Source organism: Bombina bombina, chromosome 8 (assembly GCF_027579735.1).
Source record: "Bombina bombina isolate aBomBom1 chromosome 8, aBomBom1.pri, whole genome shotgun sequence".
Classification (NCBI taxonomy): Eukaryota; Metazoa; Chordata; class Amphibia; order Anura; family Bombinatoridae; genus Bombina; species Bombina bombina.
In genome coordinates, this window is record NC_069506.1 from 164,371,625 (window position 1) to 164,443,713 (window position 72,089).

A 72,089-nucleotide genomic window follows, 5' to 3' on the forward strand; every position below is an offset into this window, starting at 1 on the left:
ACCTTGCGTCCCCTCCCTCATCCATAAAGTATCAATTTACTCATTTAGATCACCCTAGGTGTTCGTCCCACTAGTTTTAAATGCTCAAGTCCTTTCAGTTTTTATCCTGAGGAAAGGATTCGGCATAAAATTTAGCTGCATCTCGAGCTTTTTCAAAAAAATGTACGTGTCCATCAATAGAAAGTTTCAACCTAGCTGGGTACAACAGGGTTGCTTGGACACCTTTCTTTATAAAATTTGTGCAAAGTGGAGCTTACTCTCTCCTTTTAGTGGCTGTGCCTATGGAATAGTCTTGAAACAAAAAGATTTTTGCCTCGTTTATAAAGATGGGCTGCTGTTTACGAAAGGCCTGAAGTAGCATGGCGTTATGTTGAAAATTTAAAAATTTTACAATAATAGGTCTTGGCCGGGTGCTATTTCTATGTCTATCAGCTTGGCCTACTCTATGAGCTCTTTCTATGATGATAGGTGGGTGGGGTTCTGAAATCTGCAATATGTTAAGCAATGTAACAGTAATCAATTTATCTAAATCCTCAAATTGCCTTTCCTCAGGGACCCCTATGATCCTGAGGTTATTCCTTATTGTTCTGTCCTCTAAGTCATCAATTTTACTTTGCATTCTTAAGAGAGTAGTATTTGTAGATTCAAAGTTAATTTTATAATTAACAGTCAGATCCTCCAGATCTGAGATTCTTTGTTCAGCCTCAGAAATTCTGCTGGCGAACTGTTTCACCTCGTTAGATAAGGAGGCAATGTCTTGTCTGATTTGCTTTTGCAGTAAGTCAAATTTTGGAGATAATGCTTCTGAGATTTTAAATACTAGTGAATGGATATCTAACTGCTCTGAGGTGGCTAGAGGGAGCAAGGTAGATGGATGTGTATCGGATGAGGTTTCAAGAACAGCTTTGTTCCTTTTTTCTTTTTGTCTCCCCGTCATGGCTAAAGGAGAAGTTTTAGGGTGCCCGTGTAAATATTTGTCCATATATAGTAACGTGCGTTAAGAGGTCCTGTGAAAAATTATCCAGATCGTGAGGTGGGATGTGATAAAGAGGCGACCGTAAGAGTGGATTATTAAGGTGTGTGATGGGTACGTTGTATAAAGTGATTATATCTAAGGAAAAGAAAGGGTGCGTTAGTGAAGACAATTAAGAGAGTGAGAGATATCACCCTTTATAACGTGAGGAAGTGAATGTGAAAGGACGTGCAAGAACGTGCAAAGAAGAGTAATAATTGACAAAGCAAAAATGATAGAAATTCTCCTTTAGACCTTGACAGGAGAGTAAAATTAATTTCAAAGAACCCTAATGCCTGTGAAAAAAGGCACTAGGATGAATTGGTCTGACCGGGGGCTAAGAGCATCTGTGTTCTATAGAGAATAAAGTTCCTCAATACCGAGATATAAACTCTCAAGCCCTATTATTTACTGACAAAGAAATACAAAGTTCAAATAGGTGAATGAACTAAGAGACAAAATTAAGAATAATTATATTCCGTTACATTAACTTACGGGGGTGACCAATAACATATACCAAGGCAGGAAAGCCCAAATTAGTTCAATTGACACTTCCACACCAAATTATGTTCCCTGCTCCCCCTGCTGCTACCCAGGGGAAGAAGGACCAAATAATTAACCCTAAGGGAAAAAAAACAATAATAGATAGAAAATATCTAGAAGATAAGAGAAGTTTGTGATATTTAACAATACAGTAATATAATATTACTAAAAAGGTTACAACAAGTTCTAAAAATGTCCTTGAGAATTTAGGGCCTTAACAGCAAGAGACCGTTAATTTTCAGAAAATCTTAATGCCTGCATGGACACCGGGGAGATTTATTTAGAACAGAGGTGTCTGTTCTATAGATAGATAAATTCCTCAGTACAGAGGTAAATGCTCTTAAAGCCTTTTATATAACAATGAGAGGGCCCTAGGTTCAAAAGATAGAATTAAAGAGCCCATTGGGAGTTAGTTTTGCATTGTTGCAATCAATTCTGGATGTATTTAGAACCATAAATCAAGAGGGGAAACTCAAGTTATTTAACAATACCGCACCAAATCTCTTTAACGCCCTCCCCTACTATCTAGGGAGCGAGAGACAAATTAATTAACCCTACCTAAGGTGAGAGGCACAATGTCAGATATAATTATCTAGGAGAAAAAGAGGGGTTGTGCTCTTTAACAATACAATAATTTTGCACTACCAGAAAATTGCAACAGTTAGCCTCCTACAGTGTTTTCCTTCTCTTTTCTTTTTTTAAAGAACTTAACAATTTAACCTCCTGGAAGGGATAAAACTTGGCAAGAACTGCTAAAGATGCAAAGTATTTAGTTCAATTAAATCCAAGCAAAAAAAAAAAAAAAAACTTTTTCTCCAGGAGATATGGTTTTCAGAGCTGTAACCATTGAAGACCTTCAGCCAAGCTGTAGAAGATTTAAGCTTTAGTAAACAAAATTAAGTTAACAATGTAACACTTTCGCCTCCTGATGTTTTATTGCTGTTTTATTATTTTTAGTTCTGTGTTCTTCTCTTCTCTCTTCCCATTGCTTTCTCCCTCCTCGCACTTATTCCCCTTTTTCTCCCTTGTATGGCCAATTGGTGTCTTCTTAATTGTTCCCCCTTCTCCTCCTATACCTCTCTATCTTTGTATCAAAGTTGCAAGCACCAGATAGCTCAGGGTGCAGCTCACCACTCGCAGCCCCTCCTCCTCTCTTGCAGCACCGGTGGGAGAGGAGTGGGAGATACCGGCTACAGGAATCGGGGAAGGACAACAGACCAGGCTGTGAGGGATCCCTCGATGAAGCACCAGTTCAGCGCTCACCCCCTCTCTCGCAGCACCGGTGGGAGAGGGGGGAGCCTGTAGCAGAAGGATGAATCCGGCTCGTTGGCAACAGTAGGGTGAGACGCCGGGAAGTCAGCAGGCGTTAAATCACTGCTACACAGCACAATCCTTGACAGAGAAAAATTGACAGGTATAGGTGCAGCAAAGCGGAGATGAGCCTTGAGGCCGGGAGGGTGAGCCCTAGAGGGGGGAGGGAGGCTTGAGCAGGAGCAAAAAATCTTTAGCTGAGTAATGACTGTTGTAAAGTTTTTGTGTCTTGTGGCTCAAGTTTGTAGGGGGGAATGAGAGAGTCCATGAGAGGGTATAAAGGGAGACAGCCCGGGGAGGTTATTAAAGTAATATTCAGTACAACTTCTCTATGAGTAGCAAGCGGGCTGATTCAGGTGGCGGTGCCAGATCCAATAAGGTTTGTGAGAAGAACAGTGCGATGGAGAGGCACTGTTAGGTTCCCAGAACGATATGTCTGTCTATCCCTGTAGCAACCCCTATTCTTGGGGTAAGGCGCGAAAGGATTACCGCCAGCAGCTGTTGGGACTGGAGCAGGGAGCACAGCATCAATTACATGCTCCTCCTCTACCGGAAACCAGAACATCGACACATGTAAATTTTAAACAACTTCCCAATTTATTTTTATCACCAATTTTGCTTTGTTCTCTTGGTATTCTTAGTTGAAAGCTAAATCTAGGAGGTTCATATGCTAATTTCTTAGACCTTGAAGACTGCCTCTAATCTGAATGCATTTTGACCACTAGAGGACATTAGTTCATGTGTTTCATATAGATAACATTGAGCTCATGCACGTGAAGTGACTAGGAGTAAGCACTGATTGGCTAAAATGCAAGTCTGTCAAAATAACTGAAATAAGAGGGCAGACTGCAGAGGCTTAGATACAAGGTAATCACAGAGGTAAAACTTGTATTATTATAACTGTGTTGGTTATGCAAACCTGGGGAATGGGTAATAAAGGGATTATCTTTCTTTTTAAACAACAAAAATTCTGGTATTGACTGTCCCTTTAAATAAATATTTCAGCCCTTTATAACATTTCACAGCCAATCTCTACCTCAGGACAGATGCCGTTTTAAAATATTGTCATATTCAAAATGCTTTTAACATTGGGCCCTTTGTGTAACTTAGACATTCTATAGTTGTTGCTCAGAAAATGACAGGATTTCAACAGATGGTCATAAGGTCCTACTTTGAAGTAATGGTCAACATTAGTAGTGTTGTTTATTTTACATTCAATTTTTAATACCTTGATAAAGAAAATATTTGTCATCTTTGAGTTTTGTAATATACTGTACACATATGCAAAAATTACTTTGTCTATTCTTTTTTTTTTCTCCTTTCTCCCATTTCTAGTGATTTGTAGGAATATTTTCTTCATGTTTTGTTTTCAAAGAGGGAAAACATTAATATATAATTTATAAAAATTAAGATAAACACTATAAACTGGGTACTGGCAGACAGCTGCCAGTAAGATGGTGGCTTTTAGTTTAAGGGGCTAGGATTAGAGAGCTGTTTGGGAGGAATCAGGAATGTGGAAGAGTTGAGGAGGGATCCATACAAAAAAAAACTATTTATTAAAAAATGCCCTAAAACTAGATACTGGCAGACTGTCTGCCAGTGCCTAAGATGGTGGTGACCAATGGGGGTTGAGGGAGGGAAGAAAGCTGTTTGGGAGGGGTTAGGTAGGTATAAGGGGTGTGAAGTGTCAGGTGGGAATGTAATCTCTACACTACAGCTAAAATTAACCTTACAAGCTACCTGATTAACACCTTCACTGCTGGGAATATTTGAAGTGTGATGTGCAGCTGCAGTTAGCGGCCTTCCAGTTACCAAAATGCAATGACAAAGCCATGTATGTCTGCTATATCTGAACAAAGGGGATTCCAGAGAAGCTTATAAACCATCCTGTGACTGCACAAGTTGTGTGTAAATAATTTCAGTGAGAAACCCAAAGTTTGTGAAAAAGTTACCAATTTTTTTTAATATGACATACAATTACGCATGTAAGAAAGAATAGTCTTTAAGTAGATAATTGATTTATAGGGGATTGTATCCCTGATTGATTCCACTAACTAGAACTTGCCTCAATCGATATGAGGTAAGTAGCCATTGTGAGGGAGAGACCTTCATTGTAGCTCGTATAGATGTTCCTATGGTATGGCTGGAGTGTCCTTCCTGACCTCTTGGGGTGTGGTAGAGATGATATCAAGATATATCTCACTCCGTTTAATTATGTCAGCAAAAAAAGAGGAGGGAGAACAGAGATAGCGCAATATTGTTTTATTCAACAAAACACATAGTCCCTGTTAACAATATCAAACTTATTTATAGTGCCCTTAAACAAATATGAGGTATGCAACATATGTTAGAGTTAATGTCACTCTTAGGTGGGGGCGTTTCACTTTTGGTAGACTTTATAGCAAACCAACAAGTGTCAATCTGTAATTTAGATTGATGACTTCCAGCTGCACAATACCTAAAAAAATAAAAAAATAGTTTCACTGTGGAAGAAAGATGTTACGCTCAGCATACTACTACCATATATATAATACAGTGCTATTCATTTACTTTTTAAATGGATCTGAAGTTTAAAAACTCTCTATCTCTTGTCTGTTCGAAGTAGAACCATTTGGACTGTACCTCTGAAGAACAACACACAAAGAAACTTCTAATAATCCTCCCCTAAAAATATCACATACTTATTCAGTACAAAATGTCAGTGCTTCTAGTAATATGCAGTCTAGAAACAACTTCCAAAATTGTATTGAAAATTGCGATTAGTTAAGTCAAGCACATATGGTAGATTTATTTATCTGTAATCAATTCACAAGTAATATGCTATTCTTTTGTACTGACTCTATTTGGCCTTTAGATTTCATATGAAGGATTAGTTAAATAATGTACTGGGTCACTTTTTAATAGCAGGGAAGCAATCACAGATTGCACTGGGTGCATATTCACTTTCAGAAGTAGATAACCCAATTTTGTATGTGAGTGAATCCCAGCTAGTTTATTCATATTTTTGTGCATATTTGTAGTAATTTTCTAGTGGTTTTTGCACCTAATCTGCTCTGAAGATAGCTGCTTTTCTTAGTGGATATATGCCATTGTATTCTGAGAGCTCTTTCTACTCCAACCATTTCCACTGTCTTGCGTATACAGCAGGGATTGAAACAATCTGGCTCCTGCTTTGATATTTATCCATCAAGCTCCCTCTTGGTTTCATCTGAACAGCCATCTGAATTCATTCATAGTTATATTTTTTTTCTTTATGTATGGCAATAAAAACAAGATTTTTCGCACAGTGTGTGTCCTGCCATTTAGATGATATGTTTGTTCAATATCTTTTGACTTTAGCTCTGGATGGGTTTAAATTTTTCTATGTTTGATGTCTTTTCCAATTGTCTGCTGTATGTAACCTTGTTTCCATTTTTTATTAATGCCTTAGTTTTCAGCTAATGCAAGTCTTTGTAAGTCTGCTGTTGACTCTTCTGTATGAAGTAAATTTGTTCTTCTGAACCCATATCTTACTTGCTAGCAACTTGTAGTCAGACCCCATTAAATAATTAATTCTCTTAACACATATATATACTGTATATATAATAGCTTAACACTTTATTTGCTGAGCCATTTCCATCCATGTGATTAGCTGTTCTTCAGTGTTTATATGCTGCTAACATTTAGGGGCCTTTTTATCAAGCTCCGTATGGAGCTTGATGCCCCGTGTTTCAGGCTAGCCAGAAATACAAGTTATGAAGCAGCGGTCTAAAGAACACTGCTCCATAACCTGTCCACCTGCTCTGAGGTGGCAGACAGACAACGCCGGAAATCAACCCGATCGAATACAATCAGGTTGATTGACACCCCCTGCTAGCGGACAATTGTCCATGAATCTGCAGGGGGCGTTATTGCACCAGCAGTTGACAAGAACTGCTGGTACAATGATAAATGCCGACAGCTATCGATGTGCAGCGGACATGATCCATAATATCGGATCATGTCCGCTCACATCATGATAAATAGGCCCCTTAGACCCTACTGAAGACCATTTTTCAGTGAGAAACCTACACATAATATATAAAAAGGAAAACAATATACAGAGGTGCAAGATGGAAAAAAACACACAATATTCTGTACAAATGAACTAAGAACTGATACTCTTCTTTAGGTCAGACCGCAGCCTTCTTGCAGTCTCTCCCATGTGACTGTGTATAGATAGATAGTAGTAGTAGATGGCGCTGGTCTATTGAGTGATTTTCTCTAGTAAGTGAAGAGAAAAAAGGCTTGATGCATATATTGAAGCCAATTAATATGGGTGCAGTATACTCACTCCATAAGATGAATCTTTACAGCTGAAAGGGAACGTAGCATCAGATGGCAAGAGTCCACAGGTCAAATACTGAATTTTCAGGTTTATCCAAAAGTGGACTATAAATGAATAGAGACCCAAATGACAAAAGTATCCAGTGTATAATTGAAAAAAATGTAGTAACTTACTCCATAAATAAGGAGATTCCAGCTCAGCACAGCAAAACAAGATCTTGACAATCTTTCAACAAAGGATAAAAGGTTTTATTTGCTCAACGCGTTTCAACGTATTACACGTCTTTATCAAGAGCATACATTAAAACAAGTAAAACAGGTAAGTAAAACCAAGTATTGAGTGTGTTTGCTGTGGCTACAGGGCTGGTTTATATACAGGTGAACAATTAGTTCCAATTTCCTGTTGAGCACAGGAAATTGGACTCACAAAATCTTCAAAAAATGTTTAATACTATATATATGCATCAATAGTAAACTATTCTTGAGAATAAAAATTAAGAAAAATATATTTTAAAGAAAATCATTAAAAAACCATCAAAGTTTAAAAATAGAGGCTTAGTTATGAGGAACAGTCCATCATGCTAAAAAAAAGATTTTTACAAAAAGGATACAAGTCAGAGACATTAGAACTAGATAGACAGTATGCCAAAAATCTAGATTGAAGGGAGATACTTAAAGGACATAAACGTATACAATCACAAGAAAGCTCCTTCCCTAGGTTTATAACAACATTTAATTCAGGACATAATCAAATTAAAAACATCATAAACAAACACTGGCACGTGTTAAAGAGTGATGAAGTATTAGATAAAATTATTCCCTCCAAACCACAAATTACATTCCGAAAAGGCCACAATTTCAAACATAAATTAGCACCTTCATTAATTAAAGGGATGACCCCAAAAATTCCTTTGTCCATCGCGAACCTACAAGGCTTCTATACCTGTGGTCGGTGTAAGAGTTGTAACTACACAAAAAGGGTACACAAGTCATTCACTTCATCCACTACAGGACAGACATTCATTATAAAACATTTCATAACATGCAAAACCACTAACATCATTTACCTTCTACAGTGCAATTGTAAGATCCAATACTTAGGCCAAACAACCAGGTTTTTAAAAACACGTATACTAGAACATCTCAATAAAATAGAGAAAAAGCACGAAGATCACGGTGTACCCCTACATTGTAATTCCTGTCAAGATTTCAACAAAAATCATTTCCTCTGGTTGGGTATAGAAAGAGTGTCTACCCACTGGAGGGGGGGGGGAGCTGGAAAAAGAACTAGACAGAAGGGAACTTTGGTGGATTCACACTATGAGAACCTACAACCAATGGGGTCTAAACAAGGACATTAGGATAGCAACCTTTATCTAACATATCAAATATATTACTATTAATTTAATACACTATTCTTGACACATTATTAAATTAATGCCACACTTATAAACTATTAGGTACATTTAGGTATCTCATCAACACTTCACACATACCATTCACACTTATGTTATACTTTAGGATTAAATTAATATTTAAGACATCACATTCACTTTCATGATATCACATTTTTATTTCTTTTTATTCATTCATTTTTATTTATTCATTTCATTATTAATAATAATGTATTAGTATAAGGACTTTCTATAGTAAATAAGCACAATTAAATTTTCACTATTCAAATGTTGCACATATCTATTTATTTTTATTATTTCTTATGTTAGAGACAATATTTAAAATTTCCTTAAACAAAATATTTATTTATAATCATGTTACTAGATCTGTGGGCTCTCATCATGAAATTTCCTTAAACAAAATATTTATTCACAACCATGTTACTAGATTTGTGGGCTCTCACCATGAAATTTCCTTAAACAAAATATTTATTTATAATCATGTTACTAAATCTGTGGGCTCTCACCATGAAATTTCCTTAAACAAAATATTTATTTATAATCATGTTACTAGATTTGTGGGCTCTTACCATGAAATTTCCTTAAACAAAATATGTATTTATAATCATGTTACTAGATCTGTGGGCTCTCACCATGAAATTTCCTTAAACAAAATATTTGCAGTAAGGATTCCCTTTTTGAAATATGAATGTAGTGTGTCAGTTTTAGAAAATGTGTCTGGAGAATTGATAACACCCTCTTCTCACATCAATCTATTGATGCCAAGGGGACAATTTTTTAAGGGACGAATGGCCCCGAATGGCCCTGTTTCCGAACAAGCCTTCAGGCTCACTGGAAAAAGGAGTTAAGATGCAGCGGTCTTAAGACTGTTGCTCCTTAACTCGTCTGCTGCCTTTAAGGCTGCGGACATCAATATCATTACGATCATGTTGATTGACACCCCCTGCTATCGGCCAATTGGCCGTGAATCTGCAGGGGGTGGCATTGCACAAGCAGTTCACCAGAACTGCTTGTGCAATGTTAAATGCAGATAGCTTATGCTGTCGGCATTCAGCAATGTCCGTCCTTAGAGGTGGTTGATGGTGAAATCATCAGTGTGGTCATTCTCTTCTCTTATTATTAAGGTTTAAAAGTAGGGCTAGGGCTCAAATTCAACTTAAGTAGCTTACAAGATTTAGTGGTCTAAGCACACCAGCAGTACCCTGGGTCGATGGAGAAATCTCTTGGTGGGATGCCGCTTGAGAATCCAGTGGTCCAGGAATGATTAATACAGCAAACCAGTCATTAAATAATAAGGCAACCATATAATATCTGTATAGCTTTGGTTGCTGCCTTAGACCAAATATAATTGGAGGATTAGCTGGTCTTCACCAAGAACCTCTGAAAATGCTGACATACAGCCACTGCCTGGACACGCCCCTGATACATTGAGTTTTAATGGTTATGTGGCACCCTCTATTTTTTTCTTATGTTACAACTAGCACAAGGTTGTCCAGCATAGAATTTGATTCATAATTTCAGATACATTGTTATTATTATTATTATTATTATTATTATTGTTCTTATTTTTATTATCATTATTATTATTATTACTATTTCAAATTAAAAGTGCATGGGGACATGCAAGTCAAAATTAAACTTTAATGATTCAAGTAGAGCATAGGATAAATTAAGAATTCACAGTATATACATAAATGCAGTTTGTAATTGGCTGATGGCTGTCCCATGATGCAAGGGGAAAGAAAATTAAACTAACTTTGAAATTTGTCAGAAAAAAATCTACTACTCATTTAAAATTCAGAATAATGTGTAATAATGCAATTCTACTGTAACCCCTTGACCCAATTGGAGGTATATATACACCATGCAGTACGTTGCCCATCATACTGCATAACATATATATATATATATATATATATATATATACACGTCCTTGCTTCAGGAAATTATAGCAGCCTCAGCTGTAAAGTTACAGATGAGAGCTGCTGTCCCTGATCTGCAGGCATCTGTCTGCATATGGAACCGGAGCACGATCGGTGCTCCAGTTACATATGAAGGCAGATTCCAAGATTATTACAGACAGTGACATGATCTGTGTAACTGTCTGAATTGAACTTCCGTTTGTGCCGGTGGGAGGTTCAGTAGGGATGGAGGGAGGTGGGTGGGTAGCACAGCGGTAGAAGGGGGGAGTGAGTGCAGAAACATTATTGTGGATGGGTGAGGGAGGTAAGGGATGCTATACTACAGAAAAAAATATGAATGCGGATTGGGGGACACTACGTTAGTGATCAGAGGGGGGGGGGGTTGGATTACTACACTACAGAAAAATACTTAAAATAATGAATTAATAAATAAATAAAAAAAATCTAAATAAATCTATAAACTGGGCACTAGCAGATTGCTGCAAGTACCTAAGATAGCGGACACCATTAGGAGGAAGAGGGTTAAAGAGCTATTTGGGGGGATCAGGGGGGTGGGAAGGTAGGGAGATCCTACACTGCAGAAAAACAAATAAATAAATTAAAAAATTAAAAAACTTTATACTGGCAGACTGTCTGCCAGTACATAAGATGGTGATAAGGAGTGTGCTGTGGGAGGGGAGAGAGCTGTTTGAGAGGGATCACAGAGGTGAAAGTGTCAGTTGAGAGGGTAATCTGTGTATTTAAATACTATTTACCTTACCACCTCACTAATTAACCCCTTCACTAACTGCAATTTCATATGTGTGGTGCACAGCTGCAATTAGCAGACTTCTAATTGCTAAAAACGAATTGCAAAGCCATGCATGTCTGCTATTTCTGAACAAAGAGAACACTAGAGAACCTTTTACAACCATTTGTCTTATGACTGCAGTAGTTGTGTGTAAATAATTTCAGTGAGAAACTCAAAGTTTGTGGAAAAAAATGTATTATAATTACATTTGGTGGTGAAACAGTGGTATGAAATATACCAGAATGGGCCTAGATCAATAACTCGGGTTGTCTAGTAAAAACAAGGCTCTATTTCTGTTTGAATAGAGTGATAGCAAAAATGCTAAAAATTCCTGTCTATTTTGGAATAGTTTTTCTCTGAAATTCCTGGTTGAGAAGGGTTTAAAGGGATAGGAAAGTCAGAATTAAAATTGCATGATTCAGATAGAGCATGTCATTTTAAGACTTTTAACTTCACTTCTATTTTCAAATGTGCTTTGTTCTGCTGATATCCCTTGAAGAAAACGAATAACCATATATCCTATACTAGTGGGAGCTAGCTTCTGGTTGTTACCTGCACACATTTGTCTCTTGTGATTGCCTAACTAGATGTATTCATCTAGCTGCCAGTAGTGCAATGCTGTTTCTTCAGCAAATAATAACAAGAGAATGAAGCAAATTTGACAATAGAAGTATATTGGAAAGTTGTTTAAAATTGTATGTACTATCAAAATCATGAAAGAAAAAATTCCTGTCTCTTTAATAGTCCTTTAAGTGTTTAAACTTTTTCATTTAATATAATCAGTGGGAATTTGTAAATAAAACTTGGGATAGGTTTTTCAACTAGGAGAAAATCTGGCTGTAATAATTTCTTGATGTCGTCTTCTGAGCTAAACTTCTCACAGTTATACTCTGCTGATAAAGTGTCCCTTGCATTAGTTATGTAATTCTCTTCATAATAGTCCATTCCCATCAATAATATTATTTACGGTTAATTTAAAAGTCCCAGACTTTCATTATTAGTCTCATTGCTCACTTCTCCTATTTATCGAAGCCAAACTGCACATATTGTACTCTCTGCTCGACTGTAATTTTAAATTCCTGCATGCTATATTAATATACTTTACCTTTTCTCCTTATTGAGTTTTTATATTAAATCTTCTGAAAATATCCATTTGCATTCATGGCAATATTATTATGATGGCTAGCTCGGATACATATTTTCAATCTGCAGTTGAAGTTTGAATCATAAAACACACTACTATTAGTCAGTTTTATCAGATGTTAGAGTAGGTTTCAGGATATTATACAAATATCTAATTTTATTTACAATTACAATTATTTGCTAATGTTATTTTATTGTAAATTAAACTCCAAAGAGACATATAATACATTAAGATATCAACCAAGTGTAAATGTTTTAACAGCAGATTAATACTTTGTTTTTTGTGATTACTTTTTTCAAACCCCCCCCACCAACCACCACCACTCATTTGGAGGAGGCAATTCAGAAATGTTAATGGAGCGTACATTTGTTGTTAACGGTGTAAACAAGGCTGAACACTGTCATCTTGTTGTATTCATTTTCAGTGTCTTATCTCATCTTCTATGTTGAGGTAGGGTTGCCACCTCAGCCATATTTTTCTGGACAGTTATGATTTATACATGATGCAGGGTGTGCAGGAAGAAAAAGGTATTGTGCTGTCATGTGATGTTTAGAGACACTATACATGTTCCCCACTGACCACCCTGCAGCATGTGTAAATCATACCTGTCCAGGAAAATATGGCTAAGGTGGCAACCCAATGTTGAAGCCAATTAGGGACAAATATGTTGAAGGGTTAGCCTTGAAGAGACAGCAGCGTGTATTTGCAATTCTCAGTATTGGAATATCCACAATTGTCATAGTTAACTGAAAAGTGGTAACAATTATTATTAAAAGTATGCTGCAGGGGGGGCGGAGCCGGCAGCCGATCAACATGGCCGCTGAAACTCAGTGCTCCGTGGTTGCAATGCTTAATAATTACCACCTTGAGAGATCCTAGCATGATTCTAGCCCTTAGATAATACTAACGGACAGTAGAAAGCCTGATCTTCACACTGATAGGCGTAAGTCCTAAGAAACCAATTCTTTGCCCAAGATATGTGCATCGCAGATGCTAGAATGCAACAAACCCACATGGCCGCAACTCTCCTACTTAGCCAGATCAACAACATCTACATTAGGTTGCACATGTGGTGAAGTGCGGCACTTAGCTCTCACAAGAGATAACAATTATTTGAGACATTAACGGTGAGACCTTACATATAGTAGCTGTGACCTTGGGCCCTATAGAAGTAAGCTGCTATATACGGAGCCTTTTGCCACACGAATAAAATATGGAGGACTTCTACCATCAACTACAAGTGTCATTGGATCGATTGGGAAAATCGATGCAAAGTAACTTTGAGGATCTAATACTGGCCTGCAGAACTGAAGTTACAGGGGAAGCAACTTTGATTGGGATAGAGGCTGCTGACACAGAATCCACAGCAGCTACAGACACAGCCACTTATGTGGATACCACACTGGAGTTTATTGAAGAGCCCCTATACCTCGAGGATGGTATATCTCTAATAGTATGTAGTACTGGAGTCCAATTCTACAGACACTAGTGCAGCATCGTTCTACCCTAGACTGAGTGGACACAAGATACTACAGAGAGCTGCGGACCAATCCTACAATCTAGTTGCGACTCCTACTTCTAATACCTCTGCAGTGAATCCTAGGCTAAGCGTCTTCTTCAAAACCCAGGCTCATCTCTCCTCTGGTGCTGCGGTAATACCGATCCGAGTGCAGCCGCGCTGTCAGTGCCATTATCCTTTCAGTTAGTCTTGTTTTGCTGGCTGGGTGTTTATTGCCATCCGATCTGGGGTGCTTATGAGCCCCGCTCCGCTTCCCCCAGCACTCACTCTGGACAAGAGCCATCTTGAATTGCAGCATGATCTACAGGTCCCTCTATGCCGGTCATCAGATTTCAAGACCGGATTGGGGTAAATTCTCTCCAGCTGTTATGATGTGCTGGAGTATAATCACCATCTAACTGTACCTAGCCATAATACTATTAACCTACAGCAGACTGCAGACGTTTGTACCAGTAATGGACTAAATGATGGTCCTTCAGGGGACTTAAGAACATGGCCTGCAAACTATGGCCTAGATTTAGAGTTCGGCGTTATCCGTAAAAACCAGCGTTAGAGGCTCCTAACGCGGGTTTCTTACGCACTCCGGTATTTAGAGTTTATTTACCGCCACTCAAAATACACCTAACGCTCACCTTTCTACCGCCACCTCAGACCCAGTAGTAAACATATACCGCAAAAAAAAAACATCCACGAATCACAAAACAAATATTACACAAAGTACACTTACACTCATACAAACACAACACTATCTTTATTTTTCTTTTTTTTTTTTTTTTCCTTAAAATACAAAGGATTAAAGTTGCGAGATCTCGGGTGTTTGAAAAAAATCCACACAAATCCATTTTCCCATTGACTTACATAGACACACGGGAAAAGACCCTCATATACCTACATCTAACTAATAACATTATCACAAACATACACTCATCGATGCATACAAACAATATACACCACATGACATACACAAAATATTTATTTATTACAAAAAGAACACGATTTAGCGACTTTTTCACACAAGATCATGACGTCACTCACTTTACGAGGAAAACCAGTCTTAGAAAAAAAAAATAGAAATCTTTGGAGCCTCCATTGACTTCTATTGGGAAGACGTGCTCGTGCACGCGAAACCCTCATTTCCCTAACGCACGCAAATAGCGTAGACTGAAAAACTCCAAATACCAGCGCTAGAAAATACATGATTTCATGCGTTAGACCTAGCGATGATAAATAGATCAAGAAATGACTATTTCCCTATGGTGGACTTATGGTTTTTAATATTAAATATTCACCACACCATAAATATTTTTAACACTTTTAGATTACATCAACTACAAATCCCCATCACTAGTAACACATTATTATTTCAATAAAATTACATTTACAATTAAAATAAAATTCAATACACATTTCTGGATTCACAAACACTACACAATGGGAAACATCTCTCATTTACCTTTATTATTGCATTTCAGTTATTCAACTCATATGCTTGCAGCAACTGCATATTTACATAGGCTTAACACATAATCACTCATGGATGCACATATATTACTTTTAACATTCACTCATACATGTGCATTCAAATGATGGGGGACAAACACATTACATTCTCTACAGGAATCACAAAACACAACATATGGATTTGACTGTACTTGTAACATCATGATTCCATCACCAGAAACCATTAGGAATTACGTACAAGAAGAACATCATTACACCAGATTACAGATGTCACTTTATGGGAAGGAACAACAATGCCAGACCGCTATATACAAGTCAGCATATGTGGGACACAATCACAATATATACGTACTACATGTACATAACACGTATCCCCCATCACGCAACCACAAAGCACACATTTATATTTTATTCAGCACACAATAACAATGTAGCACAATACAACAACACAATGAGGATTTCACAACTACATAGGCAGGTTAATAATATCATGACGTCATTACAAGATTCAACCATACACATCACAGATTCACCACTGTACCGCCCCTTTAGGAACTTTAACACTCAATACTACAATACAACATATACGTAAACCACACTTTTGAACAGCATTATTATGGAGATTTCAATGGGACAATTAAGAAATATTGTCAGATCGCAAATCAATTATATATACAATACTACAGATGACAGCCGGAAGTTATTCAGTATTAGTGCCATTTGAAAGGGACGCATACAATATTGACAGCTCAGCAATCACTTATATATACAATACTACAAATGGCAGACGGGAAGTTCGGAATTATTATTGCGATTTAAAAGGGACGCATACAATATTGACAGCTCAGCAATCACTTATATATACAATACTACAGATGGCAGACGGGAAGTTCGGAATTATTATTGCGATTTAAAAGGGACGCATACAATATTGACAGCTCAGCAATCACTTATATATACAATACTACAGATGACAGCCGGAAGTTCTTCAGTATTAGTGCGATTTGAATTGGACGCATACAATATTGACATCTCGGCAATCACTTATATATTCAATACTACAGATGGCAGACGGGAAGTTCGGAATTATTATTGCGATTTAAAAGGGACGCATACAATATTGACAGCTCAGCAATCACTTATATATACAATACTACAGATGACAGCCGGAAGTTATTCAGTATTAGTGCGATTTGAAAGGGACGCATACAATATTGACATCTCGGCAATCACTTATATATACAATACTACAGATGGCAGACGGGAAGTTCGGAATTATTATTGCGATTTAAAAGGGACGCATACAATATTGACAGCTCGGAAATCACTTATATATACAATACTACAGATGGCAGCCGGAAGTTATTCAGTATTAGTGCAATTTTAAAGGGACGCATACAATATTGACAGATCGACAATCACTTATATATTCAATACTACAGATGGCAGATGTTACTTTATCGTTTACAAACAATATTGCATCAACATTGATCGATCACATTCGATGCACATTATACACAACTATGCACTTTCATTCATGTTAGCCTGGACGTGTGCTTGTTACTATAAGATCGCGTTTAAGAAATATTGATTACGCATATGATCAAACATTACAAACATGCACTGTATGTGTGATATTGGACACTTTCACATTGAGAATCATTGTTTGAAACTAACATTTCAGAAAACAACAAATAAACGCCCACTGTGAAAGCATTCGCGCCGCTCACATACAAACAAGTGAATACAATCAGCAATCATTACAAACTCACTACCATTGCACTAATTGTACTATAAATCCCCCAAACAACATGGCCAATGCATCACTTGTGATCCACATCAGATCAAGTGCTTACCTTGTTACGCTGTTCTGAAAGATGGATGACGATGACATGGTAGACGCTGCTGGTGGTGCTATTGGCGAACTAGCTGTTGGTCGAATCAGGCAGCCTCGGCGGCTCAGACCGAGACGAAGGGGTCGTCTGGTTCGAGGTCCTCGTGTCTACAGGGTGAGACCCACCTTGGAAAACATGAGTGACTTTGAGGTTTTTGATAAGTATCGGCTCGATCGCGAACAGCTCATTGGCCTTTACGAGCTTCTTAAACCTCATTTGGAGCCACGTATACAAATAAGGACTGCTGTTCCCCCCATGAGTAAGATGCTAAGCTGTCTATACGTCCTGGCCTCAGGGAGTTTTCAATCCGGAGAACTGTACATGCATGGCCTGGCTCAAGGTACATTCTCTGGGGTGTTTGATAACTTTCTGAACGCCATGGTACGTATCAGTAAGCAATACATAGGATTCCCACAGAATGATGGTGATTGGAGGCGCCTGAAGCGGGAATTCTTTGATATTGCTCAATTGCCCAATGTCTTGGGAGCCATTGATTGTACCCACATTGCGCTGCGTGCTCCAATTGATGACTTGCCCTTCAGAAATCGCAAACATTTTCATAGCCTCAACGTGCAGTATGTTTGTGACGCACGGATGAGGATTATGCATGTGTATGCGAATTTTGGAGGGGCTTGTCATGATGCCCGCATCCTCTCTCTGTCGTCCCTGTGGAGACAGTTTGAGGAAAGACAAATGCCCCCTGGTTATCTCGTTGGTGAGTATTTGTGCTCAACATGGTTAATTATTTTGACAATTGCCCCTGTATTTTTTAACTGTTAGCGTCATGTTCAGCTATAGGATTAAATTTAACCATTTGTTATTTACCGACGCTAATGTCTAGTTTTATTGAAAAGCAGATATGTAGCATGTCTTACCTTAAGTGTTCAGATAGAGAATGCAATGTAACCATGTAGTTAGCATTTTACACAAGGTTTGGTTTAGTCAAAATACGCATATGTAGCATGTCTTAGATGAAATGGCAAGATATTAGCTCATGCAATTTAACCCTGTCATTGTCTTTTTCCGCTAATGTCTAGTTTTATTGAAATTCAGATATGTAGCATGTCTTACCTTAAGTGTTCAGATAGAGAATGCAATGTAACCATGTAGTTAGCATTTTACACAAGGTTTGGTTTAGGAGAAATACGCATATGTAGCATGTCTTAGATGAAATGGCAAGATATTATCTCATGCAATTTAACCCTGTCATTGTCTTTTTCCGCTAATGTCTAGTTTTATTGAAATGCAGATATGTAGCATGTCTTACCTTAAGTGTTCAGATAGAGAATGCAATGTAACCATGTAGTTAGCATTTTACACAAGGTTTGGTTTAGGAGAAATACGCATATGTAGCATGTCTTAGATGAAATGGCAAGATATTATCTCATGCAATTTAACCCTGTCATTGTCTTTTTCCGCTAATGTCTAGTTTTATTGAAATGCAGATATGTAGCATGTCTTACCTTAAGTGTTCAGATAGAGAATGCAATGTAACCATGTAGTTAGCATTTTACACAAGGTTTGGTTTAGGAGAAATACGCATATGTAGCATGTCTTAGATGAAATGCCAAGATACAGATTTATATATAAAAATTTTTTTTTTATTTTATCTTTCTGACAACTTTTAATATGGATTATGGTTTTTAACAAATATATTTATACAACAATATACTAGTTTAAGTATTCTGTTTGAATTATGTTCTGTTCTAAATTTATAGGTGATTCTGGGTACATGAGCCGGCCTTGGCTCATTACCCCCTTGCGTAGCCCAACTGATGTGTCTGAGGAGCGCTACAATAGGGCTCATAAGAGAACCAGGGCGGTGGTTGAAAGGATGTTCGGGCTCCTGAAGATGAGATTCAGGTGCCTGGACCGTTCTGGAGGAGCACTCCAGTACAACCCAAAGAAGGTGGCTAAGATCGTTGTAGCCTGTAGCGTCCTGCATAATATTGCACAGCGGGCTGGGATGCTGCAGGCCGTCCCGGTGGACAGAGACCTCCTCAGAGATGAGGAGGATGATCCTGTTCTAGAGGGGGAATTCCAGGACGAGGGACTTGATGTCAGAGCAGACGTCATCAACCGCCACTTTAGACGGTAAATAATAGAAGTTACACTGGAGTATTTTCAATAGATGTGAACTCTAGGGAAATGACAAGTAGAGAATTGTGCAAACATGTTAGTATTGATCAAATGTTAGAATAATCTTTATTTCTCATAATATAGGTGATGCTCTGGGCATTGGGTCCTATAGCGAGTCTTTGCCACCTGGTTTTTAAAGAGGACATCAGATGGTAAGTAGAAATGTATGGACTGTTGCTGGCATGATTTGTACACAAATACATCATATGGCATACATTTTAAAAAATATAACTTTGTTTACACATTACTTAAAATGTACATAATCAGAAAGGGATACTCTAGAATGACTATGGTTCAATGTCACACAGAGGTTTGTTCTGCTCAATATGACTCATCTTCACACTTGATAGAAAATAACACAGGTTCATACACAGGCTTAGTAAGCTAGTGATAGATATTTATTATGAAATGGGGGGTGGGAGAGGGGTACAGAACTTATTCACACACTTGTATGAAATCTTTATATATAATTTCTTACATTAGGGAGATGACTTAATCTAAAGACTGAAAGGGAACAATTTGAAGCCTGACAGTGAAGATTTCCAAGACTGACAGTGGGGAAAAAGCCAAGATTGAAATTGAAGTATACCAATGGGATCATGTCTGGCATTATATTTCAATTCTGCTGACCTTGAAAACCATACAAATACATGTTCACATGGTAAGTGCAAACTATTTGATAGAATAAGGCTGTGGAGACATCCTATTGGAGACACTTAGATGATTTTCTATTTTGTAGATGGTATTTCCCAGTCCTCTATTTAATGAACTGATGAATAATACACCTATTGAAGATCAACTGTTTACCCCTGAATTGACTTTCAAAGACCATGCATTGTCCAGGTTGGTGTACCAATGCATGCTAGTGAAGACTGTAGAATATTAGTAGCTTACATACATTAGTCATATTTAGTTCTTAATTAGATATTTAGGGATCACAATCAGACACTTAGATGATTGTACTTTTTTAGATGGTATTTCCCAGTCCTCTATTTAATGAACTGATGAATAAGACACCTATTGAAGATCAACTGTTTACCCCTGAATTGACTTTCAAAGACCATGCATTGTCCAGGTTGGTGTACCAATGCATGCTAGTGAAGACTGTAGAATATTAGTAGCTTACATACATTAGTCATATTTAGTTCTTAATTAGATATTTAGGGATCACAATCAGACACTTAGATGATTGTACTTTTTTAGATGGTATTTCCCAGTCCTCTATTTAATGAACTGATGAATAAGACACCTATTGAAGATCAACTGTTTACCCCTGAATTGACTTTCAAAGACCATGCATTGTCCAGGTTGGTGTACCAATGCATGCTAGTGAAGACTGTAGAATATTAGTAGCTTACATACATTAGTCATATTTAGTTCTTAATTAGATATTTAGGGATCACAATCAGACACTTAGATGATTGTACTTTTTTAGATGGTATTTCCCAGTCCTCTATTTAATGAACTGATGAATAAGACACCTATTGAAGATCAACTGTTTACCCCTGAATTGACTTTCAAAGACCATGCATTGTCCAGGTTGGTGTACCAATGCATGCTAGTGAAGACTGTAGAATATTAGTAGCTTACATACATTAGTCATATTTAGTTCATAATTAGATATTTAGGGATCACAATCAGAAAAAGGAATACATATTATAGTTGATATAGAGGTATTTGAATGGACATGAAATATTACATTTATGTTCAGCATACATATATTGTTTACATGTGATATACATTATTATGTATAATTTTAATTTTTGATATTTAAATATAATTTTTAATCAACAATATAATGGTGTATGTATTTCATTAATTTAAAATCAATGTAATGATTATCTTTAAAAAATGTTGATCAAAGTTAGAGCATAGACACCATATGATTTTAAATGTATTTTATGAATATTTTACAACGTGTGTATTAACTTTGTTCCATTTTTATTATTTGTCATTTCAGATTGGCATCTGATGACTTCCTGGAATATTTAATTATTTTCAATTAAATATATGTTTATTTTTAACAGATTCTAATATATATCAATATAATCTGTAAATAAATAAAACTTGGACTCCCATGACTGGTAGTTGGCTATTTGACAAGCACATGCATAAGAGAAAATAATGCATTAATAGTAGAAAATAAAAATCTTCAGAGAATATTAAAATATATCTTTTAACATTAATTGGGGAGTCAGATTCTTCAATGCTTTTATATTTAAAAAGTATATATTAAAAATATTTAGGATATGTATTAATATTATGATTGTTTTAACATTTAATAAGGTGAAGTGGTTCAATTACATGAAAGTGACAGTGTTGTTGAATGTAAAAAGAATTGTATAAGATCATGTATCTTCCTTAGGTATCTCAAAACATTATTAGAAAATATTTTACAATTATTACATTTATAAATGGTAGGTCATTTAACTTGATATTTTTACAAAATTCGTTATTGGATGCCAGGTTAATCTATGTAATTTTCTAGTGGAGTCATTTAACTATACTTAGTAATATTATGTATTTATTACAATCTTACCTCTTGGGTTAGACATCAAATATCTATATAGAATGTAATTTCCCCTTTAGTTTATTTTGTCAATCTTAAATCAAAATACAATATGTTTGTGTCCTTAAAGGGGTCATTCAAAATGTATATTTTGTATACATTGTAACAAATATCATACAAGAATTTAAACATATTTAGAATGTACTATAGAATTACATTCAGTCTTTAAATATACTTGTTAAAATACAAATAAATGCACATATCTTAGTCAATGATATAAGGCATCTATATGCAAACAACAATCAGCATCAAAATAGCCTATGTAGAGATGTATTTAATCCACGAATATATATATAATTACAATATAATGATTGAATAACAAAACATATTAAGTTGGTCAAATATAAGATTATTATACAAAATGCATACATAACATATAGCTTAATGTCCCTCTACGCTGAAGGCTAAAAAAGACCTCATTTAATAAATATATTTCAGTCAGTGTGTAAAACAATCTAGAAGTTCATCTAAATTTGCTTTACTCATATGTTAGACTCATTTAGCAAAATGAAGGTGCCTAGGTTTATGATATATTAAGCATTATTGTTAAATGTTTATTTAAAGGGACATGAACTCAAAATATACTTAAAGGTAGCCATTTAAAAAAACAATGATTTATACATTCTGAATGAGTATTCTATTTTAATCAACTTTAAAACTTGTCTCATATTATGAATGCTCATTGTGATGTTGCTATCATTACTTTAGAAATAAGGCAGTAAATAGCTAATTTATTTGCTTCAGTACTCTGGACAGAACTTGATTGTTTGGAATAATTGATGCAACAATCGTCAAGGACAACCCAGGTTTTTATTAAACAATTGTCCGTAATATAAAATATCATTATTGATTTGCAAAGAAACATAACAAGATAACTTAACATTTGATAATCGTATTAAATAATAAAGTTGATTAACATTTCATGCTCAATCACCAATGGTAAATTTGTTTGGACAGTGTCCCTTTAAGAGATTTAAAGAGTGTATTTACTTCTCTTCCTATCTTGACATACTTTGCTTGAAAAGCATATCGAGATAGGCTCAGTAGATGAAGATTGGTGGATGCACAGAGATGCCTTATGTGATTGTCTCAACCATGTGCATTTAAATTTCTTCTGTTGAGGATATATAAATACTAAGAGAAAATGATTTACAGTTTAAAGTCTAAACAATCTTCTATCTCTACAGATCATTTGATACAATTGTTTGTTTGTAATGTCTCTTTAAAACTAAATACGCCATTGCACAATAACATATATGAGCACTTCAGAGAAATACAAGCTCGAGGTTTATTTGCGAATAACAAAGCTGTAGTTTAACATTTATAAACAGATTATCCAAGTTACTGACATTCTAACCGGAATTTTAACATTAATAAATATTGCGTGGGAAACGCATCTTCAAACACCAGATTAGCATATTTAAACATTAGTGTAATGTCACGCAATAGCACACAATCAATGTGCATTATAAATACATTTAATAGAGCAATGTCAATACTTCACAATCAATTTATTTAAAGAACAATAAAGACATACAATATTAAATGTGTATTTGTATTAAAGAAACAGACCGTTATTAAACCGAAAAATGTCTACAACATTAATAATGTGACAGGATTAGATTTTAAACAGTATTTAATCATTAATATTTCACGGATCCCGGATATTAAATCTGCGTCACACATATCCGCATGACAGGCCCATGAGTTACAAATAAGTCTACATGAAAAATGAAGTTACAGCACCACCAAGCGGTATGTGTAAGGAAGTTACTAAGATATGAAACATTAAGGAACGGCCAATCAGAGTTCATCACACAAACACAACTTGAGTCAGGATGGTCTCACAGACATTATAACAATATTTCAAACTTTTATCCAATCAGATGTACAGATAAATTGTCCCATGGTGCATCTCATGTTTACTTCACCATATAAAAGTCCATTACACGTTGCCATCTTTGTCAGTTCTCTAATGCCTGCAGGCAGTTTATATTATTATAATATATTTATTGGACAACCCAGCAGGCATGTCAGTTCCCAGGTTCACCAAGGAGGAGAGCGCTGCACTGGTCCACGCCGTCAAGGACTTTTATCCCCAGCTGTTTGGGAACAAGAGGAGCTCGACAGATGCGCCTGTTAAGAAGGCCCTCTGGGAGTCTATCACCAATGCGGTTAGATTGGTGTGTGACGTCCAGAGGACCCAGGATCAGATCATGAGGAGATTCGGAGATATGAGGTTGCGTTTATCGAAAAAAGTCAACCTCATAAGGGACTGGGTACAAGCCCGTAAAAGAGGGGGCCAAAGAAAGGCCCCGCGGAAACTGTACCTACTCCCTTATGAGGTGACTTTATGCGAGCTCCTCAATCTCCGGGTCCCCAAAAGATTTAGATCCTCGCCATCCTCGGCCTCCTCTTCTTCCCTCCCAGCTGCGGGATCTCAAAGTCCTGACGCGGGGGACAGGGCAGATGCTTCTCCGTCCGGTGGCCTGGGAGGAGCCGATAGAGAATCTGAACCAGGTAATTATCCAACTTCATATAATATTTATAATGTTAAAAATCAAAAATGTGTATTTAGTCAGATACTAAACCTATACAGATCTCACAACATACACTACATATGATGTTTAGATATCTGATTTTAGATTATTGACACATGAAATAGGAATGATGTTTCTTGCGCTCTACAGAATATGCATCACAGAGCGGAAATGTAATTTCGCATCCACGTTAACATGGGTTTGCGGAAATTGGCATTGCTTTATACATGTTGTTCAAATGACGGATGCGTAATTCCGCTTGGAATCATTGCGCAATGATCGCGAAAATGGCATTTCTCATCCACGTTAACATGGGTTTGCGGAAAGTGGCATTGCTTTATACATGTTGTTCAAATGACGGATGCGTAATTCCGCTTGGAATCATTGCGCAATGATCGCGAAAATGGCATTTCTCATCCACGTTAACATGGGTTTGCGGAAAGTGGCATTGCTTTATACATGTTGTTAAAAATTAAATGGAAATTCTTAGATTAGTGAAGAATACAGTATTCTTATTTTAAATATTATATCTAATAAAAAACGAATAATACTAATAAATTATAACATATGGCCATCAATTGATGATTATGTAATAACAAGCAGATATTCTTAAAGATACAGTAAACAACACAACTGATTGAAAATAAGAGTCCAGGATATATTTATCATTAATTTAATTGCGGAAACTATTAACTCATGGGACTACCAAAGGATTAATATTTTTCTATTGATTTGATATTAATGTAAATATTTTAAACATGGCATGATTAGTATTAATGATATGCAATCCTCATTTAATATATTACAGATATGGATGTGGCTGCTGGATCCTCAAGCCAGGGCTTGTCACAGTATGGTATGTCTCATTTTAATTGACATTTGTCTTAGAAACATGGAATGAACATTACATACTAAATACACATTGTTCAATATTTATATGTAATGTCTATTTAATAGATGAAAATTATATAATTATTCGGATATCCTTAAATAACATATTTGATTTTAATTGCATGCTCAATACCATTCATTACATCAACATATGGAGTAGATAATTCATTAACAAACAACAACATTGTGGAATCTATTTAATTTTAGATTAAAGGGATACTGAGCTACAATTATTAATATTGTCTTTCACATACAGTATGCAATATTAATAAACATAAAATATAATACTATCATCATATGTGACATATTCTATTGCTAAATGTAGTTTAAAATAAAGAAAGTACGTTTATGTGCATCTAAATATTTGTTGACCAACCTGGGTTTATATTGATGATTGGTGGATACCTTCAACAAACAATATTTATTGAATCCAATATTCCTTATCTGCCTTTAAGATTAATATCGAACAACATTCTAATTATAATAGGAGTCAATGTTAAATCATTTTTTACATTTTGAACATAGAAATCAATTATTTAAATTAATCATGTCAGTGTCCCTTTAAGACAAAATAGATTCATTCATCTTTACATTATTTTTATTAAAAACTATTGATATATAAATCTAATTATCTGTTGGAGTTACTTTATAGATATCTGCATACTCTAACAGCACCATGATTACATATTTGTAATAATCAAGTTTGTTATGTATTGTGATAAATATGTGTTGTGTCCTAAACAAGATTACTGTACATTGAAAAAATGGGTCGATGTGACACATGTTTGTTTAGATTTGTCAACAGATGCTCCTCAATATGTGGTTTGTGTGTATTCTTGTAACTTCTTAAGGACATATGACGGAATAATTCCGTCATAAAACAATTGAGCTAAGTGAAAGCTGTGTCCTTAAAGGGTTAAGAACATTGATCATTGGGTATATTTAGATATGCAATAGCAGCATCTGAGATGAATTTGATGTCTAATGTAGTCTGACATTAAACATATGTTCAATACAGATATGTTTACAGAATCCCCTTGATTCAATCAAGCATTTTCTGGTGTAATGACTGCTCTATTCTTCACATTTTAAAGTTGATTAATGTTAAAATTCTAGACAGATGTGATTTAGTGATATCCAAAATGTGTTTAATAATATATATCTATATCATTCATAGAGAGAGTTGGTGTGGGAAGCCCACAGGAATCCAGCAGTGACATAGAGCCGCCTTTGCGGTCTCCTGGTAAGTCCATTGACTCATTTATATGTAATTGAAGGTGTATTGCTAATCAATATTATGATCATGATTCCGATGAAGCATAACATTATAAAAAAACATAGAATTTATCTTCTGTTTATATATTTATTTTTTATATTGAGCGATTAATAATTTCTACTTTATTAGTCTACACATTTGTTATTCATAAGATGTCTAACATATGTTTTTTTCAATTTGTTTTTTTGACAACAGTCATCAAGTGATACACACATGAGAAATCTTAAATGTTCTATGTACTATGCTTTTATGAATTTAACATTAAGACAAACAATACATTAATATTCTGATTTATTGACAATAACAAATCTATTGTCATTTGTATGCTCCATCAAAATGATGTAAATCATAACTTTGTGTGTGTATATCTTTAATGCAACATTGATGTGCGTATTTGAGCAACAGTAACATATGTTATAATATCTGATCTTAAGGTGTACACAACATGTTATGTTTTACAGAGATTGATGTCACATGTGGGATGGAGGAGGAAGAGGCTGCCTTGGAGTCTGATGGTATGTGAAATATATCTATCATGTTTCCAACATGTTTCTTAGTTTGAAATCATTTTATTGAAGACATTCAAAGTCTACAGCTTTTTCCCTTTAAAAAGGAATATTATTTGTCTGTTCAAATACACTACTGCCCCCTTTCTATATCAGGCAGCATGAAAATCTGCTTGTATATATTTTTTTAAGAATATATAATTCATGCCATCATTATGTCACATGCATATTCCATGCCAAAACACAATAATAAGTTTCACATTGTACAGACAGTCATTGAGATTCATCTGAGTGCCTATATAGATACCATATCCTCATTTCAGAATAGTTTACAGATTCAAACACACTTCGAAGTATATTGAAAACATAATCAATTTGAAATGCGTTGATTTGATGTCAGGATGTATGAGATGTTAATATATTTCTTTTACATTTTCAGATGGATCCACCACTTCTGGTCATCTGGATTCCGCCCCTGCCCAGTCACAGACCCCTCCCCGTGCACACACCCCTGACCATGGCCACACCTCTGCACACACCCAGAGCACTTCCCATCACCAAACTCATGTCCATGCCCCGACCACTGCCAGCCCTTCCCATATTTCATATCCTGTCCCTCCCAAAAAACGCCCATACACCCCCCTTCGCCGCTCTCCCCGTATTCTGGCCCGTACAGCTGTCCAGACCCAAACTCCCCACTCCCCAGCTGTACGGCCTACCCTGGAGCAGCAGCTCACCACTCCCCAAGCCATTCCCATCCCTCCCCAAGCCATTCCCATCCCTCCCCAAGCCATTCCCATCCCTCCCCAAGCCAATCCCATCCCTCCCTCCTGTTTAAACCTTCATTGTCCTGGGTGTCAGATTGTCCTTCCCAGGCACAGCTGTAAGTATCATTCTAAATACACTTTATAAGATACTTAAAGGTACAGTGAAGTTAAATTGGTTAAATTGTGATTCAAATCCAGCATGCAATGTTAAGCCAATGTATAATAGAATACTCTTATGAATTATTCGTCATTCTCTTGATATATTTATGGAAAACAACTTATTCCTATAATTAGTTTAAACAATAAAATAAATGTGGCCATCATTTCTTTATTGTTGGATGAATGTATCCATCAACCAGCATGCACAAACAAAGTTCATCAACAAATATTGGCTTCCATAAAAACCAACATTCTTGCATTCAAAATATAGCTTGACAATTAAAACATATAATGAATATGTGTAATTTCTAAAGATTTGTCATGTCATGCTCTATCTGAATCAGTCCATTAAATATTTAGGTTCATTGTCCCTTTAATTGGATATCACTACATATACCAAACACCACTACTTGGATCCAAAATTTTATGTCCAAATGTGGATACATTATCTCTTGTCTAACCCAGTGGGAATTTAATTTCTTCTGGTTGCTATGTTTACACAGCTTGTCCTCAATGCCAAAATGTTTAAGGATAGGTGTGCCTACCACAGTCTAAATTGAATTTTTAAATTGCTGATGTAAGTACAATGTAAATCCTTTAACAAGATTTGATACACTCAAGCTGTATAAGTGGATCATCTAAAAACAATTAAAGGGGACAACATGTTTGAGTAACATGAGCCTTTAATGATTTCTGTCTGTCTGAATAACCTAATTCATGTGTAAAGAATATATGAAAAATAATTTATGTAAATAATTATTTTTCTTTATGATGACAATGTATGTATTAAAATATTTTATTCTGTTGTGTAATTATCCTTAATATTTAATTTTATTTTATTTTAGGCTGTGACTCAGCATGGCTCATGCTAGAAGGGATAGCAAGAGTAGAGCAGGCCGTGTTGAGGAACACAGATGTCCTGAGAGGGATGAACAACACCATGCAGGCCCAGCTCCGGGTTCAGGACTTGACTCTGCGTGAAATTATGCAATTACGTTCAAGGCCTGAATCTGGAGCTGGACATGCACAGGACAATGAAGATGATGACCAGTAAGTGGAGGATCTGGATATGCTCCATGGTGGCAGATAATAATCCTCCGTCCACATGTTGAATTAGTATTTATATTGTTGCCATTTGGCCTTTTTATCAGTTTATTGTTGTGCCTGTTGCACTCTTTTACCTTGTCATGTGTCTCCAATGAGGCTATGCTGGCCCTTGGCAACTCTCTTCATGGACTGTGATGCACTGTGTTACCTTGCCATGTGTCTCCAATGGGGCTATGGTGGCCCTTGGCAACTCTCTTCATGGACTGTGATGCACTGTGTTACCTTGCCATGTGTCTCCAATGGGGCTATGCTGGCCCTTGGCAACTCTCTTCATGGACTGTGATGCACTGTGTTACCTTGCCATGTGTCTCCAATGGGGCTATAGTGGCCCTTGGCAACTCTCTTCATGGACTGTGATGCACTGTGTTACCTTGCCATGTGTCTCCAATGGGGCTATGCTGGCCCTTGGCAACTCTCTTCATGGACTGTGATGCACTGTGTTACCTTGCCATTTGTCTCCAATGGGGCTATGGTGGCCCTTGGCAACTCTCTTCATGGACTGTGATGCACTGTGTTACCTTGCCATGTGTCTCCAATGGGGCTATGGTGGCCCTTGGCAACTCTCTTCATGGACTGTGATGCACTGTGTTACCTTGCCATGTGTCTCCAATGGGGCTATGCTGGCCCTTGGCAACTCTCTTCATGGACTGTGATGCACTGTGTTACCTTGCCATGTGTCTCCAATGGGGCTATGGTGGCCCTTGGCAACTCTCTTCATGGACTGTGATGCACTGTGTTACCTTGCCATGTGTCTCCAATGGGGCTATGGTGGCCCTTGGCAACTCTCTTCATGGACTGTGATGCTCTGTGTTACCTTGCCATGTGTCTCCAATGGGGCTATGCTGGCCCTTGGCAACTCTCTTCATGGACTGTGATGCACTGTGTTACCTTGCCATGTGTCTCCAATGGGGCTATGGTGGCCCTTGGCAACTCTCTTCATGGACTGTGATGCACTGTGTTACCTTGCCATGTGTCTCCAATGGGGCTATGGTGGCCCTTGGCAACTCTCTTCATGGACTGTGATGCACTGTGTTACCTTGCCATGTGTCTCCAATGGGGCTATGCTGGCCCTTGGCAACTCTCTTCATGGACTGTGATGCACTGTGTTACCTTGCCATGTGTCTCCAATGGGGCTATGGTGGCCCTTGGCAACTCTCTTCATGGACTGTGATGCACTGTGTTACCTTGCCATGTGTCTCCAATGGGGCTATGGTGGCCCTTGGCAACTCTCTTCATGGACTGTGATGCACTGTGTTACCTTGCCATGTGTCTCCAATGGGGCTATGCTGGCCCTTGGCAACTCTCTTCATGGACTGTGATGCACTGTGTTACCTTGCCATGTGTCTCCAATGGGGCTATGCTGGCCCTTGGCAACTCTCTTCATGGACTGTGATGCACTGTGTTACCTTGCCATGTGTCTCCAATGGGGCTATGGTGGCCCTTGGCAACTCTCTTCATGGACTGTGATGCACTGTGTTACCTTGCCATGTGTCTCCAATGGGGCTATGCTGGCCCTTGGCAACTCTCTTCATGGACTGTGATGCACTGTGTTACCTTGTCATATGGCTCATATATTCCTTATTTTTACAAGATTATTTATAAACGTTGTGTATGTTTTCTTACATACTAATAAAATACATTTTATTTCACAAATCTTTGTCCTCATTCTTCCTGTTATTTTTTGAAAGCTCTAGTTTATGTTGTTTATCCTTAAAGGGACCTAACAAATATATTTGTTATAATGAAATCATATATGTAAGACAATAGTAAATGACTTTAAGATTAACATCTCCAATGTAATCTTATTATTTGTGTTTATATTATTTTCTCTTAGCTCTATCATTGCCTGATTATGATTAGCAGAGTAATTTCTTTATATATGTATATATATTTTTGTATTTGTGTATATATGTATATTTAAATGTTCAGATCCATGTGTGTATTTATAAACTCTGCATGAATTGATGCACCTTTACCAAATGATCTGAGTATTGATACAATGATATAATCCCTGTAAAGTGTTAATTTTATTTAAATAGTATTGACTATGTGTATGCTCTTTTTAAAAACAAAATAATGTCCCTTTAAGTGATGTTGATCACTATTGTAAATGAATGTATTTCCATTTGTAAAGCGTTTTTGTCCTTTTTACAAGAACAAGGACATATAGTTTTATTAATAAACAATCTTATTGTAATGTTGACAGCACCTGTATTTCATTTTCAAATCTATATTATTGTCAAAGTGTAACCAAATCAATCTCTGTGTGTAATGCAAATAATGTAGATGATGAATATTAGTTAACTAATATGTTAACAAAATACATCTCCTCCCATATATGGCTATCGGTAGGCTGACAATAATTAAACTTGAATAAATGACACGTTTAATCAATACATGTATAACTATTGTTATTCAACAACAATCCAAACATATCTTAAAACATCAATGGCATATGTATTTCTCATGTGTATCTTTTAAATGTTAAAGATATACACCATAGCTATAGTTCAAGGGACAGTCAAGTCCGAAAAGATGATTCATGATTTGGTGACATTCCTAGATAGCAATCTACACACATACTACTTCCTAAAATATAAATACGTTTCTTAGTGATATGCCAAGATGTCACTGAGTCCTTGTATTGTCTGCGTTTTTTCAGCGATCTCGGATGCGCCATGTTGCTTAAGACGTCACCTGCCAGGCTGTCCAATGATTCCTTGTATTGACTGACGTTCTTACGTGATCAGGAATATGCCTTTTATTGGATTGCGTTTTGACGCGATCAAGGATGCGCCTTTTTTTTTTTGTGCGTTCTTACGTGATCAATAATGTGCCTTTCATTGGATGGCGTTCTTACGTGATCAAGGAAGCGCCATGTTAAGACGGAACATGTAAAGGTAAAAAAACGTGTGATTGGATTGCGTAGTCCCGCAATATTTGTGCACGTTAAAAATGTTTGTGACTGCATGCAATTTTACAAAGCTTGCGAATATGTATTATTTGCATCATGTTACATTGTTGACCCGTAGCTGATAAAGACCAACACATTCTCTTTTGCTGGATGTCTGGTTGAATCAACGAACGAAAGCAAAATGTTTTCATGCATAGGATATTTATAGGCAAGTGCAAATCTCTCCAGTCCATGTTTAATATGTTTGTCAACAATGTTCCTTTTTCTGAAAAATTACTGTTGTGTTTAATGTTGAACATATCTAATTAATAAATATGCGCTATTGTGTTTGAATAAAGTAATCAATATGCATTTATCATATGCTAAATATATGATGCCGACTTCTTCTAAATGTAATTTTGTTGTATATTTTATGAAAGGTTCATTAGACACTCACATTATAAATAAAAATATTTGATTTTGTCTCTAGTTAGATAGTCCATTGTTTAACCAATCGGTTTATTTTGTCTTGTGTTGTAATAAAATGTAAGTAATTTTCTTACTCCTCGCAAAGCCAATGAGTTTCATGTGAGTACCATCTCCAGCTTTGTCCAGTTTGTGTAAAGGGTCTTTTCATATGTTAATGATGGGGTATTGTGTTGTTTTACGGTTGTAATGGTGGTTCATCTATATTTTCAATATAGCTAACCCTATTTTATTTGCAAGTGTTTGAAGCTTTTTAATATTGATATCAGTATATGTTAATCTTGTTGTTTGTAGTAGTGTCTATTACATACAGTTATGTAAAAAATATAGGATACTGTCCCTTGAATGCAAATGTTGTTTTTTGTATCATGTATGAGATCCACATAGTTGAATCTTCAAATTTATTTTTGTTAGCATATTTCCCCCCCCCCCACTCCTAAAAGGACTTTAAACCATATTCATTGTTAAAAAAAAAATATTTACAATAAAATATTAACACAATAATGTCTCTTAAAGAAAATAGACTTTATTTAACACGTCAATATAAATGTTATTTAAAAATTTTTTTTTTTACAAAGTACATGTAGATATACCAACAAGCTTAAAATATGTGTTAGCATATGTAATGTTGTTAAAGGGACAGTTTAGAAAAAAAAATTTTTAAACATTATTCGAAAAGTCAATTCTGTAATATCAAGGATATCAAATGTTTATCAACAATTGAACATTTGTCTGGGTTTATTTACATTTGCTCTCTAAACCTATGAGGTTGGTGTGCTCATTTCTTAAATCTTGAAGAGTGCTTGTAATCATTATACAATTTGAGCACTAGAGGGCATTTGGATAGCATTTGTATATGTAAAACCTTGTGCTCATACAGCATATTATTGACCATGTATTGATCATTGATATCTAAAATGTTGTTATGTCAGAACAACAAATAAGTGGTCATTTTTCATAGTCATAGATACAAGGGTAAGCACATAAGTCACACATGTATTTCTCCATGTTTTGTTGTGTCAAACTTTATAATGCGTAATACAGTGTTTTCTTTGTAATCAATAATTTTCTGACTGTCCCTTTAAGCTGTGTTATTGTCATTCAAACAGTAATATGCCATCATGGATAATTGTTATGGTAATTTAGTTAGCGATTCGGGAAACAGTTTGGACATCACATCACAGAAACCAATCAATATCATGAACAAGGATAGGTATGTGATGATGTGGTTTTCACACACTTATAACCCACACTCTGCAAAGAATCTTCCTCCATGGACCCGGTCCCATAGAAGTCGATTATATACAGAGTGTGGTCCACAAGTGTATGAAAACCACATCATCACATACCTATCCATTACACAAAAAAAATATTTGAAGATGGAAAAAAATACTTACTTCCTCTTCCTTCCCCTCTTCCCACGGGGCTGAGGCTCTGGGAGAGGCAACTGCCGACTCCGAAGAGTCCTCCTTGGAGCTGTTGTGGGAGGAGTGGAAGGAAGAGTACTGGGACGACCAAGGTGAGGAGTAGATGGCTGAGGAGGAGGAGAAGATGGATGAGGAGGAGAAGATGGCTGAGGAGGAGGAGGAGTAGATGGCTGAGGAGGAGGAGGAGTAGATGGCTGAGGAGGAGGATGAGATGGGCCGGCAGGAGGAGATGGCCCAGCAGCAAGAGGCCCAGCAACAAGAGGCCCAGCAACAGGAGGTAGACCAGCATGCGCCTCCCGGAAAAATGTGAACATTTCCTGATGTAGATTAAACATTCTTGTTTGTCCTTCTTGTATTCTATTCAGTATATTGATTATTTCATTTTGGCCTTGAATTATTTGATTCTGCCCATCAAGTATTCTGCGTCGTCCTTCTATGTTTTCTATCCGGGAGGTACGCATCTGGTCTATGTACTCCAGTAGAACCCGCACCTCCGCTATTTCTTCTTGTTGTGCCTGTTGAACCCGTGCACGGCGGGGTGCCCGTGCACGGCGGAGTGCGGGTCTTTGAGGGACCTCTGGTTCCGCGGGTTCCGCGGGTTCAGCGGGATCCTCCTGTGCTTCCGGGGCCTCTTCATCATCTCCCGTGCGCTGTTCGTCACGGGGGGCCTCTTCCCTCCGAAGTGGGAATTCCTCACCACCACTCTCATCCCGGGGAGATGCAGGAGGCTGTGCTGCCTCGTCCCCAGACTCTGTATATAAATAAAAAAAAAAAAAAATATATATATATATATTAGCATATTTGCAAATCAAGGTTTAAATGACTTAGCTTACGATACAATTACAAATGCAGAATCATTAATCCACTTTGAAATCTAACAAACAATCAATACGATTTCCGCTTTTTCTAAACCGTGTTTGTGATATCTGGTCAATGTGAATGTTTTTGCGTTTGTTTTCAGTCTGTTTAAATGCACACCTAACCTATAGCCTAGATACTGATGTAACCGCAAAGTAATAGAATGCGTGTAAACAGCGTAATAGCATTAATCTGATCCTTAACACATGAAACCCAATGTTTTATCTTTCATGATTTAGAAGCATACATTTAGTATCAACTTTCGAATGTACTTTTCTTATCTAATTAGCTTCATTCTCTGGATATTCTTTGCTGAAAAGCATATCTAAATATGCTTATAAGATGCTGATTGTTAGCTGAATATAGCTGCCTCCTGTGATTGTTTCACTGTGTGCATGGCTATTTCTTCATTAAAATATATCTCAAGAATGAATCAAATTAGGTAATATAAGTACATTTGAATGTTTTGTCAAATTGTATTCGCTACCTCAATCATGAAAGTAAATGTTTGCGTATAGTGTCCATTGAAATACATTCGTATGTGAAATTATTGTTCAATGAGCTTACCGTCAGATGAGAGTGGCAGGTTCCCGGTATCGATTCCTCCGATACCGACTACTTCCACCTCGGAGATGCTGGGCCGCAACATTTCCTCCCATCTGCAGTACTCCATTTCAAGGGCAGGGCCGCCACCGGTCCCTGCGGCATGTCGGGCCTCCAGGCTTAACTTTTTTTTAAGTTCAAGTTTACAGTCCCGGTACCGATGTTTTATAGAATCCATATCCCGGTTCCGGCCACCCACTGCATTGACTGCATTCCTAATCTCGTTCCAGAGCCTCCTCCTGTCAGTCGGGGTAGTCTTCTGGTGCTGCAGCATCCTATGCCTGGCCATATAGGCCTCTACGAGGGCCTCCTTCTCCTCCATCGTAAACCTCGCCTCCCTAGTCGCCTTGGCCTTCCCCTGTGACGATGCCCTCTGTTTCCCGGACTGTGAAGCCCTACTCTGACCGCCACTGGGCCCAGCCACTTGGTCATCTTGAACCAAGTGGCTGGGTCCACCCACCGCTTCCACCCCCGCTTCCTGCCCCCCTTCCTGCCCTGTTCCTCTCCCCCTCCCTCTACTCCCCCCTCTACCTGTCCCCTGCCTGGCCTCCATCTCCTCCCTAAACTAAACCCCAAATAATCAAACAAAAAGTGAGTGTGATGAAATGAAAGGGGGTCAAAATAAAGAACTAAAAAGACAAAAAAGGTGCTTAAAGTGTGAGGGATGTAAAAAAAACAAAGAGGGTAAGGAGTATTTAAATAAACGAAAAGAATAAGACTAAAAGGAGGATATGTAAACTAAATGTAACTAGGGGATGGGTATGGGATGGGTATGGGGTATGGGATGAGAGTAAATGGGATGAAAGGGAATGGGACTGCAAGGAATGGGGTATGGAGTGTAGTATGAGGGGGTAGGGGGTATGGAGTGTATGTAGTGTTATTGATAAGTGTATGTATGTATTGAATGTGTTTGCGTGTAAATGTGTTAAGTGTACAGATAAATCACTCGCTCGCTAACTCACACTACTTCTAATTCTCAATAACAAACACTCCCACTAACGCTCACTAACTACCACTAACTGACGCTCACACTAACAACTATCACTAATAACTCCCACTAACTCACTCACGCTCCCACTAACAGACTCTCTCCCACTCCCACTAACTCCCACTAACTCACTCACTCTCTCACGCTAACACTACCAACTGACTCTCTCACGCTAACACTACCAACTGACTCTCTCACGCTAACACTACCAACTGACTCTCTCACGCTAACACTAACTCACTCTCAAAAATTCTCAAACTCTCTATTCTTAAATCTCCAAAGACCCACCAGCAACACAGTCAAAGAAGCCATGCTTGTGTGGTGCTTATATACCCTGTGTAAATGTTTAATGATGTCCCAATTTCCATTGTAATTAGTGTTCAGGTGTGCTTTATTAGCAATTAATATTATTGCAATGTGTATTAGGTGTGTGAATTTGCGCATGCTCATTTAGAGTTGGTATTTGTGGAATGTGTAGAATGCGATGATGTCATAGTGTTCGTTTTCGCTTTCATTGTCCAAAAGTATTCTTTTTAAATGTGATTTTGCGATGGTGTGTTCTTCGTGAAGTGTTGTATATGTATGTTTTTCATAATATATAATGATATTGAATGCGATTTTGTTTCTAGTGTATGTATATATTTTTTAATCCTTGTTGTTATTGTGCGATTTTGCGCATCTTAAAGTATATGCGTATTCCCCGTATAAATAGTATTAAAACTTCTCCCGCTTGTGAATGTGTAATGCTTGTGTGCTTTGTTGATTGATTGTTGTTGTGACATTTGCGGCGTGTTATTGTTGTGCATGATGTGGTATGCGTCATATGACCGAGCTGTGCTTATTCTCGCGAGATCGAGTGTTAGGTGAAAAAAGTCAATTTATTTGATTTCCCATTGATCTCTATGGGAGACTGTCTAACGCGGGCAGGATTACGCGTGTGACATACACGCGTTAGGAGCATCGTTAGATGGTCTTATATTAACTCTAAATACCGGAGTCAAACAATGACGTGCGTTAGACATAAACACGCGTGGCGTTAACAGCCCATCTACCGCCGAACTCTAAATCTAGCCGACAACAGTAAACGGAGATCAATTAACTTTGCTTATCTATTACGCTATTCCATAGCCTTATTAGCTCACATCATTCTCAGTTTATATATTTACTATGTGGTCCTTGAGAGTGATTGTTAAACATTTCCCCAAATCTAGAAGTCCAGCGCCCCATAAACCACTCTTATATTTTATTTTTATTTTTTTTTTCTTCTTTTTATTTTTTTATTTTTAATACCCTCCTTACTAGTGAGACTGCCTCTTTCTTAGTAACATTTCTGAAAAGATGCTGGTCTACAGCCGATTATGTTTATATTAAGTGGAGGGCACAAATTCAAACCGCTACTCTCTCTTACAGTACAGAGCGCTCATATACAGGCCAATCATCCCAGAGGGGTTGTTTGCTTTAGTGTGTGTGACTTTTGCTATTCAGCATACTGTGTGAGAGGTTGTATATGTTTTACTATGTCTAACCTTACTTGTTATGTACATTTTCAAATGCTCTATGTACCTTTCTGCCCCTGCTGGTGAGAGCGTGGGTCAGATTATGACTTTTCTACACTCTCCCCCCAGCTAAAGCTAACTATGTTATTACCCCATTAATACTTGAGGTTTGCTGTTCCCAACATTGTCTCATAACTGCACAATACTGCTATATCTATCACTGTTATTGTATATCTCCTGTGGATGGTCCTCACTCTCCATACTATTTTGCACGGTACAGTGCATTCTTGTGTTCTAGGCATGTACGTTTTTAGTTTAATGGTAACCAGTTTTCCAAGTTACTATTGCATCTTTAACATTAGTTAGCTTAAACCTGTAATGACCTGAAGTCCAGACCTTCCTACTAGCATCTTATGCATATTTTCTCAATGTTTTTTTTATTTTTTTATTAGCTCCCCTCTACCTAGTTATCTAGATATCTGTCTATATAATACTTGTTGTAATATGTTTTAGGCAAATGTGAATTGAAACCTTATCATTGTATACCATACTTAGCATGCCCTTATTGAGTGGTACCTCAACACAGTCATCCCTTACCAGACGCTAAGCCCTTTTATGGTGTATGTTAGACTCCAAGGGACGCAGTATTAGACTCTTATATATTATAAGGATAGCAGCTTTATCCACCTGTTCTCTCTAGCTTTTAATAAGGCTAAGATGCATTTGTTTTACATATAGGTTTACAGCACTTGCCATGTCTCATCCTGTTATATGGTATTTATCTGAATTCTTCATTATTAATGCAAGGTGTCAAAATTATCCTTCCTGGCCGAAGTGTGGAATTTATATTAGGGTAACTACTATATCACTACTACTACCTATGGGTTCTATGTGCCCTTTTAAGTCCACATGTTTGACTAATATTATCTAGCTCAAAAGTCTAGAAGCCCAAAGCGTTCAACAGCCTGGCACCCCAACTAGCTCCGCCCTCCTTCTCCCCCCTCTTCCCCCCTCCTCAACTTATTTTGAGCGGCTCTTGCCCGCTGCACTCCCCTCCCCCTAATCACATGAAACCAACCACCTCTTGTTTCTATATTTCTTGAATACATATTTTACTGTATGCTTATACACTACAAGGCGTGGTCACTTCTATCTACATATTATACAAAATATAAAACTGAAGTCGTCATTTAGATAGTCCAAACTCTTGCTATTGCCTTTAATGACCGGGATTCATATATCCCTTCTATTTAGCCCTTCTGCCTAGTCAACCTCTTTGCTTTTTGATACCTCTGGCCAATTATAGCTTTTTTCACTCTATTAATAATCTTCAAGTATCACTCTTAAAGCTCATAAATGCATATTAGATGGGCATAATTTGTACTGCTAACTTGGCAATCTCATTGTATTAACACGGTATTCTTCTTATTTGTCATTGTTTATGGACGTGTCACTATTGTTACATTTGTTTATGACTTCAATAAAAAATTGTTAAAAAAAAAAAAAATATGCTGCAAAGGTTTTTATAACACATAAATACAGATTTCAACGTCTTTTATACATCTTTAATCTACATACAAACTATGGATGGGCAAATGTGCTGAAGGTGTAATTTGTTTGGTAAAATTAATAGTCCTTTGGACATTAGTTTTGGACAATTGAATTAAAATCCATTAAAATTCGGTAATCTAATATTATTTCCTGTTTTTGAATGTTACTTTCATTTTCAAATGTTCAGAATTAGATTGAATATCCCCATTCGAAATTTCGGATGTAACATTCGAGTTAACAAATACTATTCAGAAGTTCAAAAATAGATACAAATATATCAATTTGAATGGTTCTATTTCGAATATTACATAATTAGAATATTAAATTTAAAGACATTATAAATACTATTACAAATATATAGATTCAAATTTTTCTAATTTGAATATTGCATAATTCAAATTGAATTAATAGAAAAATATAAATCGAATATTAAATTTAAAGAAAGCATTAGAAATACTATTACATTAAACAAATGTTATATTGTTGTACAAACATTTGAAATTCAAACTAATGTGTTAAAATTTGTTTTATTTTTTGAATGCTGCAAAACATTTGCCCAACCCTAATACATACTTGAATAAATGGCAAACTAACCCGTTGAATGTAATCTGCAGTTAACTTATTATTGGAAAGTAAACTTAAAAAGCACAATAGTTTTTTGTGACAATGCACATGAAAACATGTCTTGACACCCCTTTTATTTCTTTGTAGGCATTCCAATGGCCCCAGGCAGACACTAAAATAATAATAAATATGAGCTTGTTATATCTTCTGATGACACACAGTTCTGCCAAAGTGTTGGGTTGGGATCTGCTAATTAGCTGACATGGCAAACAGAATTTAAAAAGTTAACAAAATTAAAGGAAAAAACCCAGCAGGCCTGGAGCTAATTTTCTTCTCTTGAGCAAAAGGCACAGGAGAAAGAAGGAAAGAAATGAGGAGTATGAGTTTTGAAATAAGCCTTTCAGCTAAAACTGTTGTTTCTAACATTTTCGAATGCACAGTGCATACATTTATAAGATGTAAAACTCATCTTCTTATAAAATAACATTATTTATACTTAGACATCACAAGCATAAAGTAGTACAAGTCATTTTACATTAATGTTTCATTTTCTTCTGACCCAAAGAGAACCTTGCAGAAAATATAGGGATATATTCTAATCTTTTAGAAAAGCTTATGAAACAAACAAAAAAAAAGTAGATTTTTTTATGATGTATTTTTTAGAAAAAAAAATATCCTGAAATATTAGCATATCTATACTATAATCGCATTTGTAACGCATTCGTCGCCAGTTACACACGCATCCTCAAAGCAATGTTGGATGCGTGAGGCAGCCAAAAGAATTCACCTGGATGCAGCAAAGCTGAATCCCGGTGAATTCTGAAAATGACAGGGTGGTGAAAGAATCCACCAAAGCCTTAAAAATAAAAACACCCAACCGCCTGAACAAAATAACTAAAAAACATGTAACCACCCGCACAAAGTATAACAAAAAAACCCTAACCTCCCTAACCTCCGGCACAAAGTATTAACAAACACCTAAACCGCCAACCCCCACATCGCAAAACAATAAAGTAATTAACCCCTAATCCGCAAATAACATAATTAAAATATTAACTCCTAAACCGCCAACCCCCCCACATCGCAATAAACCTAATTAATCTATTAACCCCTAAACCACAAAACCCCCACATCACAATAAACCTATTTAACCAAATTTTTGTCCAATCTGGGAGTCTGAAGGTTTGATTGCCTTGTTTTAGTGTATGGATACATGTGGCCCCAATGCATTGTCGCAATCTATTCGCCAATAGGTTTGTCCGCCTTATTGCTCTTAGAATAGAAAGTCTATTTTAGTCTTAAAAGATTAGATTGTGGTCTCAAGAGCTCTAGTTTATAAATGTGTTGCCTGAGTTTTAATATGCAATCTTTAAGTTCTGGAGAACTATTGTTGCGGGGCAGTTTTTCTAGATCTTTCAGCTTGCAATGGGATTGGGAGAGCGAAAGGCCCGCCTGCTTCCTTAAACGAGTTTTCTTTCTAATAAAATAGCCCCTAATTGCAGCTTTAATTGCACCCCATATTATATCATCCCATAGTAAAGGGTTACCATTAGTGTGTATGATGAATTTCAATATGTTTCGTAATTCTTCTCTGAATGGGATATCTGACAATATATGATGGAGCAATCACCATGTGGGTTTGGATCTAACAGTGATTGTGGATCTAAGATCTAGTATAACTTAATCATGGTCCAAACATGGGCAAATAGATATGTCTGTTGATTGTACTATATCAAGAGTGTCAGAATGGCAAAATAAGTAGTCCAACCTGGAGTAGGTCCCATGAAGATGGGAAAAGTGAGTGTAATCCCTATCCTGTGAGTGGTAAGATCTCCATATTTCATAATATCCATATTGCATCATGAGGGTTCTGAATTTAAGGCTTGAGGAGTCAGGAGTGATCAACTTCTTGGAAGAAGTGTTAGTCATTTTATCTAGTTTGTTATCCCATACCATATTGAAATCTCCCGCTAAGATTACTTTACCATGTTTAACCTGGTCTACGGTCTGTAAAATCTTTTTCAAATATTTGGGTTGATGTACGTTGGGGAGATAAATAGAGACTAGTGTATAGGTAGTATGCTCTAGGTTGCAGATTAAAATGACATATCTGGCTTGGGCATCCCTGATAATGTGTAGTGATTCATAGGTCAATTATTTATGAATCATTATTGCTGCTCCACTAGCCATTTTAGTGAAGGGGGCTGCTTCCAGAACTGGATAGTCATTAGATAGGGATTTGACTGGGTCATCCAATGAGAAATGTGTTTCCTGTAGGAACACCATATCTGCCCTGTGTAATTTAAGGGATCTAGCAAGTAAGCTCCATTTGCCTGAGGATTTTAGACCTCTCACATAATGCGTTAAAAATCGAAGGGAAGGCATGGGCGAAATTGTGTTTTAACCTTACAGAAGTGGTATTTAAAACCTTCCAAAAGAGAAACAAATTAGGTAGGGATGAGGGGATGCAAGTTAGAAAATGGGAAAAGGTCATTGGGGGTAAGTATTATCGGTGGATATAGTCCACCACTGTGGTACCCAAATGTGGGCTCTTAGCTCGGGGGGGAGCTAGGGCAATTGGAAGGTAAGGCTGAGAAGGTCAGCCCCGCTCTAGTGCAAACAGATAAGTATTAACAATTACATTCTAACTGAACTATAGTAAACAACACATAAGTAGGAATATGTTTACATTATGATCTCACAGTAAAGAGGTGTTCCCTTTTCAGGATCAGGATTCAATTCAAGTTGACAAGGCTTGAGGTTTTGAAGAGTCATTTAACTGGCTGGGTTTCTGGCGTTTAGATCTTTGCTCTTTAACAGTCCATTCAGGTGCTGAAGCTCTCAGCTTTGGGTGAGGAACTACAGAGGAAGGTGCTGAATCATTTTGTAGACCCCAGTTTATAAATAGGGTGTTATCTTGGGAGAGTGAAGTTACCACATGGGTAATATTATCTTTCGTTATGAGAAGCTTAGTGGGGTATCCCCATCTATACTTGATGTTGGCCCTTCTGAGAGAAGTGGTTATGGGTATGTAAAATCTTTGCTCTTGCAGAGTGTGGGAAGACAGGTCCAGAAGTAGTTGAATGTCTTTGAAATCATCTGTTAGAGTTGAATTTTTGAAGGCTGCCTTCATGAAGGTTTGTCAGAGGATAGTGTTCTTGGTCTTATAGCTCTATGAGCTTGCTTCATCGTGTGCGAGAAACCCTCCAGGGTGCCCAGTAGATCTGTGAAGAGATTTTTGAGGTAGTCTTGCAAATCAGCAGCCGTAATGCTCTCAGGAATGCCTCTAATATTATTCCTCCTTGTTCTGTCCTCCACATCTGCCAGCTTGAACTCCAATTGAGGGACTTGGTCTGAAAGACTCTCAGTGAATGTGAGAAGGTTTGAGTTATCTGTAATAAGATCATCATGTCGCTTTTCTAGGGCATCTACCCTTGCTCCGATTTCTGCAATATATTTTTTAAGCTCTGCGTTGGATCTCTGCAGTAATAGATTTAGTTTGTGCAGCTAACATGTTTTTTAAAGTGGATTCAGTAATGTAGTGCTGCAGGTGGGTACTCGATTGGGAATATTCATCTGGGGATTCTTGGTCACTTAGATCCCATCCATTGGGATCTGGGTCTTTTGACTGTTGAGAAAAATGATCAAAGACAGTCTTTTTTGCTGGGGTTCTGGGATGCCTTCTCAAAGTGTGCGGCATGCTGGGTATAGTTATAGCCAAATTTGATAGGAAACAAATAGATCTGTATAGTTTACTAAGGTACACAGTATTATAATTGACTCTTCTAATCTATCTCGCTAATACGAGTAAATGCCACTTAGTAGTAAGTAGAGAGAGCGGGACTGATCACAACCTCTACAGTGGGGTTACTCTGTCATCATATCAGGGAAGGAGTGCTTAGGTAAGGTTAAGGAGGGACCACCACTTAGGCAAGAAAACCTGATATTAGGTGGTGACAATTGTGGGGGGATGATGGGAGAGGAAGAGAGAGAAATGCCTGCGTGAACTAGGTTCAGTCCGGGGATGAATGAGACTTTTAGGTATAGTCAGTGTGGGGCAGTAAAATAGACACAGCTTGTCTGGGTAGGTCACTAGCATCTACCTTTCCCCCCCTCTTGTAGGATATACCCCCTTCCCCCAGGCACACCACCCACTCCTCCCTAGGGGAAGGGGGTGTATCCTGCAAGAGGGGGGAAAAGGTAGATGCTAGTGACCTACCCAGACAAGCTGGGAAGAGCGGGAGAGAGGAGAAGGCAGGGGACCTCAGAACGAAAACACCCCCCTAAATAGATAGTAGTACAATACTTGAAAAGCACCTAAGGGGATATTGTGCAGGGATGTACCAATAGAGGTTAAATCTCAGCCAAGTAGCTTACACACAGCTTACACACATAAAAGTTAAGCAATTACAATCACAAGAAGTACCTAGGACCTGTCCCTCACCTCGGTGAATAAGGGGATGCGACCCGAATGAAGGTAGAAAGGGGACGGGATATGACCTACCCAGACAAGCTAGGTAGGAGCGGGGAGGTGAGGAATAGGTTTTACATCAAATTTACATAAACAATAAACTGAATAGATGATATATCTGGAAATCTTAAATGGTGTTCAATAAGTAGGTTGAGAGGATTACTGCTGATGCAGGATCAGAATGACCTACTTGATGTAGATTATGTATGGGGTAAGTGTCCAAATAAAACAGTCCCTTGTATATGAAGTCCAAATAACAAGATTTTGGGGCATATTTATCAAGCTCACAAAGACCGCTGCTCCATAACCTGTCCGCCTGCTCTGAGCATATTTATCAAGCTCACAAAGACCGCTGCTCCATAACCTGTCCGCCTGCTCTGAGCAGGTGGACAGACATCGCCGGAAATCAACCCGATCGAGTACGATTGGGTTTATTGACACCCCCCTGCTAGCGGCCTATTAGCCACGAGTCTGCAGGGGGCGGCATTGCACCAGCAGCTCTTGTGAGCTGCTGGTGCAATGCTGAATACACCAAGCGTATTGCTCGCCGTATTCAGCGAGGTCTGTCGGACCTGATCCGCACTGTCGGATCAGGTCCGACAGACCTTGATAACTTGGGGCCTTTATCCCTTTAACAAGCGCATGAGGGGTTTTCGTTTGTACTAAATGCAAGACACTTTGGGTAAAGAGATTAGAGTGAGTTCAGTCACTGGCTTCCTGAAGTTTCACACTCTCTAATTTACAATTGATAGTAGCAAAGGAAGAGAAAGAAAACAATTGTGCTCTCCTCCCTCCTCTTTTTTTGTTGTTTTCCCAGCAGGGGGTATGGAGGTTGTTAATGTGCGCTCAGATCATAATATAAATTGGCCCCTGTTAAGTGTCCTGAGAGTTTGTTCATGGAGTGAGAGGAGGACTAAAGATAGTGTAGCTCCAGCTTATGTGGTGTGTTGTGTAATTAAGAGTGGGTCTCACCAGATAAGTAAGAAGATGTCGGCGTCCCAGGAACTGCCTAAATGCAGTGGCTGTGTGGGTGGCTCCAGATGGTGGGAACTAAGTAAATTCTGCCCCAGTCTCAGGAGGACTGATCCAGTCTGCCTGTTCCCACAGTCATAGGTAAATCCTGTAGGTCAGCGCCCAGTGTCACAGGAGCTTCTTCTTAGGCCGTGAAAGCAAGATGGCGTCCGTTCACACCACTCCGCACTTTGCCATTTCTTTGGTTTCCCCAAGTGTGGCAGTGTCAGGGCTTCTCACTGTTTGTCTGGTGGTCATCTTCTTAGGTGATCCCTGAGGTCTGATCAACTCTCTAGGCTGCAGTTAACTGTCTGTGATGGCTGCTCTATATTACCTAGCCCACAGAGTCTCTGCTCGATGGTGCCGATCTGGTTCTCAGTCTTCCTCACGCCTCAGCTCACAGTCTCTTCTCCATGCACCTACCACAACTCCATAGTGGAGCGCCGACCCTCTGGAGTGTTGGCCTCGGATAGATATAAGTGGTTGTGAGTGGTCGGCCGTACAGCTGTTTCTCAGGCCGTGGCTGCTCAAACTGAAGTCGGCGTCTAGAATGCTTACAAAATGTTCAAACTCGGGCTTTAGGGTATGTGAGGCTCCCCGACAGTTCCCTCTATAACACAGGGAGATTATCTTTGGAGAAATCAGCTTATTTTTATTTGTTTGGGGCTATTATGCCCAGAGCTCTTTCCCTAGAAGTCTGCTCAGCTCGGCAGCTAGCTCCTCCCACATCACTCACTATTTAACTGCTTCAGTTTTGTTTGCCATTGCCCTTGCATTGTCTCTGATCTCTCTGTGAGTTCCTGTGTTCCTGATTCTGTGTATGACCTGGCTTGTTTGAAGTACCTTCTGGTTCCTGATCCCTGGCTGCTTCTTGATTTCGCTGATCTTCAATTTATGTTCCTGACCACAGGGTCATCTGATTACTTGCTTTGGTTCCTGACCCGGCTCGTCTATCTGCTCTGGCTTTGACTCCTGGCTTGTCATTTGGCCTTTGTAATCATTTAAAGGGGCAGTCTACACCAGAAGTTTTATTGTTTTAAAAGATAGATAATCCCCTTATTACCTATTCCCCAGTTTTGTATAATCAACACAGTTAGATTAATATACTTTTTATCTCTGTGATTACCTTGTATCTAAGCATCGTCTGACATCCCAACCCCCTGATCACATGACTTTTTAGTTATTATCTATTGACTTGCATCTTAGCCAATTAGTGCAGTGTCTGCCACAAGCCACGGGCGTGATCACAATGTTAGCTATATGGCTCACATGAACTAGAACTCCCCTGTTGTGAAAAACTAATAAAGAAAGCATGTGATAAGAGACTGTCTTAAATGGCTTAGAAACAGGCAGACATTTAGAGGTTTCAATGTTATAAAGTATATTAATATAACAATGTTGGTTGTGCAAAGCTGGGATATGGGTAGTAAAGGCATTATCTACCTTTATAAACAATAATAATTTTGGTGTTGACTGTCCCTTTAAAAATTTTGTTATTTTTTTAATAAAGGTGATTAATTTAGCATTATATGTTTCTGTCTGATTCCTGGTACCCTGACAATATATGACTGTAAATACATATATACACATATATATGTACATATAAATACATAAATATTTATGTACACTTATACAGACATTTATATATACCTACATATACATGTTTAGACATGTATGTGTATGTGTCTCAATGTTAAAGCCCTTTGCCTGTCTTTTTTTTTTCTAACACCCAAGATCTCATATCTTTGAGCCCTTATAACTTATTTGTGCAATATATTTTTTTAAAATAATTATTATTAGACAGTGTTAATATGAGCGTAACTGTACTTTATAATATATTTTTTAAGAGTTTTGTGCAACTTTTTTGTTTAAGAAAACAGTTAACCACAGCTCTGAGATTGCTGTAAGGATTGAATCGTAAATGACGATTGCGTTAGCGAAATTTTTTATCCCACTAATGAACACAGAATTTTACATTTCAAAGACCACCATTTTATTATTATTATTATAATTATTATTTTTATTATTAACTTGCTATATTATGATATTACTTCCCTGGTGTGTCTCAGGGGTCTGTAAGAGAGAAAGGCAATGAGACAGAATGTCAGTTAGGTTCCTACACCACCTCCAGTGCATTTCTAAAGGTCTGCTTGCAACAAAGCTTACAGACCTTTAGACCATCTGTTTGTAAATACAAATCCAGGTGGGATCCTGTGGTAGTTAAACAACTTTCTATTAAATCAATTAAGAAATAAATGTTTCTTAGTGATTTGCTATCAAGCTTAGCGCTGTTACCAGTGCTTTGTCAAAGGTAAAACTTACAGAATAAGGGCTTACTTAGGGAGTGTGATGCCTCTCTACAAATCTATTGCAGCTCTAATGTACAACAAAATGTACAAAACAAACAAGAAGATTACTATCTAGGTAATAATATCGTTTAGATAAAAAAAATAATTAAAGGGACATAAACTTTCATACAATTTTAAACAATTTTCCAATTTACTTTTATCGCCAATTTTGCTTTGTTCTCTTGGTATTCTTAGCTGAAAGCTAAACCTAGGAGGTTCATATGCTAATTTCTAAGCCCTTGAAGGCCGCCTCTTCTCTCATGGCATTTTGACAGTTTTTCACCACTAGAGGGTGTTAGTTCATGTGTGTCATATAGATAACACTGTGCTCACGCACGTGGAGTTCCTATGAGCCAGCACTGATTGGCTAAAATGCATGTCTGTCAAAAAACTGAAATAAGGGGGCAGTTTGCAGAGGCTTAGAGACAAGATAATCACAGAGGTAAAAAATGTATTTATATAACTGTGTTGGTTATGCAAAACTAGGGAATGGGTATTAAAGGGATTATCTATCTTTTAAAACAATTACAATTCTGGTGTAGACTGTCCCTTTAAGGACTCTACTATGAAATAGATCAATGATATTTGTCTGCATCTGACCTTTATTCTGTGATTAAAGAGGACTTAAGAGAATATTTGGGATCTACTCTTCCCACTAGAAGAAAATGTCTGGGAATGATATGTGAGAGGTGGCTATGTTTCAGATATGCCAGAGCCATTTTCCTAAACTTTAGAGACTGTTCTGCCTGACTTTGACAGATCACAACATATAACAGCTTTAAAGACAACCAGTTGAGATTTTGGATTTTTATTTTGACTATCATGTCACTCTAATTGGCAATTCAAATTTATACATTTTGGGCCCAAAACACAATCAATCTCTTACAGAATTTTTAACTTTGATAAGCAATCTAGCAAGTGGGGGAAAGACTACTTACTGTGCTATTTTGTGGTAAAGGAAAAGGGAACCAGGATTTTGAAACAAGTTCTTAAACAGAAGGAAAAGCAGATTGGGCTTTGTTCTACTGATGTAGAGAATAACCTTTATGCCCTTACAATCATATTTAAAAGATTTTATCAAAATGTGCAAGACAAAGGGCTACATTGATCAAGTTGTGTATGCAGCTTTGGAGAGCATTCGGTGCAGGGCCTGCAGCCAATAGAATCTGCTGGTACTCAACAAATAACTGATAATAATAATAATCAGAGGTTATTAGACTGCTGCTTCCTAACCTATATGCCTAGAGTTTAGCTGGAGGATTAACATCAAGTTAATCCATCACCCCCAACAAATTTGCCGGGGGTGATTGACAGACCCTGCTTACACGCCATTGACCTAGCGTGAACAGAGGGCATTATTGCACAAGCAGCAACATGTGCAATATGAAATACAGGCAGCACACTTCTGCCCGCTGGCTGCGATCCCGTGCGGTCAGGCTTGTGGAAGCAAATCTTGTCCGTCCGGGCACTGATTAATGGGGCCCATAAAGTGCATATTAGCTCATTTATTACTTTCCCATTTAAACTCCTATGGCTAAGTAGGAACTTTAGGAAAACTTTATGAAAAGATAAATATTTTTGTAGGCAATGAAGCATTGTTGCTTGCTATTTTGTATTTTTTTTATTATTATTATTATTATTATTAATGAACAAGGCAGGGTAAATTGTTTTTGTATATTTAATAATTGTTTAAGAAATTAAAATCACTATCCTTAAAAAACTGAAAAGGCAGTTAAGTTAAATTGCTGTTATCAGAAAGGTTACGAGAGGGCACTTTTGTTTTAACTAAAAATGTTTCTTATTATATTACGAAAGGACTATTAAATGCAGCAGAAGGGCATAATCAGCAAATACATCCTATATAACGAAAGGCCAAGTATGTTTGTCCAAAGCAGTCATGCACAGCAGAGACTGCGCAAGGACAAATAAACCTGGCCTTGAGCAGCAGAGATAGTGGTCCGAAGTGGCTGTGATGGGAGCTTGGCTGGGCGTGAGCATGCGTGATGGGGACGTGGCTGACGAGAGCGGTCGTGATGGGGACGTGGCCAGATGGGGTGGGCGTGGCCGAGAGAGAGCAAAAGATGGGGGAGAAAGATCAAAAGAGGGGGGAGAGAGAGCAAAAGAGGGGGGAGAGAGAGCAAAAGAGGGGGGAGAGAGAGAGCAAAAGAGAGGGGGAGAGAGCAAAATAGAGGGGGAGAGAGTGCAAAAAAAATGGAAGAGAGAGCAAAAGAGGGTGGGGAGAGAGAGATAGCAAAAGAGAGGGGGGAGAGAGCAAAAAAAGGGAAGAGAGAGCAAAAGAGGGTGGAGAGAGAGAGTGCAAAAGAGAGGAGGGAGAGAGAAAGCAAAAGAGAGGAGTAGAGAGAGAGAGTGCAAAAGAGAGGGGGAGAGAGAGCGCAAAAGAGAGGGAGAGAGAGCAAAAAAGAGGGGGAGAGAGAGTGCAAAAGAGAGGGGGATAGAGAGAGCAAAAGAGAGGGGATAGAAAGAGCAAAAGAGAGGAGCAGAGAGAGAGCGCAAAAGAGAGGGGGAGAGAGAGAGCAAAAGAGAGGGGGCGAGAGCGCAAAAGAGAGGGGAGAGAGAGAGCAAAAGAGAGGGGGAGAGAGTGCAAAAGAGCGGGAGAGAGAGAAAATGCGGGGGTAGAGAGAGCAAAAGAGAGGGAGAGAGAGCAAAAGAGGGGGAAGAGATAGAGCAAAATAGAGGGGAAGGAAGCAAAAGAGAGGGGGAGAGAGCAAAAGAGAGGGGGAGAAAGCGCAAAAGAGAGGGGGATAGAGAGAGCAAAAGAGAGGGAGAGAGAGCAAGAGAGGGGGGAGAGAAAGAGCAAAAGAGAGGGGGAGAGAGAGAGCACAAAAGAGAGGTGGAGAGAGAGCAAAAGAGAGGGAGAGAGAGAGCAAAAGAGAGGGGGAAAGAGAGGTAGCAAAAAAGAGGGGGAAAGAGAGTGCAAAAGAAAGGGGAAGAGAGAGTGCAAAAGAGAGGAGGGAGAGAGAGAGAGCAAAAGAGAGGGGGAGAGAGAGCACAAAAGAGAGGGGGAGATTGAGAGCAAAAGAGAGGGTGAGAGAGAGAGAGAGCAAAAAAGAGGAGGAGAGAGAGTGCAAAGGAGAGGGGGAGAGAGAGAGCAAAAGAGAGGGGGAGAGAAAGAGCAAAAGAGAGGGGGGAGAGAGCACAAAAGAGAGGGGGAGAGAGAGGGAGCACACAAGAGGGGGGGAGAAAGAGAGCAAAAGAGAGGGAGAGAGTGAGCAAAAGAGTGGGAGAGAGAGCAAAAGAGAGGGAGAGAGAACAAAAGAGGGGGAAGAGAGCAAAATAGAGGGAGAGAGAGCAAAGGAGGGGGAGAGATAGAGCAAAAGAGAGGGGGAGAGAGAGCAAAATCGAAGGAGAGAGAGCAAAAGAGAGGGAAGAGAGAGTGAAAAAGATAGGGGGAGAGAGCAAAGAGAGGGAAGAGAGAGTGCAAAAGAGAGGGGGGAGAAAGAGAGCAAAAGAGAGGGGGAGAGAGAGAGCACAATAGAGAGGGGGAGACAGAGCGCAAAAGAGAGGGGGAGAGAGAGTGCAAAAGAGAGGGAGAGAGAGAGAGCAAAAGAGAGGGGGGAGAGAGAGAGCAAAAGAGAGGGGGAGAGAGAGCAAAAGAGAGGGAGAGAGAGAGAGAACAAAAGAGGGGGAGAGAGAGCGAAAAAGAGAGGGGGAGAGAGAGCAAAAAAGAGAGGGGGAGACAGAGCGCAAAAGAGAGGGGGAGAGAGCGAGCAAAAGAGAATTGCTAGTTGGAGCAGAAGTGGTCTTCTTGGTCAATAGGGTGCTATCAAGATAAATTTCCCTTTCTCTTTCCGTATCCTATGGAGGAGACAAGAAATCAGTGCCAAGGAGGAAATACGTAGGCTAGGAGAAAATGATATGCCTGGGGAAATGCATCTGTTCCCAGACTGCCTGGTGATGAATACCTGCTGAAGAAGTAGCTTACTTGACAATTTCTTGGTGCTCTCTTACCAGGTAAGTATTAGATAGGTTGTCCAAGATAATTAGAAATTAAAACAGAAAAAAACCTGAAAATTCTAAATCTTGACCTATATCCTAAAAAATACTTGCCATGGTTCCAATCCTTTCCTATCTCTTTTTACCTCTGTTGTCCAGAACTAGGAATGAAGTGGGGCTACTCAGGTAAGGGGATATATAGGTAGAAAGGGCATGGCTATTTCTGTCTATCCCCCCTCTAAAGAGGGAGCCTCACCTGGTAAGTATTGTCTAGGTTATAGGCCAAGATATTGAAATTTCTGTTTTTTAAGTTTTAATTTATAGCTATTTAACGGCTAGATTACGAGTTTTGCGTTATGAGTGAAAAAGCAGTGTTATGGGTTATAACGCTGCTTTTTCACTACCGCTGCTATTACTAGTCATTTTTTTGGCCGTAACGCAAATTAACTTACACAATTTGCGTAAAGTCTTTTTTCAATGGGACTTCCATAGCGCCGATATTACAAGCTTTTTCTGGGAGGCCAAAAAGTGAGCGGTAAAGTCTATCCCGCAAGATTCGTAACGCAATCTAAAGTCAGTAGTTATGAGTTTTACGCCACAAATCTGTAGCATAAAACTCATAACTAAAGTGTTAAATAAACTACCTATTAACCCCTAAACTGAGGCCCTCCCGCATCGCAAATACTAAAATAAAATTATTAACCCCTAATCTGCCGCCCCCGACATCGCTGCCACTATAATAAACATATTAACCCCTAAACCACTGCACTCCCGCATCGCAAACACTAGTTAAATAGTATTAACCTCTAATCTGCCACCCCTAACATCGCCTCCACCTACCTACATTTATTAACCCCTAATCTGCCACTCTGGACATCGCCACCACTACAATAAACATATTAACCCCTAAACGTAACCCTAAATCTAACCCTAACACCCGTTAACTTTAATATAATTAAAATAAATCTAAATAAAACCTACTATTAATAACTAAATAATTCCTATTTAAAACTAAATACTTACCTGTAAAATAAACCCTAAGCTAGCTACAATATAACTAATAGTTACATTGTAGCTATTTTACGGCTAGATTACGAGTTTTGCGTTATGAGGGGTGTGGTACTAACTTGCACGTTATTGTCACTGCTCACTTCCCTACAGCGCTGGTATTACAGGTTTTCCTAAACCCGGCGTTAAAAGGCAAGAAGTGAGCGTGCTCCATACCACACTCCAATACCAGTGCTGCTTAAGTCAGCGGTGAGCTGGTTGTACGTGCTCGTGCACGATTTCCCCATAGACATAAATGGGAATAGCCGGCTGAGAAAAAATCTAACACCTGCAAAAAAGCAGCGTAAGGTTCATAAGGGTCAAATCGCCATGACTTCATTCCCACCTTACCCAATAAAGACACAGACACATATTTGGAGGTATAAGACCGTGAAGCAAGGTCGCGTTTATTAAAACCAAACCAGGCAAACTCTAAACTTAGTAACTTGAGAAGCTTAAGGCTTATCTACGGGTGGCGGCATCTGAGGCTAAACTATATTCTAAGCCTATCCATAATTTAGTATATATATATATATACAACCAGCGTAGTGAGGTCACCGGCCCGGATTGGTTGTTGCAATGCTCCTGCCGAGCATTGCCCTTCAGAGGCTGGCATCATCCACAAGGGGTTTCTAGGTCAGCAGGCCCGCGGGGAGAGGCGTTACAAGCTGCAACTTGCAACATCATGCCCCTCCCATTAGCTCAACCACACCCTCGCGGAAACCATAAAAATTATTCGGCCGGGACCCCGCCACGCCAGCCGATAATTTCTACTCTTATGCTAGCAAATTGCTCCATACCCTTAAGGGTCATCATTTACACGCAAGACGCACAACAAACGCCCATGATGTGAAGCCAAAAAATTAACACTTTGGACTTAAGATCAGCTAGCCTGAGTAGGCATGCCCCTGCCAAAGTCCTAACAAAACCACCCTAATGGCAGCTGTTCCCTCAGTGCCGCCCCCCTTTCCTGCAACAAAATATCAAACATGTTAACAACAAGGGAGGGATGGGAGGGGAAAAAACCTTTCTCCAGCAGTTGCAGACAAGAAAGAGCAAGTGTTCCAGCATCCATGCACTTTTATAACAGGTAAGAGTCCCCAACCCCACATATTGCAACAATTGTTGCAAACTCACACACTGCACAGCTTTACATTTCAGTCAGGCAGCATAACCCTTAAGACGTTACATGCACAAATATGCCTTTCACTACCATAAGGGTCAAATCGCCATGACTTCATTCCCACCTTACCCAATAAAGACACAGACACATATTTGGAGGTATAAGACCGTGAAGCAAGGTCGCGTTTATTAAAACCAAACCAGGCAAACTCTAAACTTATTAACTTGAGAAGCTTAAGGCTTATCTATGGGTGGCGGCATCTGAGGCTAAACTATATTCTAAGCCTATCCATAATTTAGTATATATATATATATATATATATATATACAACCAGCGTAGTGAGGTCACCGGCCCAGATTGGTTGTTGCAATGCTCCTGCCGAGCATTGCCCTTCAGAGGCTAGCATCATCCACAAGGGGTTTCTAGGTCAGCAGGCCCGCGGGGAGAGGCGTTACAAGCTGCGACTTGCAACATCATGCCCCTCCCATTAGCTCGACCACACCCTCGTGGAAACCATAAAAATTATTTGGCCGGGACCCCGCCACAAGAGATACCACACCTGCCTCCCATAATGGAGCTCTTGCCGCCACACCTAGGGATAGCTAACTGACATGCCGCCTCAACGCGCCAGCTAGATTAGCCAAAAATAGCTCTAACCCCTCTTCTGTTAAATGAACCCCGTCCGGCCTGTACAGCCGCTTGCAGTCCCCCAAGATGTTATCATGCCTGATTACAAAACCACCTTCCTCCACGATTAACCTCCCCACATCTCTGTTCAACTTCTTCCGAATACGGTAGGCTGAACGAGCTTGAAAAAGACCCGGTTTACGGGTTGAAACGCGTTGCTCTTTTGTGCTCTATTTTTGTCTTTCTCCGGCCTCCGTAGGTGCATTTTTTCCAGCTACCTGTGCAAAGGTGTTTGCATATTCTGCTGGATTGACGTTTGCTGCCTGCTGCGGTTTGGAGTCTAACGCCACGAAAAGGAACTTGCAGGATTCAACCACCGACCTCCGGTGTAAGTAAAAGTGAAAACCTTATTTTGTTGCTTTTCTGTCGTTTATTGGTCTTCCTCATCTCGTTCCAGCTCCCATTGAAGACATAAATCTTTCTTCAAAGTCTGGGCTATTTGGAAAATCATCGCATCGAATCACATATTGGAAAACTAAACCACTCACGTTGTTCTATTATTGTTTTATTATTTTTTGTATCACATTATCGCTAATATGTATGCTACACTTCAACATTGCGCCTGATCAGCGCCTTTATATGTATATTTTAATATTTTTATTTCACTTATGTAATTAAACATATATTTTATACACTTTTGTTGTTCACACATCTTTTGTTGTTTCAGTCCGCACTGGGTGTCGTTATTTGCACGCATATATATACTGCACTGTATGATTTAAAAATCACGTTTTTATTGCCTATTTTAAGCTGTTTTAGCGCCTGTGTCTTTTGAATTTTGTGGTCTCTTTTCAGAGTCCATATATATTCTTTCCAAATAACTTTAGTAATTGAGGTTGGGAGTTTCCTCTTTATCATCACAGGTTTAATAGTTTCCTTTTTTGCACAGTTAACCCTCTCGTTTTTGTGTATGGATAACCATACACCTTTCCTTTCTTGATCCGTCTTAGATCTAGGGATAAATAACAATAGCGCTTGCAAGTCAAACCTGACATGCTGCGCTTGGATACCACAATCTACCGCTGACCTGGTTGGACTAACTATCTCACCTACTCTCAGGGCCCCAAAGAAAGCAACCGCAAACGCCGCCCTAAACAAAGCGACCTCATACTCGTCTGCGCACACTTCTGGCAGCGCTGCCAATAAGGCCCTCAGCCGCTGAATTGTAATGGGCTCTCGCCGATCTGCCGACTTAGCCTCTATCCTACCCCAACCTTTCATTACCTGCCTAACCAGAAACACATTCGTCCCATCCTGGATCCCCCTCCATTTAGCAAAAAAGGATAAGGCAGCTAGCCTTCCTTGCATGGATCCTTTTCTACAGCCACTTTCCTTCAAACACACCATCCACTCAAGCAACAAAGCTGGCGATCCGGATTCCACCGGAACACCCTTACCCTTGAGGAAAACTTCCCATTTGGCCCAGTACTTGCCGTAGGCCTTCCAGGTAGCAGGTGCCAGCAACGCCTGAACCATTGAAGTCAACGTGTCCCCCCTTCCGCGACCTGCCAAAGAAAGGAAGGACAAGGAGTACCAACCTTTGCTGCCCTTGGTGCCAGCTTTCTGAATGCCTCCCATTGGCCTTGCGACAACGCGTCTGCCAATACATTATCGACCCCAGGCACATGCCGCGCCGTAAAGTCAATGTTGTGCTGCAAGCACCGCAGCACCACCCAACGAAGGTAATGCACCACAATAGGGGAAGAGGCTGAAAGATTGTTGATAGCAAACACGACGCTCAGATTATCGCACCAGAATATTACATTCTGGTTTGCTAATTGTCGCCCCCATAACTCAATGGCTACGACAATAGGGAAAAACTCCAGGAGGGTAAGGTTCCTGGTCCATCCCCTCTCCATCCAGGCCACAGGCCACTCCCTGGCACTCCAGGCGCCGTTGAAGTAAGCCCCATAACCCTTTGCACCCGCCGCATCCGTGAACAGATGCAGAGCCTGGCTAGATGTCCTCACTTGCCTCCATAACAAGACCCCATTGAAATCCTTCAGGAACAACTCCCAGATTCTCAAGTCCTCCTTCATATCTGGAGACACCGCACATGACTTGCGGCTCCCGCTATCCCCTTTTAGAGGGCCCTCCAACCTCCTGTTGAATACTCTGCCCATCGGGATAACTTTGCACGCGAAATTGAGCAAACCCAGTAAAGACTGCAACTCCTTTATCGAGAGCCGGTCAGCCGCCGCGGCCGAAGAAACCGCGGCCAGCATTTGAACCACCTTATCGTTTGGCAACCTGCACTGCCTTTCTAAAGTATCGATCTCGATACCCAGAAACGTCAGGCAAGTGCATGGCCCCTGGGTCTTGTCCTCTGCCAATGGGACCCCAAAATGCGCAAATAGTGTTCTCATCACCGACATGAGCCACTCGCACTCGAGCGACCCAGCTCTGCCTATCAGCAGAAAATCATCCAAGTAATGGGCTATAAGCCCACCCCGCGCTTCTGAAAACACCGCCCAGTGCAAGAATGTGCTGAACATCTCGAAAAAGGCGCATGAGACCGAGCAACCCATTGGGAGACAACGATCCACATAGTAAGCACCCTCGAACCAGCACCCCATCAACCGAAAGGATGCCGGATGAATAGGCAACAAGCGGAAGGCCGACTCAATGTCAAGCTTTGCCAAGAGTGCCCCAACACCAGCCTGTTGCACCAAAACCATTGCTTGGTCAAACGACTGATAAAAAACTGAGCTAACCTCCGGGTTGATTGCATCATTGACCGAATTACCTTTCGGGTATAATAAATGCTGAATCAACCGGAATTTCCCCGCTTCCTTCTTCGGCACAACCCCCAGTGGGGAAACCACCAAACCCTCCATGGGTGGCTCCCGAAAGGGGCCCACCATGCGACCTAAACTCAGTTCTTTACCCAGTTTATCCCTCACTACGTCAGGGTAGTCATACGCTGACTTGAGGTTCCGCTTCTGACGCGCCCTGACCACCGGACCTACCACTGGAATGAGGAAACCCTCCCGCAGCCCGGCCAGGAGGAGCTCCCCTGCCCTCCTGTCCGGGTATGCCCTGAGCCATGGATCAAGGGCGGCCACCCTCAACGGCGTTGGTGCCCTTCGCCCCAGCAGCCCCTCTGCCGGCTCCGCGGCCCCCCGTCTCTTTCCGTCTAGCACATTCGGTCCCTGGGTGACCAGCTCCGCAGTATATGCAGGAGTGTCGAAAGGAGCAGTTCGCTCCCCGGTCACACTTCCCGTCGTTAAACTTCCAACACTCCCGCCCTTTTCTTTTGACTCCCCCCATCTGCCTACTCCCCCGGCCCTTGCACCTGAAGGGGGGGAGGGAGAGCGCTCCGCACCCAAACGCTGCCATAAATGCACATCCGTGGTGCCAAAGGTCAGCAAAGAGTTCCCCACCATCTTACGCCTATAATCCGCGTCATAAGACCACCACACCCCTTCCTTATACGTCTTATGGACGAACTCGATAGTTTCCATGTATTTTAACACGTCAACCCGCAGCTCAGGCTTCGCCTGCACCAGGCAGGAAGCCAAAACTCTAAAACACGTGCGCCACTCGTCCATTGTCTCCGGTCTCTTGACCTTTTTTGGACCTGAGCCGTCCTCGCTCCTCTCCTTGGCCTTATGGGCCTCCAGCGACAGATCAAAAATGTGCACATATTTGCCATCTCTAATTTTTTTGATCGTCTTAGCTTTAAGGTGAGAATGCAATGAGTGCACATTGCAGGGGTAGGCATCTCCTTGCAGCGCCACTTTCCTGTCTGCCACCGCCAAGCTCACAGCCCCTGGCCCTACCTGCTGACCAACACACACTGAGTCCCCCATCTGCGCTCCCCCACCCGGAGCTAGCCTCGACTCCTGTCTCTGTTGCCCAGCTACCAACCTGCGAAGATATTTCAATACCCGTTTTTGAGGTTTAGACACTGGCCCTAAGGAGTCGTCACTCTCAGAGCCAGTGTCACTAGATGACCCACCCGCACCCTCCCCCAGCACCCCACACAATGCAATCTCACCTGCTCCTGCCGCCGCCGGGGGAAGAGCCTCCTGGCTTGGACCGGTCCTCTGAGTCACCTCTCGCCTAGCATCCTGGCAAACTGCCACCACAGCATCCCCTCTAACCTGCGGAAACAAAACAGAATCGGGAGCACCAGGGATCAAGGAACGGGCACCACCCCCACCCACTACAGAACTACCTTGCTGGCCACCCACCTGGACCCCGGCTCCCAACTGCCCCGTTCCACCAGCCCCTGCGTTTCCAACCACTGACCCGTGTCCACCCGCCCTCCCTCTGCCCACAACTCCCACATGACCAGGATCCACCCCCCCAGCCCTGACCTGAACTGTATGCTGCTGCCCCCCCACCCCAGAAGGACCCGCGTGCGCCCCTTGGGCCAATATCGAGGCCAGCCTGAAAATTTCCCCCATCACATCCTGTTGTCCTCTCCCCAGAGGCTCATGCCCAACTTGCAGCCCTTCAACCACCTGGTTACTGCCCACAGCAGGGCCAAACTCCGGCCCACCACTTCCACTCACACCCGGCATTGCCATAGCTGCCCGGCCCTCCCCACCCCAGTGCCCCGCACCAACAGGTCCCCTAGTACCAAAAACCCCAAGGCCCATGGAAGTCCCAGCCCGCGGCTCGGGCCCGCTAATGCCAGCACCCATATGCCTACCATGCGCCCCCACAAGTGTCTCCAACTGCCAAGTGCCTGACCCCACATGCCCGCTCACCACCGCAGCCTGTCCGGTGCTGCCCCTCCCGGATCCCCGGGCTCCCAACTCACCTCCCGCGCCTCCATCCGTCGCCCGTACTCCGCCACGCCCGAAACCGGAAATGCCGTCACACGCGAGGCGCCCGGAAGTGACGTCACTAGCGCGACTACCGGAAGTGACGTCACTAGCGCCTACCACCGACCGAAGGCCTCCACCGAGGGAAGAAGCCCTGCCCGCCGCTCCAGCCTGGACACCACCGCCGACCGCCGGAACCCCCGCCGGACCACCGTAGACGATGCCGGACTGCTCCACACCCGCCGCGACGCCCGGACCCGCTCCCGCCGAAAGGGCCTGGATTAAGGCCACGACCGCCGCCCGTGTCGCCTCTGGGACAGGTAAGTTAGGTAAGTACCCATCCCAAGGAGGGGCCGCAGACCCACCGGGGCCACCACTGACAGAGGGGGCACCCTGCAGGCCGTAATCTCCGCCACCTAAAGCCACCGGGGTAGGGGGGGAAACCACTGGGCCACCAGGCGCGACCACGCGGTGTAGGCCCGAAGGCCCACCGCTCAAAGTTAGGCCCTCCTGCTCGCCCTGCAAAACGCGTTGTAGGCCCGAAGGACCCCCGCTCAAAGTCAGGCCGTCACGCTCACCATGCATGACTAGGCCCTCGCGTTCCCGGGTGACTAGCATCCCTGTAGGCCCAAAAACTGGCCCGCTTACTGGCCCACGGCCCTGCGCCACGCGCCCCCGATCCGGGCCTACCCGCCCCAAACTAGGCCCCCCGCCCGACTCAAGCTGCCCGGCCCTAAACACCTCCGGGAGGCCGATCGAGCCAACCGGAGACCTTTCCACCCCCCCATCACCTCCGCCACCCCCTGAAACCAACCCCAAATCCTCCAGATCCTCCCCCTGGGACCCCGGGAAAAGGGAAGGGGAGGAAGACACACCCGAGGGCTCCCCAGAATCCCGGGAAGGGGTGAGGCCCACCCCCTGAGAAGGGCTAGGGCCTACTACCTCACTAACTAAACTGCCACCTCTCCCCCTCACAGATACTCGCCGTGTCACTGGCGAAGATTCCCTCATCCGCTTTGGAGGAACCGACTGACGCCTGGGCCGAACCATCTTGCAAGCAAAAACAGAAAAAACCTTTCTCCAGCAGTTGCAGACAAGAAAGAGGAAGTGTTCCAGCATCCATGCACTTTTATAACAGGTAAGAGTCCCCACCCCACATATTGCAACAATTGTTGCAAACTCACACACTGCACAGCTTTACATTTCAGTCAGGCAGCATAACCCTTAAGACGTTACATGCACAAATATGCCTTTCACTACCAGTAAAGCAGCCCCATTGATTCCTATGGGGAAACTAAATTTATGTTTACTTCTAACACCCTAACATGAACCCAGAGTCTAAACACCCCTAATCTTACACTTATTAACCCCTAATCTGCCGCCCCCGTCATCGCCGACACCTACATAATGTTATTAACCCCTAATCTGTTGCTCCGGAAATCGCTGCCACTATAATAAACATATTAACCCCTAAACCGCCACACTCCCGCATCGCAAACATTAGTTAAATATTATTAACCCCTAATCTGCCGCCCCTAACATCGCCGCCACCTACCTACAATTATTAACCCCTAATCTGCCGCCCCAATGTCGTCGCCACTATACTAAAGTTATTAACCCCTAAACCTAAGTCTAACCCTAATCCTAACACCCCCTAACTTAAATATAATTAATCCTATTTAAAACTAAATACTTACCTATAAAATAAACCCTAAGCTAGCTACAATATAACTAATAGTTACATTGTAGCTAGCTTAGGGTTTATTTTTATTTTACAGGCAAGTTTATATTTATTTTAACTAGATAGAATAGTTACTAAATAGTTATTAACTATTTACTAGCTACCTAGCTAAAATAAATACAAATTTACCTGTAAAATAAAATCTAACCTAAGTTACACTAACACCTAACACTACACTACAATTAAATAAATTACCTAAATTAAATACAATTAACTAAATTAAATACAAATACCTAAATTACAAAAAAAAAACCACTAAATTACACAAAATAAAAAACAAATTACAAGATATTTAAACTAATTACACCTAATCTAACAGCCCTATCAAAATAAAAAAGCCCCCCCCCCAAATAAAAAAACCCTTAGCCTAAACTACCAATAGCCCTTAAAAGGGCCTTTTGCGTGGCATTGTCCTAAAGAAATCAGCTCTTTTACCTGAAAAAAAAATACATACAACCACCCCAACAGTAAAACCCATAACCCACACAACCAACCCCCCAAATAAAACCCTAACTAAAAAAACCTAAGCTCCCCATTGCCCTGAAAAGGGCATTTGGATGGGCATTGCGGCCCAAACCCTAACCTAAAATTAAAACCCACCCAATAAACCCTTAAAAAAGCCTAACACTAACCCCTGAAGATCCACTTACAGTTTTAAAGAGCCGACATCCATCCTCAACGAAGCCGGGAGAAGTTCTCAATGAAGCGGCAAGAAGTCCTCAATGAAGCCGGGAGAATTCTTCATCAATGCCGGGAGAAGTGGTCCTCCAGACGGGCAGAAGTCTTCATCCAGACAGCATCTTCTATCTTCATCCATCCGGCGCGGAGCGGGTCCATCTTCAAGGTTTGGAGCATCCTCTTCCAACTAAGTCTTCTTCCAGAATGAATGTCTCTTTAAGTGACGTCATCCAAAATGGCGTCCCTTAGATTCCGATTGGCTGATAGAATTCTATCAGCCAATCGGAATTAAGGTTGAAAAAATCCTATTGGCTGATCCAATCAGCCAATAGGATTAAGCTTGCATTCTATTGGCTGTTCCAATCAGCCAATAGAATGCAAGCTCAATCCTATTGGCTGATTGGATCAGCCAATGGGATTGAAGTTCAATCCTATTGACTGATTGCATCAGCCAATAGGATTTTTTCAACCTTAATTCCGATTGGCTGATAGAATTCTATCAGCCATCCGAAATCTAAGGGACGCCATCTTGGATGACGTCACTTAAAGGAACCTTCATTCGTCGGGTAGTCATCAGCAGAAGAGGATGCTCCGCGCCGGATGTCTTGAAGATGGACCCGCTCCGCGCCGGATGGATGAAGATAGAAGATGCCATCTGGATGAATACTTCTGCCCTTCTGGAGGACTACTTCTCCCGGTTTCGATGAAGACTTCTCCCGGCTTTGTTGAGGACTTCTTGCCGCTTCGTTGAGGACTTCTCCCGGCTTCGTTGAGGATGGATGTCGGCTCTTCAAAACTGTAAGTGGATCTTCAGGGGTTAGTGTTAGGTTTTTTTAAGGGTTTATTGGGTGGGTTTTATGTCTAGGTTAGGGTTTGGGCACTTGAAAAAGAGCTAAATGCCCTTTTAAGGGCAATACCCATCCAAATGCCCTTTTCAGGGCAATGGGGAACTTAGGTTTCTTTTAGTTAGGGTTTTATTTGGGGAGTTGGTTTTGTGGGTGGTGGGTTTTACTGTTGGGGGGTTTTTTGTATTTTTTTTTTTCAGGTAAAAGAGCTGATTTATTTGGGGCAATGCCCCGCAAAAGGTCCTTTTAAGGGCTATTGGTAGTTTAGTTTAGGCTAGGGTTTTTTTATTTTGGGGGGGCTTTTTTATTTTGATAGGGCTATTAGATTAGGTGTAATTAGTTTAATTATCTTGTAATTTTTTTTATTTTGTGTAATTTAGTGGGGGTTTTTTGTAATTTAGGTAATTTATTTAATTTAGGTAATTTATTCAATTGTAGTGTAAGGTTAGGTGTTAGTGTAAGACAGGTTAGGTTTTATTATACAGGTAAATTTGTATTTATTTTAGCTAGGTAGTTAGTAAATAGTTAATAACTATTTACTAACTAGTCTACCTAGTTAAAATAAATACAAACTTGCCTGTAAAATAAAAATAAACCCTAAGCTAGATACGATGTAACTATTAGTTATATTGTAGCTAGCTTAGGGTTTATTTTACAGGTAAGTATTTCGTTTTAAATAGAAATTATTTAGTTAATGATATGAATTTTTTGTTAGATTTATTTTAATTATATTTAAGTTAGGGGGTGTTAGGGTTAGGGTTAGACTTAGGTTTAGAGGTTAATAAATTTAATATAGTGGCAGCGACGTTGGGGGCAGCAGATTAGGGGTTAATAAATGTAAGTAGGTGGTGGCGACGTTGGGAATGGCAGATTAGGGGTTAATAATATTTAACTAGTGTTTGTGAGGCGGGAGTGTGGTGGTTTAGGGTTTAATATGTTTATTATAGTGGCGGCGATGTCGGGAGCGGCAGATTAGGGGTTAATAATTTTAGTGTTTGCAATGAGGGAGGGCCTCGGTTTAGAGGTTAATAGGTAGTTTATGGGTGTTAGTGTACTTTTTAGCACTTTAGTTATGAGTTTTATGCTACAGCTTTGTAGTGTAAAACTCATAACTACTGACTTTAGAATGCGTTACGAATCTTGCGGGATAGGCTGTACCGCTCACTTTTTGTCCAAAAAAAAAAGCTTGTAATACCGGCGCTATGGAAGTCCCATTGAAAAAAGACTATACGCAAATTGCGTAAGTTGATTTGCGGTAAGGCCAAAAAATTTGTGGGACAGCTGTACCTTCAAGACTCGTAATAGCAGCGGTAGTAAAAAAGCAGCGTTATGAGGCTTAACGCTGCTTTTTTTACTCATAACACAAGACTCGTAATCTAATTGTTCGGTTTTATTTTTATTTCACAGGTAAGTTTGTATTTATTTTAACTAGGTAGACTAGTTAGTAAATAGTTATTAACTATTTACTATCTACCTAGCTAAAATAAATACAAATTTACCTGTGAAATAAAACCTAACCTGTCTTACACTAACACCTAATCTTACACTACAATTAAATAAATTACCTAAATTAAATACAATTACCTAAATTAAATACAATTACCTAAATTACGAATAAAAACAAACACTAAAATACACAAAATAAAAAAAGAAATTATCAGATATTTAAACTAATTACACCTAATCTAATAGCCCTATCAAAATAAAAAGCCCCCCCAAAATAAAAAAACCCTAGCCTAATCTAAACTACCAATAGCCCTTTAAAGGGCCTTTTCCAGGGCATTGCCCCAAATAAATCAGCTCTTTTACCCATAAAAAAAATACAAACAACCCCCCAACAGTAAAACCCACCACCCACACAACCAACCCCCCAAATAAAATCCTAACTAAAAAAACCTAAGCTCCCCATTGCCCTGAAAAGGGCATTTGGATGGGCATTGCCCTTAAAAGGGCATTTAGCTCTTTTTCAAGTGCCCAAACCCTAACCTAAAAATAAAACCCACCCAATAAACCCTTAAAAAAACCTAACACTAACCCCCGAAGATCCACTTACAGTTTTAAAGACCGGACATCCATCCTCAACGAAGCCAGGAGAAGTCTTCATCCAAGCGGCAAGAAGTCATCCACAAAGCCGGTAGAAGTCTTCATCCAAGCTGGCAGAATTATTCCTCCAGATAGGCAGAAGTCTTCATCCAGATGGCATCTTCTATCTTCATCCATCCGGTGCGGAGCGGCTCCATCTTCAAGACATCCGGCGCAGAGCATCCTCTTCTTACAACGGCTCTTCTGGGTTCCTTTAAGTGACGCCATCCAAGATGGCGTTCCTTGAATTCCGATTGGCTGATAGAATTCTATCAGCCAATCGGAATTAAAGGTGAAAAAATCCTATTGGCTGATGCAATCAGCCAATAGGATTGAGATTGCATTCTATTGGCTGTTCCAATCAGCCAATAGAATGTAAGCTCAATCCTATTGGCTGATTGGATCAGCCAATAGGATTAAAGCTCAATCCTATTGGCTGATTGCATAAGCAATGAGATGGTGCATTCTTTTGATATGTTTTATGGAATAAAACCCCTAATGTACTGTGCACACCTTTAAGGACTTTAAATATTTGTGTTGTCCTAGAAAGCATGGTTCTTCATACCACGGGTCAGGAACCATTACTGGGTCGCAACACCATGTTTACTGGGCCGTGACTTGTGTATGTTGTATGAGAGTGTGGAGTATGTGTGTCTGTTGTAGGAGAGTGTGTCATATGAGAGTGTGTGCGTGGTGTGTGTGTTATATAAGAGTGTGTGTAGTGTGTGTTGTATAAGTGTGCAGTGTGTGTTATATGAGTGTGTGTGGTGTTTGTGTGTCTTATTACCTTTAACAACACTTTAAAGTTTGACTACAATCAGGAATAAAGTTTGCACACATTTTAGTCACTCTGCCAAAAATTGCAGCTATCTTGATGTACAGTATATTACTTCAGAAATGTTCAGACCAAGCATACAAATAGGGTAGCAAAGGTATGTGGTATCATTGCACTGGGTCTTAGGGAAGAAAGTTTGAAGAACCCTAATATAGAGTATATTACTAAATTGCGCATAGTCTTTTTAAAAAATTTTTAAAATTTAAGACGGGATATGATAAATACCTAATCCCTAAGGTGAAACATATCGAAGGAAATTAAAATCAAAATCAAATTGGATTACATTGTTGTACCATTAATAGCCCATCCCCAATATTTATAATGTGTTAATGGATAACTCTAAACTTCGTTGTAGAATTACAAATGATGAATATGAGCTGGGATAGGGCTGAACCAACTACAAACACTGAGATAAATGGGAGGGCTGATGTAACTGATCTAAACCTATGTATGCAGTTCACACCTCTGTCTACCTTGAGACCAAATGTGATATCGCCGTCCATCCATTATATCAATATTGTATCTAAGGATAAATACTTTGTAAGATGGATGATACATATATACATTATCAATGGATAAATGTATTCATAGATTTAACGACAGATAGGCTACCTAAGAAACTGGACAGGTTATGTCAGTCAATAAATATATTAGTTAGATCGAAGACAGACATGTTACCTATGCAATATATCTAATAGGTGTTAGGTAGCAACCATACAGATATAAATTGTGGGGTTCATTTGAGGATATATGTCTAACCCACATCAGGATCGCATATCTATGGTAGATAGTGTTAATTGCACTTAATACTTGCTATCGATTGATAAATATTTTTCAAACATAACGAAGAATTGTGAATTTAAGATAAAGACTACATGCAACAATTATTGTCATATATTTCACACAAAGTTCCATATTGCATAGACTATTAAGATTTAGGTGCAGATGTGAGTAATTAACACAGGTAGGCCAGGCTTCCACATTATGTATTGGAATCAAAATTGATCCCAACCCACAGTGCTGAGAGAACAATGCGGGGAACCCCCTACAAAAAGAGGGGACACCGCGAAGTGCAACTCAGAGCCACCATGCCACCCCGGTTGTACCCCAAGTCGGTAGCACACTACAATAGATTTTTAAAGTCTGGCATAGTATTCAGGCCTCCAGGTATGATAGTCCCTAGGCGGAACATCCACTGTGCTTCACATTTCAGAAGCTGTTTGTTGCGGTCTCCACCTCGTTCCAGCGGAGGTATATGATCTATCAATATATAACGTATCAAGGAGACCGAATGTCCCTCATTCGCGCAATGTCACGCCACAGGCTGCTCAGAAGTTCCTTCCTTGATGGCCGTCCTTATGGCATGTCGATGATTAGCCATCCTTTCACGTAATGTTCCTGACGTCTTGCCAACATAGAACCTCGAGCATGGGCAAAACAGAAGATACACTACGTGCGTCGTAGTGCATGTTATGGAGTGTCTAATCTTGAAAGACCGGTTAGTATGTGGATGGTGGAAAACCTTTGTGCCAATAAGGCCACTGCATGTAGTGCAACCTAAACATCGGTATGATCCCCTGATGTTTCTTTTAGTGCCGGTGTCGTAACTTGCTTTAGGATCTGTTCTCATTAGCAGATCTTTGAGGTTAGTGCCTCTCTTGAAGCCCACCATGGGACTTAAGTTATGGGTGAACGTAAGCTTTGGGTCTGAAGACATAATGGGCCAGTGTTGGCGTAGAATCCTGCCAGTGCCCTTCGTTGCAGGAGTAAATGTGGTGGACATAATCAATTTGTCTGCAGTATCCCATTTAGGTTTTGGTTGTATCAGTTCCGCTTGTGTCAAGGTGGATACAGCTTCCACGGATTCTTGAATCACAGATGCCTTGTACCCTCTCGAGCGGAACCTCTCACCCACTCCAATCAGTTGGGAGACCCCTGTTGCAGTATTTGAATTATTTCTCATAGTTCTTATACATTGTGACTTGACAATACCCTTCAACAGTGCAGGGGGATGACAGCTGTCTGCCATAAGTAACGAATTCCTATCAGTGGGCTTATGATACAGCGTGGTCCCCAGTTTATCTGTGTCTTTAAAGACTGTCAAATCTAAAAAATTGATGGATTGTTCATCCCCCGTCATTTTAAATTTTACATTGTCTGTACAGTTATTGTGACGATTGTACCAAGCCTGGAGTCCCTCCATGCCCCCTCGCCATACCAAAAAGATATCATCTATATATCTGTAATAACAGACAATAGATGAGTCAGTATGAGACCATAAGTACATGTTCTCAAATTGTGACATATATATGTTGGCGTAGGCAGGGGCCATGGAGGAACCCATGGCGGTACCGGCCACCTGCAGATAGAATTTCTTTTCAAATCTGAAATAGTTTTTAAATAAACAATATTCAATCAGAGAAGATAGATATTCTATCGGGGGACCATCATAACTAGGGTTGTCAATAAGGTGTTCTTGTACAGCCTTTAATCCCTCATGATGAGGTATAATAGTATACAGACTGTTGACATCCAGACTCACGAGTAAATCGTCATGCTGGATGTCAACAGACCGTATCTTCCTAATGAAATCATTGGTGTCCATAATATAGGAACGTATCCCCTTAACCACTGGTTGCAGTAACACATCCGCAAACTGGGCTACAGGCTGAGTTAATGACTCACGTGCCGAGACTATCGGGCGGCCCGGTGGATGGTCCAAGGTTTTGTGGATTGTGGGGATAGAGTACAAAATAGGTACTCTGGGAAATTTGGTGGTACAAAATTCCAAAATATGTTGTGATAAAAAGCCCTGTTCAAATCCCAATGTTAAAAGGGTATCTAATTGTGTTTTGTACATGTTAGTGGGGTCATTGGTTAATGATTTATATGTATTTACATCAGACAGCTGGTCCAAAATGTCAGTTCTATAATCAGTATAGTTAAGTAACACTATGGCCCCGCCCTTATCGGCGGGCCTAATTACAATGGAGGAGTCAGCTTGAAGGGTTTGAATAGCCCTCTGTTCGTCCCTAGATAAATTGTGTTTCCACAGTGTTTCTGTTTGCTCAGTATCAAGGTCTTGAGAGACCATTCTTAGAATAGTTTTAGTACTAGAGCTACAATTAACAGGCTCAAAAGTGGTCGGTAACTTGCATTTGAGTTCAACCTGGGTTTTAGTACAAGTAGTTTCTTTATTCTGGAAAAATTCCCTAATTTTAAGGGATCTATTTAGTTTATATAGATCAAATTTCAAATCAAAATCAGAGACGGGTGCACTTGGGACAAAAGAGAGGCCTTTATTAAGTACTTCACGCTCACTCACCGTGAGTGTGTCTGTACTGATGTTGATAATTATGTCCTCTGGCGTGGACTTCTTGGGGGCCTGTGTTTGATGCCCCGCCCTCCTAATGTGGGGTCTGTTGTGTCTCCCCCTCCCCGTGATCGTGTAGTCACCCCTAAAAAATGTGTCGATGTGGATTGTGATCTTGGCTCATATTGAGGGTATTGGTTGCGTTGTCTAAATGTACTGGGAGGGGTGAAAGGTGTTCCTAATGAATTCCTATCCGTATCAGTGGAATCCCCCCCACTGGTATCTATAGTATCAAAGTGTACTCTCCTATTTCTTTGTCTCCTCCTAGGTTGTTGGCTAGTAGTGGTAGTGAGCCACTTATAGACTTTGCCCTGTGTATAATCATTATTCACTGTCTCTAATTTTCTATTTTTGAAAATGATTAAATCACTCTGATATTTGTCTATTTGAGTTTTTAACTTGGGTAACCAATTCTCCTGAGGGTCATTAATGAGAGTGGTATTGTGTACTGATTCAAATGTTTTTATCTCTACCCTTACCTTACTTAGAATAATGGTAACCTCCTCTATGACTAGAAATATAAGGTCAAGGGAGCATTTGTTCAATATGAAACACCATTTTTTTCTGAATTCAGGGTTATCTCTTCCAATTGTGGGTATATTGTGCACCCTAAAACCCCTGGGTATATGGCCTATCCTGTAGTAATCGGATAAAAACTCCCATGTAGGGCTAGATCTACTTCCCTTTTCTTTAATTTCAGCAAACTGTAATACAAGTTAACAGGAGTCTCACCCACTGATTTAGAGATGGGTGCAAATAGGATCCGGTTTGCATCATCTGTAGTGTATGAAACGGTACCTGTCTGTGCAGCCATGGCCTGAGTAGTCATGTCTTCCACTTGGATATCCAATTCGGGAGGGGAACTCCCATCCTGCACCAGTTGTGACATTGTGTTACTGTGGAGGAATGTAACTGAAAAGCAATGATAGAGACAATGGTAAAGTCCCAACACAGGTAGCTGAGAATCAAAAGACAAGAAGAGGCACTAACAGTTATAATCCCAAAATGTAGTTAGGAGATGGTAAAGTCCCAGTTCACTTAGCTGTAAGTTAAACTGTTTAGAAGTTTTTATGGAGAAGAGTAATGGCACAAACAATGGTAATCACAAAAGAGGTTAGAGATGCAGGATCAACAGGTCAAAAGCGGGGGTTGTCGTCTGGTCATACGAAAATAATATACATCTTCCAGCTTAACCCACCAAATGCCGACAGCCTGGGTGCAAAGATATGGCAAAATACAGGAACAGACGTTTGCACTCACAGGTCTTTTTTCAAACTTTTAATGTGGAACGTTTTCGGGGTATTATAACCCCATCATCAGCATACAACAGTGACAATAATCAAACATTTTATAGTGTTTTCCAAACAAACTGTACCAATCACAAACCTCACATCTCCCCCAGCTTTCGCGGCAAGATTATCGGCAGTGGAACGCAAAACGCGTTCCACCGTCTTGGCTAATACCGGAAGTTTGAAACGTCACTTCCGGTTAGTGCAAATTACGACTTTTATGCATTTAAACAACAAATCTCAAAAAAACCTGATTAGCTTCCAGGTTATATACACCCTGTGTTGGTGTGGAGTGATGAGTGCTTAAAACAATCAACATTATTAATACACTAGATTTCTCGTGTCAAACTGTGTGGTGTATGTGTACATTGTTATGACAACCGTTGCCATGGAGACAACAATAGACAGCTGCTCAAATGCATACATACATTTAAAGTGAATAACACAGACTGTATATATTTAAAAATTTAAGACGGGATATGATAAATACCTAATCCCTAAGGTGAAACATATCGAAGGAAATTAAAATCAAAATCAAATTGGATTACATTGTTGTACCATTAATAGCCCATCCCCAATATTTATAATGTGTTAATGGATAACTCTAAACTTCGTTGTAGAATTACAAATGATGAATATGAGCTGGAATGCGAGCTCAATCTGATTGGCTGATTGGATCAGTCAATCGGATTGAACTTGAATATGATTGGCTGATTCCATCAGCCAATCAGAATATTCCTACCTTAATTCCGATTGGCTGATAGAATCCTATCAGCCAATCGGAATTCGAGGGACGCCATCTTGGATGACGTCCCTTAAAGGAACCGTCATTCTTCAGTTGGACGTCGCCGGAAGAAGATGGGTCCGCGGTGGAGGTCTTCAGGATGGAGCCGGTCGTCATCGGATGAAGATAGAAGATGCCGCTTGGATCAAGATGGTTGCCGGTCCGGATCGCCTCTTCTTCCCGGATAGGATGAAGACTTTGGACCCTCTTCTGGACTTCTTCAGTGGATATCTAGCCCCCGCTTGGGTTGGATGAAGATATCGGAGCCAGGACCGATCTGTGATACCCGGTGAGGTGAAGACAAGGTAGGAAGATCTTCAGGGGCTTAGTGTTAGGTTTATTTAAGGGGGGTTTGGGTTAGATTAGGGGTATGTGGGTGGTGGGTTGTAATGTTGGGGGGGGGTATTGTATGTTTTTTTTTACAGGCAAAAGAGCTGAACTTCTTGGGGCATGCCCCGCAAAGGGCCCTGTTCAGGGCTGGTAAGGTAAAAGAGCTTTTAACTTTAGTAATTTAGAATAGGGTAGGGCATTTTTTATTTTGGGGGGCTTTGTTGTTTTATTAGGGGGCTTAGAGTAGGTGTAATTAGTTTAAAATTGTTGTAATATTTTTCTTATGTTTGTAAATATTTTTTTATTTTTTGTAACTTAGTTCTTTTTTATTTTTTGTACTTTAGCTAGTTTATTTAATTGTATTTATTTGTAGGAATTGTATTTAATTTATTTATTGATAGCGTAGTGTTAGGTTAATTGTAGGTAATTGTAGGTAGTTTATTTAATTAATTTATTGATAGTGTAGTGTTAGGTTTAATTGTAACTTAGGTTAGTATTTATTTTACAGGTAATTTTGTAATTATTTTAACTATTTTAGCTATTAAATAGTTCTTAACTATTTAATAGCTATTGTACCTG